The 60,948-nt window shown below is 52.2% G+C and overlaps 1 pseudogene; it reads left to right on the top strand.

The window, feature by feature from the left end:
* The first annotated feature begins 297 nt into the window (after positions 1-297).
* LOC137570310 (cytochrome P450 2F2-like) lies at positions 298-47,065 on the top strand (annotated as a pseudogene).
* The last annotated feature ends 13,883 nt before the right edge of the window (positions 47,066-60,948 follow it).

The following is a 60,948-nucleotide window of genomic DNA, read 5'->3' as shown; positions in this document are numbered from 1 at the left end:
TGCAAGGGGTGTGTCGGGGGCGTGGCTAGGAGTGTGGCATGGGTGTGACTTAAGTGTCCCTCTTTCTTGCCTCAAAAAGTTGTGAGGTATGCCTTCTCTTTTAGCAGACTGTGTGCCTCCCCATAGAGAGATGCTTGTCTCTGCTTCCTCTCTCCCTGAAGAGCAGTTATACAATAGTGTGTTCTCTGAGTGACATGCAATGCCCTCTGGCACCTTGGAAAGCCTTATATATATTCTGTTGGAATCTGCAGGTAGCAGCAGAGAGACCAATAGACCTTCCTCGCTCCTGTACTGGACATGGAGGTGATCAGCCTGTACTTCCTACTCTTCATCCTCTTCTACCTCCTCCTCTCAGCATGGCGCATGCACAGGAGGAGGGCGCAGCTCCCGCCAGGCCCCACCCCTTCTGCCGCTGGTGGGGAACCTGCTCCATGGAGGATCCATGCTCTACCAGACCTACCCCAAGGTAAGTCACATTCAGAGACTAATAGCTGGTTAATGGTATCCACACATGACAATCATCTGACAATCCAATCCCTCCAAAATACTGGTCAGAGTTATGAAAAACTGATACACATATCAAAATTCCCAACTTCGTGAGATAAGAAAGGGGCACACCAGGGGCATTGCTATCCCCAAAGATCAGTGGCACGTGCCCAGGATCTATTTTGGGGTGTCCTGGATGTTCCCCAGGCAGTGTCAGCTGTAGTGCTTCAATCTTGGGCATGCTGGGAGCTGTTGTGCATCAATCAGGGGTGTGTTGGGTGCTGTGGAGCCCCTATGTGGGCATACTGGGTGCTGTGGTGCCATGCTGGGCACTGTGATGACTTTGTGGGGCATGCACAGAACTGTGGTTCTTCTATGGAGGCATGCTGGGAGTTGTGGTGCCTCATTGAGTGGCCCATGGGAGCTGGTCAACTAGAAGGTCAGGGAATGCTATGGGGAGGGGGGGGGACGACGACTGCCAGATAACCTGGTGGCAGGCCAGCCCGCTCAGCAGAAAGTCAGACCAGCCAGCCCAGAAGTCAGGTAACGCTGCCTACTTATGTTTAAAGGAATACTATCAAACCAAGTGTTCTAAAATGACAATGTACAAATAATCTAAAGTAGCCGTGTAAACATTTTCCTACTTTTCATATTAAATATCAGAGGCAAAATCTTTCATTCAGTGTGTGTAGGATTTAGTTTTATTGGAACAAATCATTCTCAAAAGGGGTGTCTGCTCCAATCCACGGCCAGTGTTGTTTTTTGCATAAAAGCAAAAAAGAAAAGTATGAAAAGCTGTGATGTCACAGACAATTACAAATGTTTATAACAAGTTACATTTCCTCTGCTCTCTGCAGACAGCTCAGTCAGAGACACAGGGCACAGGCAACTGCAGCTGCTGAGAGCTTTCTCACACACACACACAGGATTAACAGATGCACTGTAAGGGAATTCCCCCTCCCCTTATGGTTTATTCTGCCGTCAAATTTGAGCTGACTTGCCATCAGTTAAGAGTGAAAGGAATGTGATACAGTAAACAAAAGAGATAAGAAAGTGAAATGTATACATCATTATTTACCAGCACTTCAGGAACTCTCTCAATTCCAGGCTAAAAAAAAAATGTTAATCAATTGTGTTCCTTTAAGTGACACTGACTATTTATGTGATATGCTGCATTTTTGTTTTGTTTTGTTTGTTTGTTTGTATTAATGAAGAGGGGGCTTCATCCAGCATTGTGCTGGGCAGGCCGACTTAGACTACTATTAAGTTTATGTAAATTTGGCTCCACTCATAACCACACCCACATTCTGGTGTATGGCCACGCCCATTTTCTGGCTGGAGTGCCCAAAAGTACCCTGGATCATTTAGGATCCTAGCAACGCCCCTGAGGGACACCTTTAAACCACACCCCTGCCACACGAGAGGCAACGCAAATGTGCAATTACGGTGGCCGCCTGCTGCACTCTGATTGCCCCGTTGTAACAAATGTTGGAGAGGCAGTTGCGGTGAACAACGCAACCACCGCAGCTGCCTCCAGCTCTCTGCTTAGCAATCTATCTGTGCCTTGGGCGTCTAGCACGCCGAGGACGGGTCTATCAGTTGCACATAGGGTTACTTAGTCGCGTGCGCGCGCGCACAGACAGGACCTTTTATGCAGGGAGGAGGTGCGTCAGCTGACGTCAGAGGAGACGCTCGCCGCTCCTCATTGGCTGATAGGAGGGGGCATGCCAGAGGGGTCTCCTCTGCTTCATAAGCCAAGCTGAATCACTTGCAACTTGTCTGCTGTTGCGAATACTTGGTGTTAGCGCTCAGACCTTAAATAGTTCCGGTGTGCTTTGATCCGGGAGGAAACCGGGGATTTCACACGATAGGAATTGTTTGATAGCTATAAAGATTATTCATTACTGTGTTATTATCTGTGCATTACTCTGGCTCATTCTGACTACTCTTCTGCTCAGTGATTCTGTACCTCTGCCCATCTGATCTTGCTGCCGACTCTGCCTGTTTAAACCTTCCTGTGTCTGCCTTCCGATTTTGTACTGCATCTGTCTGTCTGTTGCCAACCCGATTAGTCTGACCACTCTACTCTCACCAGAGGGCACTTGACTCTGGTGAGGGACGCTGTACTGTTAGCACCCACCAGCTCCTCTGGTGAGGTATAGCTAAACCTATCAGTACTACTGTTGCACCAATCACTATACTTGCTATTGCTGCCTGTCACATCAGCTGTCTGATATACCAGTATTATAGGTGATTCTGCAGATCACCATATAATCAGGTATATATCTGCATTATAGGTGATACTGCAGATCACCTAATAATCAGAACTCTGTTTCTTGCTGACACAAATCGTTACACCCGTATACATAGGCCGTCTGCTGCACTCTGATTGCCCCGTACATGGTGGCTGCCTGCTGCACTCTGATTGCCCCATACATGGTGGCTGCCTGCTGCACTCTGATTGCCCTGTACATGGCGGCTGCCTGCTGCACTCTGATTGCCCTGTACATGGTGGCCGCCTGCTGCACTCTGATTGCCCCATACATGGTGGCTGCCTGCTGCACTCTGATTGCCCTGTACATGGCGGCTGCCTGCTGCACTCTGATTGCCCCGTACATGGTGGCCGTCTGCTGCACTCTGATTGCCCAGTACATGGTGGCTGCCTGCTGCACTCTGATTGCCCCGTACATGGTGGCTGCCTGCTGCACTCTGATTGCCCCATACATGGTGGCTGCCTGCTGCACTCTGATTGCCCTGTACATGGTGGCCGCCTGCTGCACTCTGATTGCCCAGTACATGGTGGCTGCCTGCTGCACTCTGATTGCCCTGTACATGGCGGCTGCCTGCTGCACTCTGATTGCCCTGTACATGGCGGCTGCCTGCTGCACTCTGATTGCCCTGTACATGGTGGCCGCCTGCTGCACTATGATTGCCCCATACATGGTGGCTGCCTGCTGCACTCTGATTGCCCCGTACATGGTGGCCGCCTGCTGCACTCTGATTGCCCTGTACATGGCGGCTGCCTGCTGCACTCTGATTGCCCCGTACATGGTGGCCGTCTGCTGCACTCTGATTGCCCCGTGCATGGTGGCTGCCTGCTGCACTCTGATCGCCCCGTACATGGTGGCCTCCTGCTGCACTCTGATTGCCCCGTACATGGTGGCTGCCTGCTGCACTCTGATTGCCCCGTACATGGTGGCCGTCTGCTGCACTCTGATTGCCCAGTACATGGTGGCTGCCTGCTGCACTCTGATTGCCCCGTACATGGTGGCTGCCTGCTGCACTCTGATCGCCCTGTACATGGTGGCTGCCTGCTGCGCTCTGATTGCCCAGTACATGGTGGCTGCCTGCTGCACTCTGATTGCCCCGTACATGGTGGCTGCCTGCTGCACTCTGATCGCCCCGTACATGGTGGCTGCCTGCTGCACTCTGATTGCCCTGTACATGGCGGCTGCCTGCTGCACTCTGATTGCCCCGTACATGGTGGCTGCCTGCTGCACTCTGATTGCCCCATACATGGTGGCTGCCTGCTGCACTCTGATTGCCCAGTACATGGTGGCTGCCTGCTGCACTCTGATTGCCCCGTACATGGTGGCCGTCTGCTGCACTCTGATTGCCCCGTACATGGTGGCCGCCTGCTGCACTCTGATTGCCCCGTACATGGTGGCCGCCTGCTGCACTCTGATTGCCCCGTACATGGTGGCCGTCTGCTGCACTCTGATTGCCCCGTACATGGTGGCTGCCTGCTGCACTCCGATTGCCCCGTACATGGTGGCTGCCTGCTGCACTCTGATTGCCCCATACGCGGTGGCTGCCTGCTGCACTCTGATTGCCCCGTACATGGTGGCCGCCTGCTGCACTCTGATTGCCCCGTACATGGTGGCTGCCTGCTGCACTCTGATTGCCCGTACATGGTGGCTGCCTGCTGCACTCTGATTGCCCCGTACATGGTGGCTGCCTGCAGCACTCTGATTGCCCCATACATGGTGGCCGCCTGCTGCACTCTGATTGCCCCATACATGGTGGCTGCCTGCTGCACTCTGATTGCCCCATACATGGTGGCTGCCTGCTGCACTCTGATTGCCCTGTACATGGCGGCTGCCTGCTGCACTCTGATTGCCCTGTACATGGTGGCCGCCTGCTGCACTCTGATTGCCCCATACATGGTGGCTGCCTGCTGCACTCTGATTGCCCTGTACATGGCGGCTGCCTGCTGCACTCTGATTGCCCTGTACATGGCGGCTGCCTGCTGCACTCTGATTGCCCCGTACATGGTGGCCGTCTGCTGCACTCTGATTGCCCAGTACATGGTGGCTGCCTGCTGCACTCTGATTGCCCCGTACATGGTGGCTGCCTGCTGCACTCTGATTGCCCCGTACATGGTGGCCGTCTGCTGCACTCTGATTGCCCAGTACATGGTGGCTGCCTGCTGCACTCTGATCGCCCCGTACATGGTGGCTGCCTGCTGCGCTCTGATTGCCCTGTACATGGTGGCCGCCTGCTGCACTCTGATTGCCCCATACATGGTGGCTGCCTGCTGCGCTCTGATTGCCCTGTACATGGTGGCCGCCTGCTGCACTCTGATTGCCCCATACATGGTGGCTGCCTGCTGCACTCTGATTGCCCCATACATGGTGGCCGCCTGCTGCACTCTGATTGCCCCATACATGGTGGCTGCCTGCTGCACTCTGATTGCCCCATACATGGTGGCTGCCTGCTGCACTCTGATTGCCCTGTACATGGTGGCCGCCTGCTGCACTCTGATCGCCCCGTACATGGTGGCTGCCTGCTGCACTCTGATTGCCCTGTACATGGCGGCTGCCTGCTGCACTCTGATTGCCCTGTACATGGTGGCCGCCTGCTGCACTCTGATTGCCCCATACATGGTGGCTGCCTGCTGCACTCTGATTGCCCTGTACATGGCGGCTGCCTGCTGCACTCTGATTGCCCTGTACATGGTGGCCGCCTGCTGCACTCTGATTGCCCCGTACATGGTGGCCGTCTGCTGCACTCTGATTGCCCAGTACATGGTGGCTGCCTGCTGCACTCTGATTGCCCCGTACATGGTGGCTGCCTGCTGCACTCTGATCGCCCTGTACATGGTGGCTGCCTGCTGCGCTCTGATTGCCCAGTACATGGTGGCTGCCTGCTGCACTCTGATTGCCCTGTACATGGTGGCCGCCTGCTGCACTCTGATCGCCCCGTACATGGTGGCTGCCTGCTGCGCTCTGATTGCCCCGTACATGGTGGCTGCCTGCTGCACTCTGATTGCCCCGTACATGGTGGCTGCCTGCTGCACTCTGATTGCCCTGTACATGGCGGCTGCCTGCTGCACTCTGATTGCCCCGTACATGGTGGCCGTCTGCTGCACTCTGATTGCCCAGTACATGGTGGCTGCCTGCTGCACTCTGATTGCCCCGTACATGGTGGCTGCCTGCTGCACTCTGATCGCCCTGTACATGGTGGCTGCCTGCTGCGCTCTGATTGCCCAGTACATGGTGGCTGCCTGCTGCACTCTGATTGCCCTGTACATGGTGGCCGCCTGCTGCACTCTGATCGCCCCGTACATGGTGGCTGCCTGCTGCGCTCTGATTGCCCCGTACATGGTGGCTGCCTGCTGCACTCTGATTGCCCCGTACATGGTGGCTGCCTGCTGCACTCTGATCGCCCCATACATGGTGGCCGCCTGCTGCACTCTGATCGCCCCGTACACAGCAGCTTCCAGGATGCTTTCCCTCTGTTAATAAACAATCATTGGCAAGTAGCCGGGAGCCGTGTTCAGGAAGTCCAAATGGGTGTTTATTGCATTAAATGCATTAAGAGAAGGAAGGCACTAAGTCCGCACTGTCTTTCTCCTAACGCATTAAATACACTTAACTCCCTGAGCGCAGCTGCTGGTTAACTTTATCTGGTGCCTATTATCTCATGGGCAGGACCATGGCTCCATCATTGGGCCAATCACTGAACTCGCTCAGTAGCAGTGACCTGTCAGATGTCAGTGGGCATTGTTAAAGGACTGCCACCCACTGACATCCGATAGTCACTGCTACTGAGTGAGTGCCGTGATTGGCCCCACAAGACCATAGGCACCAGTTAACAAATGACACAGTGGGCGTCGGTGCTTAGCCGGCAGATGCCGCAGCATATACTTGTGGGTGGGGCACCGGTCTATATTGTATTATTTGGACCACAAGGCACAACTGATCCCCACACACACATACACACACTTTTGGAGAAAAAAAAATGCATTCCTGCCAAAATAAAATGGGCTATAAATGACTTTTCTCCTATGTTATTGTCACTTAAAGTAGGTAGTAGAAATCTGACAAAACTGACATATTTTGGACTAACCCATCTCCTCATGGAGGATTCTCATGGTTTTCTTCATTTTCAAAAGCACTTGGTGAATAGCAGTTGCTCAGATCAATTGCCAGAATAGTGTGCAAACAGGTAGAGTGGGCAGCCTGCATCTTTGTGCTTTTGTAAAGAATAAATGAAATATGGAGAATCCCCTATAAAGAGATGGACTAGTTAAAAACCTGTCAGTTCCATCAGATTTCTACTAACTCCTGTAAGTGACAGCAACATAGGAGGAAAGTAATTTATGGCTCATTTTACTCTGGAAGAGACATACCGGTACTTCTCATTTGTGCATTTACCCATATTTTACATATTTACCATTTTTTGCGACGTGTTTACATTTATGTTACTGCACTTATTACCCTGAAAAGCCTGTTTTAAACCACGCATACACACTGCTCAGATTTCTGAGGCCAACGTACTTGGAAGGTGTTTTGTAAGTCAAAGTTTTCGTAAGCCTCCTCCGTGAGATCATCGAGGATTGCCAAACTAACCTTGTCAGGTGGACAAAAACTTCTTCTGTAAAATTGCAGAAGATGGATCTTTACGTAACCTCGGGACACATGTGTTCTCATGCTAGATTCTGCCTCAGCCAAGTTCCCTGAGACGAGGCTTGAGGTCTTCAAAAGGTCTGATGTGAGTAAACAAGGAAGGAGGGTTACCCAAGGTTAGGACAACTATAAATCTTGATTGCTTGCCCAAATGCCAGGAGGGGATCAGTGAATAATGGCGCACAGCGCCTATGCATAAGAATGGCGCCGCATTAAAAAGATACGCTTATCGCTATTTATCGTTAGTATAGTACTGCATAATAATGGCGCGCAGGGAAAAAAGAAGAAAAACGGCACACACTAACGTTATTTATCAATAGTGGCACACACTAACGTTATTTATCAATAGTGGCACACACTAACGTTATTTATCAATAGTGGCACACATTAACGTTATTTATCAATAGTGGCACACACTAACGTTATTTATCAATAGTGGCACACACTAATGTTATTTATCAATAGCGCCCTACATAAGCCAAACTGCAGACGTTATTTAACTGCAAAACGGTGAATGGATTTAATGTAACACTGTCAAGGTTAGGGTTAGGCACCACTGGGGGGGGGGGTCTTAGGGTTAGGCACCACCAGGGGGGTCTTAGGGTTAGGCACTACCAAGGGGGTGGTAAGGGTTAGGTACAGGGAGGGTTCTGTGTGAGAGTAGGTTTAGGTATAGTTACAGTACAATATACACCACCAGGGGGTCTTAGGGTTAGGCACCACCAGGGGGGTGGTTAGGGTTAGGAACCACCAGGGGGGGGGGGGTCTTAGGGTTAGGCACCACCAGGGGGGTGGTTAGGGCTAGGCACCACCGGGGGGGGGGGTTTAGGGGTTAGGGATAGGTACAGAGAGGGTTCTGTGTGTTAACGCTAAATAACGATAAGGCTTTAACGCTAAATATCAATAAGGCTTTAACGTTAAATAGCGATAAGCGGCGAACGGATTAGCGGCAACACTGTGCGCCATTATTCACAGGCGCCATTTTCAGATGGATGCGCCAGGAGAGCCACCCAATCACTTGCTCAGGCTGGAATTAAGAGGCTTTTCCAAGCTGCTGCCGCTATCCCTGCAAAATAAGACCCTACCTACCCTGTGGTCAGTAACTCAGAGAGGTGGAAACAGTAAAAAAGGGCGCAGGAGGCTAGTGGACAAATCGGGCGCCGCCATTCACTCCCATAATAAATATCGTTTAATGGGCGCCCAACAGGAAAAAAGGGCGCCGGAGAAAAATAACGTTTTAAAAGCGGCGCCCGGAGACTTTTAATGTTTTATAACTGCTTCTCATTATTACACATTATTTAATGATTTATACATTTTTTAATATTATTTTTAAACGAAAAACAGTGCAATATTTTTTTAAAACATTATTTTTAAACGAAAAACAGTACAATTTTTTTTGAAACTTTATTAATGCTTATCACAGGGGGGTCTTAGGTTTAGGCACCACCAGGGGGGTCTTAGGTTTAGGCACCACCAGGGGGGTCATAGGTTTAGGCACCACCAGGGGGTCTAGGGGTTAGGGGTAGGTACAGGGAGGGTTACTTACTAATTTTTTTTTAAACGGAAGATTAACGTTTTCACAATTGCCGATTTCATGCACATTCTTTAATGATTTATAACTTTATAAAACATTATTTTTAAACGAAATATAGTACATTATATTTTTAAACGTTATCCATGTTTATCGTTTAAAACCCCGCGCCCTTTTTTCCCAGCGCCCCTTTTTAACGTACGCCAGAGAGGTGGGCCCTTCCTGATCCTGAAGTTGAACACCTACCTACAAGACTTCATGTCCTCATATTTGCCAGCACTGCTGGTGGCAGCGTTCATATCTTACAGATACAGATATATGGCAGACCGCGCTGGCACCATAGAGCTGGAACGCCTAGGAGGATGAAGACGAAGAGGTGTGTCTTCAGTGGATCCTGGAGAGGTGAGTTGTTTCACCCCTCCACTGCCAAAACAGGAAAAAAGGGTGCCGAATTTTTCAGCTATGCAAAATGTGGTGACTTGGTGCCTGCTATGTTATTGAGCGCCTTTCTGTGCGCAACTTTACACTCATTGCCTCAAATTGTGGCTACTTGGTGGGGGGATGTAAGGTTTAGAATCACCGAGGGGAGGGGGGGTGGTAGTGTTAGGTGCCACCAGGGGGGTGGTTAAGGGTTAGGCGACATCAGTAGGGTTAGGTTTACACATAGTACACTATTGGTAATGATTACCTATATTTTATTATCAGAATTCAGTAGAAGACCAATGCTAATTTTAATGATATTCTGCTAGTGGCAATCCTTGGTGCCCTTTTTCTTCTAGGTGCCTTTTTTTTTCTCATTTATGCCTCCAATGCACACTCTGTGGAGACCATAAAAGGTGGTGGGCCCCATGACCTGTAGCTTTGCCCTGCAACTGCTTGACTGTTTGGGGAGGGGGGGGTTCCAAAAATGACTGTTTTGTTATTTGAGGCTCTAACTCAGATTTTTACGGATGAGACTTTGGTCCTACCTGATATGGTCACGTTTAGCTGCTGCTGATAATCTCATAGGGTGGGGGGCGGGGGAGGGGGGGGTGGCTTGTGAGGTCCCAGAATTACCACAGAAATCTGAGCATTATGCTGTGTTTAAAACAGGGATGTCAAACCGGTCCTTTGAGGGCTGAAGTCCTCACACTTTTTTTTACACATAGCTGAAATGAATTGATGGGTGTGCCGTGTGAATCAGGAAAGGTGTTGTCCATGAGGTAGAACACCTTCCTCTCTTGCTCAGTCCATCCTAAACACTGGCCTGGAGTTCTACACCTGTGGTTTGAAATGTATTTTGTCAGCATTAAAAAGATCAATGAAAAGCTATTACTCTGACTAGACAAATATTCTCTGATCAAAAAGCAGGGTTTCTTAGTGATTACCGAAGATGTGACACAAATGCAGCATAAGCACATGTGAGTCCGTTCAGCCACGATCAGCCCCGGTAACTGGCTCAGTCATGTCAGTTGTGGCCTTCTACGCATGCACAGGTGGTCCACGCATGCGCAGAAGGCCAGGACTGACGCAACTGAGCCTGTTACCGGGGCTGATCGCGGCAGACCGAGGGAGAACGGCGAGGGACTCGCACGTGTTTATGCTGCTGGAGGAAGGGGCAGGTAAGTATCGATTCCTTAGATTTCTTCAGCTCTGGTACACTTGAAGGCCTGTTTGTGCTTCAGAGCAGTCCTAGATTAGCAGTACGAACAGTTATCTACTCTTTAGTGCTGTTCTGCTTGTCTGTGTGTGGACTTCCAGCTATCTGTCTGCACAGCCAGTGACAGTAGGTCAGGGAGGAGGCTCTCATACAAGGGATGGATAATATTTTTAGTTTTAGGCTAGTGATATCCAGTGCTGAGGAGACTAGGCAGGTGAGAAGAGGAGACATTATTATTATTATCACCTCATGATTTTTGTTATTATTTCCCTTGCAGTTCTGGAAGAAGTACGGCGATGTTTTCACCATATGGACAGGATCTTCTCCAGCCGTTGTGCTGTGCGGCTACAATACCATTAAGGAAGCATTATGTGATAACGCACAGCAGTTCGGAGAGCGTGGGCCGGTGCCCATCATTCAGAGACTCTCCAGAGGGCATGGTGAGAGCACAGATTCAAAAACCAGAAATCTTTATTGACCATGTGAAGTCCTGAGGTGGACATATCCATTGCTGCACAGGTGGAAACCTGAAATTAAATAAAATGTCACTAAAAATAAATTGATGTGTTATAATTGCGAAAGCTGTATTTTTATTAACATGGATTTTCAATTTCAGTCTGCTGTCAGTTGTTTTATGTTTTTTTTTGTTGTTTTTTGTTGTTTTTTTTCCTGTGATTGTATTTTTTTTCTCTTTGTTGTAACTATGGCAACAGTACTTTATCTGAACACAAGATTTCCTCATCCACCCTGCTCTTGTGATTGGCTTACTGACCTTCCAATAAACCTGCACTGAATCTTTTCCTTACAGATTGTTGGCTTTTCAAGTAATGTCCTTAACCACTTGCCGACCGCTCCACGTTAATTGGCGGCAGCCCCAGGTCCGCTCCATGCCGATTGCTGTGAATGGCTCTATGGGGCTAGCAGGCGATTGCATGGGCTGCTGCGTGCGCATCCCTGCTTGCCTTCAGTCTCCCAGCGGTGATTGCCGCTCGGAGACTGTTAGATGGTGAGGATTTAGAGGTGTTAGAGGATTGAGAATTATGCTAATTATTATGATGAAGTATTATACTTCTGTATTTTTCAGCATATAAGATGCTCCAGAATATACCAGGGGAAAAATATATACTAAACCTGTTGCATTCACGTTTCAGGAGCATCTTCTAGATGTTCTCCCCAATTATTGTCCTACTGTGTCCCCATGCTGCCCCCCTGTGTCCCCTTCTGTCCCCCTGTGTCCCCTTCTGTCCCCCTGTGTCCTCCTTTGTTTCCCACTGTTTGTCTCCTTTGCCAACTTGTGTCCCTCCGTCACCACTTCTGTTCCCCTGTGTCATCCTCTGATCCCCCTGTGTATCCCCGTCTGTCCCCCGTTGCTCCTCCTGTGTGTCCCGCTGTGTTCTCTCTTGCTACCTCCAATTTCCTTGTGTCCTCCTTCTGTCTCCCAACACCCCCCGGTCCATATTTAAGCTGCATCGATTTGCAGTAAAATTAGCATATTTCCACATCATCTTGAAGTTATTTGCATATTTCAAGTAAACTAGACAGTTGCCTAGTTTGTACTACACATCTTTTAGACGTCCATAGCATAGTAATATGGGGACACAAAAACGCCTATAAATGTCCACTGCACGCAAAAGCGGTTTTGTATTAAAAAAGCTTTCAGACGTCTGTGGCATATGGATGTGAAAATACAGAAGAGGTCAGCGGCAGTGTTGCCTCTCTCTTCTATTCATGTATAAATTATTAAGTCAGTGTTTGCCCCACAGTAAAATCTTATCTCATCCTTATTAATATTTTTGAGATAAATACTAGAATGATTGAACCTTTCAGGGTGGCTTCTGTTCTCTGATGATCCCCCTGCCTTGCAGATCCTATATAGAGGTGTAGCATGGTGACACTACTGAACACTTTGTCCCCATTTCAGGTATTGTCACAGTAAATGGTAAATGCTGGCAGAAGACAAAGAGGTTTGCAGTGACTGCCCTTAGGAACACTGGCATGGGGAAGCGATCCATGGAGGAGCGAGTACAGAAGGAGGTTCGGTACCTGATACAGGCCATAGAGGACACAGCAGGTAAGGAGGCTCTAGCTCTGGCTTCTGACTCCAGTCTTATGGGGGCTCCACCCTCCCCTTGATACAGGTCCCTCCCTCCAGGTCTTGCCGTGGCCACACTTTGCCATAGATTTGAGATTAATGGCCACCACACTGGTGTGGGGGGGTCATGGTGGCCACATTTTCAATCTCTGGAAGATGGACTCCCTGCATGTGGGTAGCACTATGGAAAAAAAGGGGAAGGAGGTCTGAAAATAGGGGAGGAGTTATTAAAAATTTGCTGGGGGCCCAAGATTTGCAGTTATGTCCTCTAGAAGCCTCTGATCTTATGAAGCGTTTGGGTGAGATGCTGAGCAAAGACCAACAATCTCTCCAACAACCTTCTCCTTGCCAAAACAGGAGGAGACCCAGGCATTCTAATCCTGCATTCTACATTCTTCTGAGAGTGTGGGCTGGGACTCCGGCTCCGCCTTGCTGATGTTCTTAGACCCTGCTGATATTGGTCATGCCATGTACAGCAAATGTGTAATTTGCCTTAAAGCAGTCTTAGGTGGAGATGACTCTTTATGTTTCCAGGTGAGCCATTTGAACCTCAGACAGTCCTGGCCTGTGCCGTGAACAACGTGATAAGCTCGGTGATGTTCGGATGGCGATGGGACTACGAGGACGAGGCCTTCATGAAAGTTCTGCACTCTATCGACAGTTTATTCAAGTTTCTCCGGAACCGCCTGGGACTGGTCAGTGGCTTTTTACTGCCGTTGTGAGGGTGCGGGAAAGCAGCAGACGGGAGGAGAACATAAGATCAGAAATACAATTCTATACATCATTATGGCCCACGTGCAATTCACTTTTTTCTCCTAGGTGATATTTTCACACCTGGTCATAAAATGCCCTATAAACCACCAGCAAGTGAGAAAACCTGTACTAAAAAAACATCCCCTGGGGGTGCTCACCTCGGGAGGGGGAAGCCTCGGGGTCCCAATGAGGCTCCTCCCTCCCCTGTAGCTGCAGGCAGTCCAGCACTGGCTCCCCCGAAGTCTCTGGCAAACCTCCCCCGACAAGCCTTTGGAAGGCTGGCTACATTTACCTGGTCGGGATCCGGTGCTGGCTCTTCCTTAAGGTAAGGTGGAAATGGCCAAACGGCCTGAACCTAATCGTATCCACTCTACTGCGCAGGTGCAAAAGGACTCGTGCCTGCGCAGTATAGCGGCTCGATCTGGTTCGGCTATTTCCACTTCAACCCGAAGGGAGATCCGCTAATACGCCTGCGCTGGATCCCGGGAGGTAAATTCCTCACATCGCCGCACGTTGAGCCAAAATTTTCAAAATTTCGCGTTACTATAATTACGCATGCAAAATTTGCTATTACGATGCGAAATTATGGTAGCGTAATTGCCATTAAAATCGTAATTGAAAATACCGTAAGCGTAATTTTCAACGCGTAATTTCGCGTTTCGTTCATAACGTAATTTCGTGTTAAACCATAACGTAATTTCGCGTTAAACCATCCCGTAATTTCGCATTTCTTCGTAATTTTGCGAATTTCGTAATTACTTGTTAGCTATAAAAAATTATTTGTTCGCATTAGCCAATCAGAAGCGAATCAGCGGTAGTCAGGCGAACGCTAACAAATTTTCGCATATAAACGCTTTTTCGCGTTAAATAATGTAAAAACTAAGCATGCGCAGTTCAAGGGTGTAAACTACGCTTACAAACGTTTGCATGCAAGGCAAATGTAATTTCGCGATACCCACCGTAACGCGAAAACGACACGAAAATTAACGCTTACAGTAATATGAACTATCGCGAAATTACGTTATGTTACTACGCTTACAAACCGTTGCATGCAAGGCAAACGTAATTTCGCGATACCCACTGTAATGCGAAAATTACGCGAAAATTACTCTTACGCGGAATTTCGCGAAATCCTTCTTCATTACAATTATGTACTTACGGCCATAATCGTAATTACACTAATTACGCGAAATTTCGCGAAATCGTAATTGGGGGGCTGCAGCTGGACAACGGAGGGACAGAGAAGAATGGGGGATGCCTCATTAGGATCCAGAGGCTTCTTCCTCACGAGGTAAGTAACCCACCAGGGACTTTTTCTTAATTACAGGTTTTCTTTAAAAATTATTTTAAAGAGAATAGGAAAATTATCTCCTAGAAGAAAACTTCTGGGCCTATGTGTTTAAAGTAATGATGTTCACAATTAATACCTAAGGAAAAGAATATGAATTATAGTCCAAGTCCAGACAGAGGCAAAACCACTTAAGGACCAGGCTATGTTTTGTAGATCTCTGCTGCGTGGGCTCTCCAGCCCCCAGCACAGATCGTGTAGATGGCAGGGCGATCAGACTTCCCCCCCCCCTTTTTCCCCACTAGAGGGATGACCTGCTGGGGGGGGGGGGGGGTCTGATCGCCGCTTCCGTTTCCATGTAAAACCACAAACGACCAGCCACCGCCTATCGGCGTTAGCTGGTCGCTAAGTGGTTAAAACATGAGACATGCACCTGCTGTTTCACAAACACCCTTGATCATATGAGTTGGTGGTCCTGGAAGAAGTGCTGATGACAACCTAGATCTCTGTACCCTGAACCCCCCAGGGGTATAGACTGGATGCACAAACACTGGTGGAGGCACTCTTGATCATATGAGTTGGTGGTCTTGGAAGAGGTACTGAGGACAACCTAGATCTCTGTACCCTGAACCCCCCAGGGGTATAGACTGGATGCACAAACACTGGTGGAGGCACCCTTGATCATATGAGTTGGTGGTCTTGGAAGAGGTACTGAGGACAACCTAGATCTCTGTACCCTGAACCCCCCAGGGGTGTAGACTGGATGCACAAACACTGGTGGAGGCACCCTTGATGATATGAGTGGGTGGTGCTTGATGTAATTGAGTGGTATACTGTCTTACCTCCTCAGGAGAAAACAAACCATAGATAATGGAAAAGTATATTTATTGATGCACAAAAGACAATGCGTTTCTTGGGCCTCAGCCCACTTCCTCAGGTCAATAACAAGTGCCCGTGTCAGTTCAGTCACAAGACTGGGTGCCTAAGATTATTAGGCACCAAGTCTTGTTAAATGTCATGCTGGTTGGTTGTGTGGTCTATAATATTTGTTGTTGTCCATCCATGTCTCCAGGCATACGAAGTCTTGCAGAGGGTCATGGACCATGTCCCCGGCCCCCATCAGAAGATCTTCAGGGACTGCGAGGAGGTGAAAGCTTTTCTTGTAGAAGAGATCCACCATCACAGGAAGACCCTGAACCCCGACTCCCCCCGAGACTTCATAGACTTCTTCCTCATCCAGGCTCATAAGGTGCATTAATAGACTATACTGGAGGCATCATCGCTCTAGCGGCCCCCAGACTGGTGACAAATACCCTCACAGCAGAGGAGACGGCTTCTTCACAACTTTCATACTGCATATCTAATCTCACCCTTTAAAAAAAATAAAATTGTCTAAAGCTGGTGGCTGGATAGTGTAATGGTTAAGGGCTCTGTCTCTGACACGGGAGACCAGGGTTCGAATCTTGGCTCTGCCTGTTCAGTAAGCCAGTAATTCAGTAAGGAGTTCATTGGGCAAGACTCCCTAACACTGCTACTGCCTACTGAGTGCGCTCTAGTGGCTGCCTCGCAAGTGCTTTAAATCCGACAGGAGAAAGGCGCTATACAAATACTGCCATTATTATTATTATTAAAGAGGAACTTTACTGAATATAATAGGTTATTACTTGATAAATGATTTAGTCAGTGTTTGCCCATCGCTCTGGGAGGAGAATTCCACATAGCCTGGGAGGGTGGGGCTGAATACCAATATACTTATTTTTATTTATTTTAGTATTTATATAGCGCCAACATCTTCCACAGTGCTGTACAGAGTATATTGTCTTGTCACTAACTGTCCCTCAGAGGCGCTCACAATCTAATCCTCACCAGTCTAGTCCCTACAGGGCCTCTTTACTGCATTCAACTATATGTCACTACATGGCCTCTTTACTGCATTCAACTATATGTCATTACAGGGCCTCTTTACTGCATTCAACTATATGTCACTACAGGGCCTCTTTACTGCATTCTGATATGTGTCACTACTGGACCTCTTGACTGCATTCTGCTATATGTCACTACAGGGCCTCTGTACTGCATTCTGCTATATGTCACTACAGGGCCTCTTTAACTTTAAGGAAATATAAAGTGAACTTACAATTTAAAGATAATTTGGCCTCAATTCACTAAGCTTATCTCCTGTCCTTAATAACGTTTCTAGAGTTGCTACCATGGTGATAAGGCATGTAGTATTCAGGAAACATTTTACCTCAAGCAAACCTAAAGTTAACTCTTCTATCTTTAAAGTTAACTCTCCAATCCTTAAAATAACTCCAGAGTTAAAGACAGGCTGTTAATTAACTATAATACAATACAATAACATTTCTATAGCGCTTTTCTCCCATAGGACTCAAAGCGCTTAGGCTCTCTCAGATTCAGTAATTAGTAGGATGAAGTATTCACACAACAAAAGTTATATTTCTGCAAATGCCAAACTGAACAGGTGGGTTTTCAGTCTGGATTTAAACACGTCCAGGGATGGAGCTGTCCTGATCTGTTGAGGTAAGGAGTTCCAAAACGTAGGGGCAGCATGACAGAAGGCTCTGGGACCAAAAGTTTCCAAGTGGACTCTGGGTATGACTAGATTATTAGAACCTGTTGATCTGAGAATGCGGGGATTGCTACGCAGCTGCAACATATCTTTCATGTATCCAGGGCCTAAATTATTCAGGGATTTAAATGTCAGTAGGCCGATCTTGAATAGGACCCTCCATTCTATAGGTAGCCAGTGAAGGGAGTGCAGGACTGGCGTTATGTGGCAGTGACGGGGTTGGTTGGTTAGCAGTCTGGCAGCAGTATTCTGTATCAGCTGTAGTCGGTACAAGACCTTTTTTGGAAGGCCAGTGTAGAGAGCATTGCAGTAGTCCAGTTGGGATGTGATGAAGGTTGTGGACTAAGGTTGGCAGATCTTCTGGGGGTATGAGGTGCTTGATTTTTGCAATGTTCTTCAGGTGAAAATAGGATGATTTCACCACAGCAGAGATTTGAGTTCTGAACTTTAAATCCCAATCAATTAGAACTCCCAGGCTACGCACATGATCAGAGCTGCGCAGATCCGTGCCTCCTATTCCCAGTGGTGAAGACTGCAAGTTAAGTTGTTTTGTTAACTGCATGTGCAAATAACTACAGAGGAGGTAACTTATCTACAGAGGAGGTACAGTGGCGGCTCCAGCTTCGGATTTTTGGGGGGGCTCAAAGAGGGCACGAGGGCTGGCAGGCCGGGCTTGGGGGGGGGGGAGGGGAATTTGCGGCGTGCGAAGCGCGCCGCGGCGAAGAATTGGGCGTGGTCATGATGTCATGTGGGCGGGGCTAACTGTAATGTAGTTGTACCAGCTAACGTAGTTACATGGAAAAAAAAATGAAGTAAACGCACATAATGACAGGTAGCCTTTCACCAGTAAATGCACATAAGAATCAGCTTTTCAGCAGTTAATGCACGTAATGACAGACAGCGTTTCCCCATTAAATGCACATAAGAGACAGCTTTTCACCAGTTAATGCACATAATGACAGACTGCGTTTCTGCAGTAAATGCACATAAGAGCCTGCTTTTCACCAGTTAATGCATGTAATGACAGACAGTTTCCCCATTAAATGCACATAAGAGACAGCTTTTCACCAGTTAATGCACATAATGACAGACTGCGTTTCTGCAGTAAATGCACATAAGAGCCTGCTTTTCACCAGTTAATGCATGTAATGACAGACAGTTTCCCCATTAAATGCACATAAGAGACAGCTTTTCACCAGTTAATTCACATAATGATAGACTGCGTTTCCGCAGTAAATGCACATAAGGGACAGCTTTTCACCAGTTAATGCACATAATGACAGACTGCGTTTCCGCAGTAAATGCACATAAGGGACAACTTTTCACCAGTTCATGCACATAATGACAGACAGCATTTCCCCAGTAAATGCACATAAGAGACAGCTTTTCACCAGCTAACGCACGTAATGACAGACAGCCTTTCACCAGTAAATGCACATATGAGACAGCTTTTCACCAGTAAATGCACGTAATGACAGACAGCTTTTCACCAGTAAATGCACGTAATGACAGACAGCTTTTCACCAGTAAATGCATGTAATAACAGACAGCGTTTCCCCATTAAATGCACATAAGAGACAGCTTTTCACCAGTAAATGCACGTAATGACAGACAGCGTTTCTGCAGTAAATGCACATAAGAGACAGCTTTTCGCCAGTTAATGTACGTAATGACAGACAGAGTTTCCCCATTAAATGCACATAAGAGACAGCTTTTCACCAGTTAATGCACATAATGACAGACAGCGTTTCCCCAGTAAATGCATGTAATGAGAGACAGCGTTTCACCAGTTAATGCACATAATGACAGACAGCCAGTGTCCCCAGTATATAGCGCGCCGCGGCGAAGAATTGGGCGTGGTCATGATGTCATGTGGGCGGGGCTAACTGTAATGTAGTTGTACCAGCTAACGTAGTTACATGGAAAAAAAAATGAAGTAAACGCACATAATGACAGGTAGCCTTTCACCAGTAAATGCACATAAGAATCAGCTTTTCAGCAGTTAATGCACGTAATGACAGACAGCGTTTCCCCATTAAATGCACATAAGAGACAGCTTTTCACCAGTTAATGCACATAATGACAGACTGCGTTTCTGCAGTAAATGCACATAAGAGCCTGCTTTTCACCAGTTAATGCATGTAATGACAGACAGTTTCCCCATTAAATGCACATAAGAGACAGCTTTTCACCAGTTAATGCACATAATGACAGACTGCGTTTCTGCAGTAAATGCACATAAGAGCCTGCTTTTCACCAGTTAATGCATGTAATGACAGACAGTTTCCCCATTAAATGCACATAAGAGACAGCTTTTCACCAGTTAATTCACATAATGATAGACTGCGTTTCCGCAGTAAATGCACATAAGGGACAGCTTTTCACCAGTTAATGCACATAATGACAGACTGCGTTTCCGCAGTAAATGCACATAAGGGACAACTTTTCACCAGTTCATGCACATAATGACAGACAGCATTTCCCCAGTAAATGCACATAAGAGACAGCTTTTCACCAGCTAACGCACGTAATGACAGACAGCCTTTCACCAGTAAATGCACATATGAGACAGCTTTTCACCAGTAAATGCACGTAATGACAGACAGCTTTTCACCAGTAAATGCACGTAATGACAGACAGCTTTTCACCAGTAAATGCATGTAATAACAGACAGCGTTTCCCCATTAAATGCACATAAGAGACAGCTTTTCACCAGTAAATGCACGTAATGACAGACAGCGTTTCTGCAGTAAATGCACATAAGAGACAGCTTTTCGCCAGTTAATGTACGTAATGACAGACAGAGTTTCCCCATTAAATGCACATAAGAGACAGCTTTTCACCAGTTAATGCACATAATGACAGACAGCGTTTCCCCAGTAAATGCATGTAATGAGAGACAGCGTTTCACCAGTTAATGCACATAATGACAGACAGCCAGTGTCCCCAGTATATGTAGCCAGGCGTATAGCTGTCCCCAGTATATGTAGTCAGGCTAGTGATGGTGGGCTGGGGGCCCCAGGGCAGCTAAGGCCTGGCTGGTGGTGGGAGGCTGGGGGCCCCAGGGCAGCTAAGGGCTGGCTGGCGGTGGGAGGCTGGGGGCCCCAGGGCAGCTAAGGCCTGGCTGGTGGTGGTCGGATGGGGGGCCCCAGGGCAGCTCAGGCCTGGCTGGTGGTCGGATGGGGGGCCCCAGGGCAGCTCAGGCCTGGCTGGTGGTGGTGGGATGGGGGGCCCCAGGGCAGCTCAGGCCTGGCTGGTGGGAGTGGGGGGCCCCAGGGCAGCTCAGGCCTGGCTGGTGGTCGGATGGGGGGCCCCAGGGCAGCTCAGGCCTGGCTGGTGGTCGGATGGGGGGCCCAGGCCAGGGCAGCTCAGGCCTGGCTGCCTGGTGGTGGTCGGATGGGGGGCTCCAGGGCAGCTCAGGCCTGGCTGGTGGTGGTGGTGGGATGGGGGGTTCCAGGGCAGCTCAGGCCTGGTGGGAAGGCCTCAGGCCTGGCTGGTGGTGGTGGGATGGGGGGCCCCAGGGAGGGCAGCTCAGGCCTGGTGGGAAGGCCTCAGGCCTGGCTGGTGGTGGTGGGATGGGGGGGCCCCAGGGCAGCTGGGGCAGAAAAACAATTTGGCAGTTGACGACTGGCTGGCTGGAGAGGACAGCCACCGCACCCACCTTGTCGGAGTTCCGACTTCCAAGTCCTGCTGGCTGTCCTGTCAGCTCCAGCCTCCTCCAGAGTCCAGCCTGAGCCTCCAGTCCCGGGCCGTGCGCTGTCTGACTGTCCGACCGTCCGTGTGGGTCGGTGCCTGGCCTGGGTGGGGGTGTGTGTCACACTGGCACTGCGTGACTGGCCTGGCGTGCCGCAGAGAGAGTGGAGAGTGACGCAGACACTCTCACTCTCATGATGTCGGACTCGGCGCAACTGGCTGCGCGGTGGCGGCGGGCGTCACGTGACGTCACGCCGGACGTCCGTGACACATTTTATAATGCCGCTAGACGCGGCGAGACATCACCACCACCACGTACCTCCCCCTGGGGCGGGCCGCTGTGCGTGACTGAGGCTGAGCTCAGCCTGCGCCCGTCCCAGGGTGGAAGCAGAGACATGTCGCCAGCCAGGGTAGGTGGGTGGGAGTCCGTGTGATGGGAGTGGGACTGATCGCGCTGATTCGCTGGGGTGGGTGGTGCCAGCCCAAGCCCTCGCCCTCCAGACTCCAGTCCTCCCAGCCCCAGGCAGCCAGGCTCGGCTCCACTGCAGTGCAGACTGCATGACGAGCCGAGGTCGGGTCGAAGCGGACACTTGCGGCAGCCGGCGGCGGCGGGGGGGCTTTGAGGGGGGCTAATGAGTTGCCAGCTGGGGCTGAAGCCTGGGTAAGCCCCAGCGTGGCGCCGCCACTGAGGAGGTAACTTAACTACAGAGGAGGTAACTTAACTACAGAGGAGGTAAATTAAGGAATGAAGAGATAAGATAACTCTCTCACTGTGTGGAGGTAAGTTTTCTCTTGCCTTATTATCTCCAGCATGATCTTAGTGAATTGAGGCCTTAGTATCAAGATTTTCTTCCTCATATTATTTATTTCTGTATTAGATTTTGCCCCAGAACTTTTTCTTTCTTTAGTTTTGTGGGGGGTTGTTTTTTTTATTTTTTTTATTTAAGAAAATATTAAATATCATAAATGAAAATGTGACATTTTGAGTCTTCAGCTTGAAAGGTTCAGTTGTATGGAATGAATACATAGAATTTGCACAACAGGTGGCCACTAATGATACAATCTTGATTGTACAATCATACCACTTCTATGTAGTATTGAGAGCTGCCAGTCAATATCCATAAGGGCCCGTTTCCACTTGCGTGGAAACCGTGCCGAATCCGCAGAGTTTCCCCGCACGCAAATTGCGCGGGAGTAATGGAGCCGTCGGCCGAATCGCTTGCGCTATCGATTTGGCCAGCTTTTCCAATCCGAATCTGTGAGAATCCCATAGCCGTGCATGGCACGGCTCATGGGATTCGTCAGCATAACCGCAGATCCGGAAATGCTGCCACACGTCTCGCAGACGTGTGCAGCTGCAGTGGAAACGGACCCTTAAGTCTATTCCTTCCGTTTACCCTTCTACTACATAGACTTGGTAAAATAGTACACTCAAAATTGTATCATTAGTGGCGGGCAAATTCTGTATGCAAATAATATATACAGCTTGGAAATGGGCTGATTACATTAAACCTTGGTGAGACTTGATTGGTGCATTTTTTTAAGCAGAATATGTTTGCATACAATAACCCTGCTTAAAGGGAACTAAGCAACCTTTCTTTCCCTGCAATTTCTCCTAGTTTGTAATCTCCATAGGAGCTGCCATGTCCCCCCTTCCCCTTCTCGCCTTTTTTATTTACAGAAGTCACAGACACTATCTTAACACATTCCCTTTGGATAATCTCTTTGAATAAATTGTCCTAATTACCCTCTTCCCTCTGTTGATGAAAGGTATTGATTACTTCTTGCTAATGAGAGCAATAAAACAATTACTTAAGTCATTAGCTGCCTGAAATCTCTGTAGACTGGCAGGCCTGCTGAAGTAGACTAATAAAATGTAAGTGCTAAACTTAACATTTTAAATAAAAGACATATTTTTGGCATGCATTTTTCTATGTGCTATTGAAATGCCCTGGGTGCTAGAAATGGTGCTCGGTTCCCTTTAAACTCAGAATTGATTGCATCTCTTTGGCCATCCCTACTAGCAATGTCCACCGCTGCCCTCTCTAGCCCCTCCCCATCCCAAGACAAACAGGAAGTGTCACTGAGAATTGTAGCTATTTAATTTGCGTTATATATTTGCATTTCCACCTTGCAGGAAGCTGAAGAGGAAACCGGCAGCTTCTGCCAGGAAAACCTGCTCTCTCTGGTCTTTGAGTTGTACCTCGCTGGGACGGAGACATCAGTGAGCACGCTGCAGTTCTCCCTGCTGGCGATGGCCGCAAATCCGCATGTCCAGGGTAGGTGGCCGCAAATCCGCATGTCCAGGGTAGGTGGCCGTACATCAACATGTCCAGGGTAGGTGGCCGCGCATCCGTATCATGTACAGGGTAGGTGGCCGCACAGCAGCATGTCCAGGGCAGGTGGCCGCACATCAGCATGTCCAGGGCAGGTGGCCGCACATCAGCATGTCCAGGGTAGGTGGCCGCAAATCCGCATGTCCAGGGTAGGTGGCCGCAAATCCGCATGTCCAGGGTAGGTGGCCGCACATCAGCATGTCCAGGATAGGCGGCCGCACATCAGCATGTCCAGGGTAGGTGGCCGCACATCAGCATGTCCAGGGTAGGTGGCCGCACATCAGCATGTCCAGGGTAGGTGGCCGCAAATTCGCATGTCCAGGGTAGGTGGCCGCACATCAGCATGTCCAGGGTAGGTGGCCGCACATCAGCCTGTCCAGGGTAGGTGGCCGCACATCAGCATGTCCAGGGTAGGTGGCCGCACATCAGCATGTCCAGGGCAGGTGGCCGCACATCAGCATGTCCAGGGTAGGTGGCAGCACATCAGCATGTCCAGGGTAGGTGGCCGCACATCAGCATGTCCAGGATAGGCGGCCGCACATCAGCATGTCCAGGGTAGGTGGCCGCACATCAGCATGTCCAGGGCAGGTGGCCGCACATCAGCATGTCCAGGGTAGGTGGCCGCACATCAGCATGTCCAGGGTAGGTGGCCGCGCATCCGCATGTCCAGGGTAGGTGGCCGCACATCCGCATGTCCAGGGTAGGTGGCCGCACATCAGCATGTCCAGGGTAGCTGGCCGCACATCAGCATGTCCAGGGTAGGAGGCCGCACATCAGCATGTCCAGGGTAGGTGGCCGCACATCAGCATGTCCAGGGTAGGTGGCAGCACATCCGCATGTCCAGGGTAGGTGGCCGCACATCCGCACGTCCAGGGTAGGTGGCCGCACATCAGCATGTCCAGGGTAGGAGGCCGCACATCAGCATGTCCAGGGTAGGAGGCCGCACATCAGCATGTCCAGGGTAGGTGGCCGCACATCAGCATGTCCAGGGTAGGAGGCCGCACATCAGCATGTCCAGGGTAGGTGGCCGCACATCAGCATGTCCAGGGTAGGTGGCCGCACATCAGCATGTCCAGGGTAGGAGGCCGCACATCAGCATGTCCAGGGTAGGTGGCCGCACATCAGCATGTCCAGGGTAGGTGGCCGCACATCAGCATGTCCAGGGTAGGTGGCCGCACATCAGCATGTCCAGGGTAGGTGGCCGCGCATCCGTATCATGTACAGGGTAGGTGGCCGCACATCAGCATGTTCAGGGAAGGTGGCCGCACATCAGCATGTCCAGGGTAGGTGGCCGCACATCAGCATGTCCAGGGAAGGTGGCCGCACATCAGCATGTCCAGGGTAGGTGGCCGCACATCCGCATGTCCAGGGTAGGAGGCCGCACATCAGCATGTCCAGGGTAGGTGGCCGCACATCAGCATGTCCAGGGTAGGTGGCCGCACATCAGCATGTCCAGGGCAGGTGGCCGCACATCAGCATGTCCGGAGTAGGTGGCCGTACATCAGCATGTCCAGGGTAGGTGGCCGCACATCAACATGTCCAGGGTAGGAGGCCGCACATCAGCATGTCCAGGGTAGGAGGCCGCACATCAGCATGTCCAGGGTAGGTGGCCGCACATCAACATGTCCAGGGTAGGAGGCCGCACATCAGCATGTCCAGGGTAGGTGGCCGCACATCAGCATGTCCAGGGTAGGTGGCCGCACATCAGCATGTCCAGGGTAGGAGGCCGCACATCAGCATGTCCAGGGTAGGTGGCCGCACATCAGCATGTCCAGGGCAGGTGGCCGCACATCAGCATGTCCGGAGTAGGTGGCCGTACATCAGCATGTCCAGGGTAGGTGGCCGCACATCAACATGTCCAGGGTAGGATGCCGCACATCAGCATGTCCAGGGTAGGAGGCCGCACATCAGCATGTCCAGGGTAGGTGGCCGCACATCAACATGTCCAGGGTAGGAGGCCGCACATCAGCATGTCCAGGGTAGGTGGCCGCACATCAACATGTCCAGGGTAGGTGGCCGCACATCAGCATGTCCAGGGTAGGAGGCCGCACATCAGCATGTCCAGGGCAGGTGGCCGCACATCCGCATGTCCAGGGTAGGTGGCCGCACATCAGCATGTCCAGGGTAGGAGGCCGCACATCAGCATGTCCAGGGTAGGAGGCCGCACATCAGCATGTCCAGGGTAGGTGGCCGCACATCAGCATGTCCAGGGTAGGAGGTCGCACATCCGCATGTCCAGGGTAGGTGGCCGCACCTCAGCATGTCCAGGGTAGCTGGCCGCACATCAGCATGTCCAGGGTAGGTGGCCGTACATCAGCATGTCCAGGGCAGGAGGCCGTGCATCAGCATGTCCAGGGTAGGTGGTAGCACATCAGCATGTCCAGGGTAGGTGGCCGCACATCAGCATGTCCAGGGTAGGAGGTCGCACATCATCATGTCCAGGGTAGGTGGCCGCACATCATCATGTCCAGGGTAGGTGGCCGCACATCAGCATGTCCAGGGTAGGTGGCCGCACATCAGCATGTCCAGGGTAGGTGGCAGCACATCAGCTTGTCCAGGGTAGGTGGCAGCACATCAGCATGTCCAGGGTAGGTGGCCGCACATCCGCATGTCCAGGGTATGTGGCAGCACATCAGCTTGTCCAGGGTAGGTGGCCGCACATCAGCATGTCCAGGGCAGGTGGCCGCACATCAGCATGTCCAGGGTAGGTGGCAGCACATCAGCGTGTCCAGGGTAGGTGGCCGCACATCAGCGTGTCCAGGGTAGGTGGCCGCACATCAGCGTGTCCAGGGTAGGTGGCCGCACATCAGCATGTCCAGGGTAGGTGGCAGCACATCAGCATGTCCAGGGTAGGTGGCCGCACATCAGCGTGTCCAGGGTAGGTGGCCGCACATCAGCATGTCCAGGGTAGGTGGCCGCACATCAGCATGTCCAGGGTAGGAGGCTGCACATCAGCATGTCCAGGGTAGGTGGCCGCACATCCGCATGTCCAGGGTAGGAGGCCGTACATCAGCATGTCCAGGGTAGGTGGCCGCACATCAGCATGTCCAGGGTAGGTGGCCGCACATCAGCATGTCCAGGGTAGGTGGCCGTACATCAGCATGTCCAGGGTAGGTGGCAGCACATCAGCATGTCCAGGGTAGGAGGCCGCACATCCGCATGTCCAGGGTAGGTGGCCGCACATCAGCATGTCCAGGGTAGGTGGCAGCACATCAGCATGTCCAGGGTAGGAGGACGCACATCAGCATGTCCAGGGTAGGTGGCAGCACATCAGCATGTCCAGGGTAGGTGGCCGCACATCAGCATGTCCAGGGTAGGTGGCCGCACATCAGCATGTCCAGGGTAGGTGGCCGCACATCAGCATGTCCAGGGTAGGTGGCCGCACATCAGCATGTCCAGGGTAGGTGGTCGCACATCAGCATGTCCGGAGTAGGTGGCCGCACATCAGCATGTCCAGGGTAGGTGGCCGCACATCAGCATGTCCAGGGTAGGTGGCCGTACATCAGCATGTCCAGGGTAGGTGGCCGTACATCAGCATGTCCAGGGTAGCTGGCCGCACATCAGCATGTCCAGGGTAGCTGGCCGCACATCAGCATGTCCAGGGTAGGAGGCCGCACATCAGCATGTCCAGGGTAGCTGGCCGCACATCAGCATGTCCAGGGTAGCTGGCCGCACATCAGCATGTCCAGGGTAGGAGGCCGCACATCAGCATGTCCAGGGTAGGTGGCAGCACATTAGCATGTCCAGGGTAGGTGGCAGCACATTAGCATGTCCAGGGTAGGTGGCCGCACATCAGCATGTCCAGGGTAGGAGGCCGTGCATCCGCATGTCCAGGGTAGGTGGCCGCACATCAGCATGTCCAGGGTAGGTGGCCGCACATCAGCATGTCCAGGGTAGGTGGCCGCACATCAGCATGTCCAGGGTAGGTGGCCGCACATCAGCATGTCCAGGGTAGGTGGCCGCACATCAGCATGTCCAGGGTAGGAGGCCGCACATCAGCATGTCCAGGGTAGGTGGCAGTACATCAGCATGTCCAGGGTAGGTGGCCGCACATCAGCATGTCCAGGGTAGGTGGCAGCACATCAGCATGTCCAGGGTAGGTGGCCGCACATCAGCATGTCCAGGGTAGGTGGCAGCACATTAGCATGTCCAGGGTAGGTGGCAGCACATTAGCATGTCCAGGGTAGGTGGCCGCACATCAGCATGTCCAGGGTAGGAGGCCGCACATCCGCATGTCCAGGGTAGGTGGCCGCACATCAGCATGTCCAGGGTAGGTGGCCGCACATCAGCATGTCCAGGGTAGGTGGCAGCACATCAGCATGTCCAGGGTAGGTGGCCGCACATCAGCATGTCCAGGGTAGGTGGCCGCACATCCGCATGTCCAGGGTAGGTGGCCGCACATCAGCATGTCCAGGGTAGGTGGCCGCACATCAGCATGTCCAGGATAGGAGGCTGCACATCAGCATGTCCAGGGTAGGTGGCAGCACATCAGCATGTCCAGGGTAGGTGGCAGCACATCAGCATGTCCAGGGTAGGAGGTCGCACATCAGCATGTCCAGGGTAGGTGGCCGCACATCCGCATGTCCAGGGTAGGTGGCCGCACATCAGCATGTCCAGGGTAGGTGGCCGCACATCAGCATGTCCAGGGTAGGTGGCCGCACATCCGCATGTCCAGGGTAGGAGGCCGCACATCAGCATGTCCAGGGTAGGTGGCCGCACATCAGCATGTCCAGGGTAGGAGGCCGCACATCAGCATGTCCAGGATAGGAGGCTGCACATCAGCATGTCCAGGGTAGGTGGCAGCACATCAGCATGTCCAGGGTAGGTGGCAGCACATCAGCATGTCCAGGGTAGGAGGTCGCACATCAGCATGTCCAGGGTAGGTGGCCGCACATCCGCATGTCCAGGGTAGGTGGCCGCACATCAGCATGTCCAGGGTAGGTGGCCGCACATCAGCATGTCCAGGGTAGGTGGCCGCACATCCGCATGTCCAGGGTAGGAGGCCGCACATCAGCATGTCCAGGGTAGGTGGCAGCACATCAGCATGTCCAGGGTAGGTGGCCGCACATCAGCATGTCCAGGGTAGGTGGCCGCACATCCGCATGTCCAGGGTAGGAGGCCGCACATCAGCATGTCCAGGGTAGGTGGCCGCACATCAGCATGTCCAGGGTAGGTGGCAGCACATCAGCATGTCCAGGGTAGGAGGCCGCACATCAGCATGTCCAGGGTAGGTGGCCGCACATCAGCATGTCCAGGGTAGGTGGCCGTACATCAGCATGTCCAGGGTAGGTGGCCGCACATCAGCATGTCCAGGGTAGGTGGCCGCACATCAGCATGTCCAGGGTAGGTGGCCGTACATCAGCTTGTCCAGGGTAGGTGGCCGCACATCAGCTTGTCCAGGGTAGGTGGCCGCACATCAGCATGTCCAGGGTAGGTGGCCGCACATCAGCATGTCCAGGGTAGGAGGCCGCACATCAGCATGTCCGGAGTAGGTGGCCGCACATCAGCATGTCCGGAGTAGGTGGCCGCACATCAGCATGTCCAGGGTAGGTGGCCGCACATCAGCATGTCCAGGGTAGGTGGCCGTACATCAGCATGTCCAGGGTAGGTGGCCGTACATCAGCATGTCCGGAGTAGGTGGCCGCACATCAGCATGTCCAGGGTAGGTGGCCGCACATCAGCATGTCCAGGGTAGGTGGCCGTACATCAGCATGTCCAGGGTAGGTGGCCGTACATCAGCATGTCCAGGGTAGGTGGCAGCACATCAGCATGTCCAGGGTAGGTGGCAGCACATCAGCATGTCCAGGGTAGGAGGCCGCACATCAGCATGTCCAGGGCAGGTGGCAGCACATCAGCATGTCCAGGGTAGGAGGCCGCACATCAGCATGTCCAGGGTAGGTGGCAGCACATCAGCATGTCCAGGGTAGGAGGCCGCACATCAGCATGTCCAGGGTAGGTGGCCGCACATCAGCATGTCCAGGGTAGGTGGCCGCACATCAGCATGTCCAGGGTAGGTGGCAGCACATCAGCATGTCCAGGGTAGGTGGCCGCACATCAGCATGTCCAGGGCAGGTGGCCGCACATCAGCATGTCCAGGGTAGGTGGCAGCACATCAGCATGTCCAGGGTAGGTGGCCGCACATCAGCATGTCCAGGGTAGGTGGCCGCACATCCGCATGTCCAGGGTAGGTGGCCGCACATCAGCATGTCCAGGGTAGGTGGCCGCGCATCCGTATCATGTACAGGGTAGGTGGCCGCACATCAGCATGTCCAGAGAAGTTGGCAGCGCACCTTCCACATTCCCTGTCCTGCTAGTGCAATCCATTCTGTTGCTGCCGGAGGCGTCGCCATGCTTGTTACAGGGGGGGCGGAGCAGAACCACACTGGACACACTTGCTATAGTGGGTGGGGGTTCCGGCCATGCTTGTTATGGAGGGATGGAGCAGTACCACACTGGACACCCTTGCTGTAGGGGGTGGAGGTTCCGGCCATGCTTGTTACAGGGGGGGCGGGGGGGGGTGGAGCAGTACCACACTGGACACTCTTGCTGTAGGGGGTGGGGGTTCCGGCCATGCTTGTTATGGAGGGATGGAGTAGTACCACACTGGACTAGAGTTGGGCCGAACGGTTCGCCTGCGAACGGTTCCACGCGAACTTCGGTGGTTCGCGTTCGCGTCCCGCAGGCGAACCTTTGCGGAAGTTCGGTTCGCCCCATAATGCACATGGAGGGTCAACTTTGACCCTCTACATCAGTCAGCAGGCCCAGTGTAGCCAATTAGGCTACACTAGCCCCTGGAGCCCCACCCCCCCTTATATAAGGCAGGCAGCGGCGGCCATTACGGTCACTCGTGTGCTGCCTGCGTTAGTGAGAGTAGGGCGAGCTGCTGCAGACTGTCTCTCAGGGAAAGATTAGTTAGGCTTAACTTGTTCCTGTCTGGCTGCATACCTGTGCTGTGAACCCACCACTGCATACCTGTGCTGTGAACCCACCACTGCATACCTGTGCTGTGAACCCACCACTGCATACCTGTGCTGTGAACCCACCACTGCATACCTGTGCTGTGAACCCACCACTGCATACCTGTGCTGTGAACCCACCACTGCATACCTGTGCTGTGAACCCACCACTGCATACCTGTTGAGTAAACCCACCACTGCATACCTGTGCTGTGAACCCACCACTGCATACCTGTTCAGTGAACCTGCCACTGCATACCTGTTCTGTTCAGTGGACCCGCCACTGTATACCTGTTCATTGAACCCACCACTGCATACCTGTTCTGTGAACCCACCACTGCATACCTGTGCTGTGAACCCACCACTGCATACCTCTTCAGTCAACCTGCCACTGCATACCTGTTCTGTTTAGTGGACCCGCCACTGTATACCTGTTCATTGAACCCACCACTGCATACCTGTGCTGTGAACCCACCACTGCATACCTGTTCTGTGAACCCACCACTGCATACCTGTGCTGTGAACCCACCACTGCATACCTGTTTAGTGAACCCACCACTGCATACCTGTTTAGTGAACCCACCACTGCATACCTGTTCTGTGAACCCACCACTGCATACCTGTTCTGTGAACCCACCACTGCATACCTGTGCTGTGAACCCACCACTGCATACCTGTTTAGTGAACCTGCCACTGCATACCTGTTCTGTTCAGTGGACCCGCCACTGTATACCTGTTCATTGAACCCACCACTGCATACCTGTGCTGTGAACCCACCACTGCATACCTGTTCTGTGAACCCACCACTGCATACCTGTTCAGTGAACCCGCCACTGCATACCTGTTCTGTTCAGTGGACCCGCCACTGTATACCTGTTCAGTGAACCCACCACTGCATACCTGTGCTGTGAACCCACCACTGCATACCTGTTCTGTGAACCCACCACTGCATACCTGTTCAGTGAACCCGCCACTGCATACCTGTTCTGTTCAGTGGACCCGCCACTGTATACCTGTTCAGTGAACCCGCCACTGCATACCTGTTCTGTTCAGTGGACCCGCCACTGTATACCTGTTCAGTGAACCCGCCACTGCATACCTGTTCTGTTCAGTGGACCCGCCACTGTATACCTGTTCAGTGAACCCGCCACTGCATACCTGTTGTGTTCAGTGAACCTGCCACTGCATACCTGTTCTGTGAACCCGCCACTGTATACCTGTTCTGTTTAGTGAACCCGCCACTGCATACCTGTTCTGTTCAGTGGACCCGCCACTGTATACCTGTTCAGTGAACCCGCCACTGCATACCTGTTGTGTTCAGTGAACCTGCCACTGCATACCTGTTCTGTGAACCCGCCACTGTATACCTGTTCTGTTTAGTGAACCCGCCACTGTATACCTGTTCTGTTTAGTGAACCCGCCACTGCATACCTGTTCTGTTCAGTGGACCCGCCACTCTATACCTGTTCAGTGAACCCGCCACTGCATACCTGTTCTGTTCAGTGGACCCGCCACTGTATACCTGTTCAGTGAACCCGCCACTGTATACCTGTTCTTTTTAGTGAATCCGCCACTGCATACCTGTTCTGTTCAGTGGACCCGCCACTGTATACCTGTTCAGTGAACCCGCCACTGCATACCTGTTGTGTTCAGTGAACCCGCCACTGCATACCTGTTGTGTTCAGTGAACCTGCCACTGCATACCTGTTCTGTGAACCCGCCACTGTATACCTGTTCTGTTTAGTGAACCCGCCACTGTATACCTGTTCTGTTTAGTGAACCCGCCACTGCATACCTGTTCTGTTCAGTGGACCCGCCACTGTATACCTGTTCAGTGAACCCGCCACTGCATACCTGTTCTGTTCAGTGGACCCACCACTGTATACCTGTTCAGTGAACCCGCCACTGCATACCTGTTGTGTTCAGTGAACCTGCCACTGCATACCTGTTCTGTGAACCCGCCACTGTATACCTGTTCTGTTTAGTGAACCCGCCACTGCATACCTGTTCTGTTTAGTGGACCCGCCACTGTAAACCTGTTCAGTGAACCCGCCACTGTATACCTGTTCTGTTTAGTGAACCCGCCACTGCATACCTGTTCTGTTCAGTGGACCCGCCACTGTATACCTGTTCAGTGAACCTGCCACTGCATACCTGTTGTGTTCAGTGAACCCGCCACTGCATACCTGTTGTGTTCAGTGAACCCGCCACTGCATACCTGTTGTGTTCAGTGAACCTGCCACTGCATACCTGTTCTGTGAACCCGCCACTGTATACCTGTTCTGTTTAGTGAACCCGCCACTGTATACCTGTTCTGTTTAGTGAACCCGCCACTGCATACCTGTTCTGTTTAGTGAACCCGCCACTGCATACCTGTTCTGTTTAGTGGACCCGCCACTGTAAACCTGTTCAGTGAACCTGCCACTGTATACCTGTTCTGTTTAGTGAACCCGCCACTGCATACCTGTTGTGTTCAGTGAACCTGCCACTGCATACCTGTTCTGTGAACCCGCCACTGTATACCTGTTCTGTTTAGTGAACCTGCCACTGTATACCTGTTCTGTTTAGTGAACCCGCCACTGCATACCTGTTCTGTTTAGTGAACCCGCCACTGCATACCTGTTCTGTTCAGTGGACCCGCCACTGTATACCTGTTCAGTGAACCCGCCACTGCATACCTGTTGTGTTCAGTGAACCTGCCACTGCATACCTGTTCTGTGAACCCGCCACTGTATACCTGTTCTGTTTAGTGAACCCGCCACTGCATACCTGTTCTGTTTAGTGGACCCGCCACTGTAAACCTGTTCAGTGAACCTGCCACTGTATACCTGTTCTGTTTAGTGAACCCGCCACTGCATACCTGTTGTGTTCAGTGAACCTGCCACTGCATACCTATTCTGTGAACCCGCCACTGTATACCTGTTCTGTTCAGTGAACCCACCGCATCAGTGCGCATACCTGTGCAGTTAAGTGAACCCACCTACCTACGTGAGTGCACGCAGTGTGATATACCACTCCGTGCATACCCGATATGGACAAAACAGGTAGAGGAAGAGGTAGTGCCAGAGCTAGAAGAAGGCCACCCGGCAGGTCTGCGCGAGGTCGTGTAAATGTAATTTCGTGTGGACCTGGCCCACAGTACAGTGCTCGGAAGAAGGCACGTCCCATCACCTCCCAAGATTGTCAGGACGTGGTTGAGTATTTAGCGACACAGAACACCTCATCTTGCTCAGCCACCAGCGCTACTACTAGCACCACTTCCGCTGCATTTGACACTTCGCAAGAATTATTTAGTGGTGAAATCACTGATGCACAGCCATTGTTGTTACAGCCAGATGAATTTTCACCAGCTCATATGTCTGAGTTACGCGGCAACACTATGGATGTAACGTGTCAGGAGGATGAAGGACCTACTGATGGTGCAAGTTTGGATTTGTCTGAGGCAAGCGAAGCTGGGCAGGATGATTACGATGATGACGGTAATAGGGATCCTCTGTATGTTCCCAATAGAGGAGATGAAGAGGGGGACAGTTCAGAGGGGGAGTCAGAGAGTAGTAGGAGGAGAGAAGTTGCTGAAAGAAGCTGGGGCAGCTCTTCGTCAGAAACAGCTGGTGGCAGAGTCTGGCACCATGTATCACCACCTATGTACAGCCAGCCAACTTGCCCTTCAGCATCAGCTGCTGAGGTCCCCATAGTGCCCACATCCCAGGGTGGCTCAGCGGTGTGGAATTTTTTTAATGTGTGTGCCTCAGATCGGACCAAAGCCATCTGTTCGCTCTGCCAACAAAAATTGAGCCGTGGAAAGGCCAACACTCACGTAGGGACAAGTGCCTTACGAAGGCACCTGGAGAAAAGGCACAAACAGCAATGGGATGGCCACCTGAGCAAAAGCAGCAGCAGCACACAAAAGAAAAGTCACCCTCCTTCTCCTCTTCCTCCTTCAGGTGCATCATCTGCTTCTGCCGCTTTCTCCCTTGCGCCTTCACAGGCACCCTCCTCCACTCCGCCTCTGCCCTTGAGCAGTTCCTGCTCCTCTGCCCACAGCAGCATATAGGTGTCCGTGAAGGAAATGTTTGAGCGGAAGAAGCCAATTTCGGCCAGTCACCCCCTTGCCCGGCGTCTGACAGCTGGCGTGGCGGAACTGTTAGCTCGGCAGCTGTTACCATACCGGCTGGTGGCCTTCCGTAAATTTGCGGCCATCGGAACACCGCAGTGGAAGATGCCAGGCCGCACTTATTTTTCGAGAAAGGCCATACCCCAACTGCACCGTGAAGTTGAGAGGCAAGTGGTGTCATCTCTTGCGAAGAGCGTTGGGTCAAGGGTACACCTGACCAGGCTCGGACAGAGCCGCCGAACCACCGACGGTCCCATCGGTGGGCCCCGACTGCCCCTCCTCCTGGGGGCCCCTAGAAGGCGTGCGCTGCATGGGAGAGCCGGGGAGGGCAGCCCGACTGTTTTTTTTTTTTTATGTCCCTTAATAAAAACTATTTTCCCCGGGGGGGCCCCCTCCTATCCTCCCCCTCCCTCACCTCGGAGGGCCCCCCTCCTGTTACGAGCGGCGGCGGCGGTTACAGCAAAGTTCCTGCGAGGTATAGCAGAAGATAGAGGTCCAGCTGCCTCCCGGGCTACGCTGTCTCCTCTATGCCGCTCGCACTGCTTCCTGGTTTAGTGCGAGCGGCATAGAGGAGACAGCGACTGGGAGGCAGCTGGACCTCTATCTTCTGCTTTACCTCCCCGGAAGTTTGCTGTACCCGCCGGCGCCGCTCGTAACAGGAGGGGGCCCTCCGAGAGTCCGAGGTGAGGGAGGGGGAGGATAGGAGGGGGCCCCCGGGGAAAATAGTTTTTTTTAAGGGAAAAAAAACAAAAAAAAAAAACAGTCGGGCTGCCCTCCCCGCGGCTTGTAAGGAGGGGGGACACCCAGGTGAGGGGGAGCATAGGAGTCGGGGCCCCCACTGGCTACCCACTCGGCTACCTAACTGCCCACCCTCCCACCTGGCTACCTAACTGCCCACCCGGCTACCTATCTACCCACCCAGCTACCTATCTGCCTACCCTCCCACCCGGCTACCTATCTGCCCACCCGGCTACCTATCTACCCACCCGGCTACCTATCTACCCACCCAGCTACCTATCTGCCTACCCTCCCACCCGGCTACCTATCTGCCCACCCGGCTACCTATCTACCCACCCAGCTACCTATCTGCCTACCCTCCCACCCGGCTACCTAACTGCCCACCCGGCTACCTAACTGCCTACCCTCCCACCCGGCTACCTATCTACCCACCCGGCTACCTAACTGGCTGCCCACCCGGCTACCTATCTACCCACCCAGCTACCTATCTGCCTACCCTCCCACCCGGCTACCTAACTGCCCACCCGGCTACCTAACTGCCTACCCTCCCACCCGGCTACCCTTCTGCCTACCCTCCCACCCGGCTACCTAACTGCCCACCCGGCTACCTAACTGCCTACCCTCCCACCCGGCTACCTATCTACCCACCCAGCTACCTATCTGCCTACCCTCCCACCCGGCTACCTAATTGCCCACCCGGCTACCTAACTGCCTACCCTCCCACCCGGCTACCTATCTGCCCACCCGGCTACCTATCTGCCCACCTGGATACCTATCTACCCACCCAGCTACCTATCTGCCCACCCGGCTACCTAACTGCCTACCCTCCCACCTGGCTACCTAACTGCCCACCCGGCTACCTATCTACCCACCCAGCTACCTATCTGCCTACCCTCCCACCCGGCTACCTATCTGCCCACCCGGCTACCTATCTACCCACCCGGCTACCTATCTACCCACCCAGCTACCTATCTGCCTACCCTCCCACCCGGCTACCTATCTGCCCACCCGGCTACCTATCTACCCACCCAGCTACCTATCTGCCTACCCTCCCACCTGGCTACCTAACTGCCCACCCGGCTACCTAACTGCCCACCCAGCTACCTATCTGCCCACCTGGCTACCTAACTGCCTACCCTCCCACCCGGCTACCTAACTGCCCACCCAGCTACCTATCTGCCTACCCTCCCACCCGGCTACATAACTGCCTACCCGGCTACCTATCTGCCTACCATGCCATGGGCGTCCCTACGTAGGGCAAAATGGGGCATGCACACTCCCCTGGCTAGCTGCTGCCCCCCCCTAGCTACCCGGACGTGGCTGGCCCGCCCGCCCTGGGGTGGCAGCGGAGAGAGAAAAGAAGCGGCAGGCACAGCGGCGCTGCCTGCCGCATCACTTAATTCTAAAGGGGGGAGCGAGAGAGGGGGAGCCCCAAGGTGAGGGAAGGGGGAGGGGGAAACGTCCTCCCTTCCCCACCGCTTCTCTTCTCTCTCCGCTGCCACTGAGGACACCTATAGATCTGGCTATTTAAACTGGGGACACCTATAGACCTGTCTATCTATACTGGGGGGCCCTGTCACTACCTAAACTAGGGGCTCCTGTCACTATATACACTGGGGGGCTCCTGTCATACCTAAACTGGGGGTACCTGTCACTAACTGAACTGGGGGGGCGCCTGTCAATACCTGAACTGGGGGCACCTGTCACTACCTGAACTGGGGGGCACTGTCACTACCTAAACTGGGGGCACCTGTCACTACATACCCTGGGGGGCACCTGTCACTACAAACACTGGGGGCTCCTGTCACTACATACCCTGGGGGGCACCTGTTACTACCTTAACTGGGGGGCACCTGTCACTACAAACACTGGGGGCTCCTGTCACTACCTAAACTGGGGGGTATCTGTCACTAACTAAACTGGGGGGCTCCTGTCGCTACCTAAACTTGGGGGTCCTGTCACTACCTAAGCTGGGAGGCTCCTGGTGCTACCTAAACTAGGGTGCACCTGTCACTACCTAAACTATCCAGGCCAGCCCAGCATCACCACCAGCCAACCAGCCCAGAATCACTGTCAAAAAGGCCACAGCATCACCACCAACAGTCAGGCCAACATTTACTTCAACCAGCCAAGTACAGCCCAGCATCACCGCCAGCCAGCCCAGCCACAGCATCACCACCAACAGTCAGGCCAACATTTACTTCAACCAGCCAAGTACAGCCCAGCATCACCGCCAGGCCGGCCACAGCATCACCGCCAGGCCTTTCAGCCCACACATCATCCCCAATCCAGCCAAAAACAGTATTGCCTGGCACAGCAGCCAGTAGAGGAGAATTCAGAAGCAAGGTGAGAGGTGTCTACCATGTTAAGTGGGCATTCTGCCTATTTATGTGAAATGCTGTTTATTTATGTGCCTCATGACTGCTGAATTTGTCTTGTTGGGGGCCTCATGGTTACTGAATTTGTCTTGTTGGGGGCCTCATGGTTACTGAATGTCTTGTTGGGGGCCTCATGATTGCTGAATTTGTCTTGTTGGGGGCCTCAAGATTGCTGAATTTGTCATGTTGTCATATTTGTCATATCTAACCTATGCTGAGGGAAACTATTCTGGCTACCTATATTAGCCCACTGCCTTACTGTTACAGTTACATTACAATTACCCCCCACCCATGTGATGTCATGTCCACACCCATTTTTTTTGTCGCTGCGCGCTTTGCTTTTTTTGGGGGGGGGGGGGTGTTGGTAAATTATCCGCACCGGGTGTCAAACACCCTAGCTACGCCACTGGAGGGGGGCACAGCTTGGAAGGGGGGGAATTGGGCACAGAGCGGCGGGGAGGGGGGGAAGAGTCCCCCCCTCCCTCACCTAGGGCCCCCCCCTTCCGCGCACCCCCCTCCTCCAGAAGTGCAGCCAGCAGCGAGCGGAGAATAGCTACAGAGATGATGCTATCTCCGCTCCGAGTCCGCATGCCGCTGCCCTGCTGGTCTCTGACTGTAGTGTGTGACGCTGTCCAATCACGTTTTCGCAGTACTTCCTGCTAGAGCGTGATTGGACAGCGTCACTACAGGAGACAGAGACCAGCAGGGCAGCAGCGGCATGCGGAGCGGAGCGGAGATAGCATCATCTGAAGCTGGTAAGCTATACTCCGCTCGCTGCTGGCTGCACTTCTCGAGGAGGGGGGTGCGCGGAAGGGGGGGCCCTAGGTGAGGGAGGGGGGGAGGCTTCCCCGCTGATCTGTGCCCTCTGCCCCCCCTTCCAAGCTGGGGGGGACTTGCATTGTGTGGGGGTATCTCTGCCACCAACCTGATTGCATTGTGTGGGGGTATCTGCAGCCAACCTGATTGCATTGTGTGGGGGTATCTGCAGCCAAACTGATTGCATTTTGTGGGGGTATCTGCAGCCAAACTGATTGCATTTTGTGGGGGTATCTGCCGTCAACCTGATTGCATTTTGTGGGGGTATCTGCCGTTAACCTGATTGCATTGTGTGGGGGTATCTGCCGTCAACCTGATTGCATTTTGTGGGGGTATCTGCCACCAACCTGATTGCATTGTGTGGGGGTATCTGCCGTCAACCTGATTGCATTTTGTGGGGGTATCTGCTGCAATTTGACTACTTGATGAATTATCATGAGGCATGTAACTACTTGAATATACAATGTATCTGGTCGGACCTAATCTCTGTGAATAACGCCGCTACTTATTTTGTGTTTTGTATTTTTTTTTTAAGTCTGCCCATGACTCATCATGACCACGCCGATGTTCCAGTGCATGGTGACACCCATTTAGTTTCGCATTTAGACATATCCCTATTGGAGACTGTCCTCAGAATTGCTCACAATCTATTCCCTACCATAAAGTCATGCAAAATTTCTAGAGTACATGTGTATGTGAGCCCAAAATGGGGGGGGGGAGGGAGGAGGAGGAGAGGGGGGTGGGCCCCAGGCTGAAACTTCCTCGGTGGGCCCTTGGTGTCCCAGTCCGACCCTGCACCTGACCACGGATGCCTGGTCTGCCAAGCACGGGCAGGGCCGCTACATTACCTACACAGCCCATTGGGTGAACCTGGTGGTGAACGATGGCAAGCAGGGCGCAGCGGACCAAATTGTGACACCTCCACGGCTTGCAGGCAGGCCTCCTGCCACCTCCTCTCCTCCTGCTACATGCTCTTCACTGTCCTCCTCCTCCTTGGCTGAGTGGCAGTTCTCCTCTCCAGCTACACAGCCCCAGCTCCGCAGGGCCTATGCTGCATGCCAGGTAAGACGGTGTCACGCCATCTTAGACATGTCTTGTCTCAAAGCGGAGAGTCACACTGGAGCAGCTCTCCTGGCTGCTCTTAAGAAACAGGTGGATGAGTGGCTGACCCCGCACCACCTGGAGATAGGCAACGTGGTGTGCGACAACGGCAGTAATCTGCTTGCCGCTTTGCATATGGGGAAGCTGACACACATACCCTGCATGGCACATGTCATGAATCTAGTGGTTCAAAGATTTGTGGCAAAGTACCCTGGCTTAGCGAATGTCCTGAAGCAGGCCAGGAAGTTCTGTGGGCATCTGAGGCGGTCTTACACAGCCATGGCACGCTTTGCGGAAATTCAGCGCAAAAACAACATGCCGGTGAGACGCCTCATTTGCGATAGCCCGACTCGCTGGAACTCGACCCTGCTCATGTTCTCCCGCCTGCTAGAACAGAAGAAAGCCGTGACCCACTACCTCTACAACTACAGTAGAATGAAACAGTCTGGGAAGATGGGGATGTTCTGTCCCGACAACTGGACACTGATGGAAAATGCATGCAGGCTCATGCGGCCGTTTGAGGAGGTGACCAACCTGGTGAGGGCACCATCAGCGACTTAATTCCCTACGCTTACTTCTTGGAGCGTGCTGTGCGTAGAGTGGCGGATGAAGCTGTGAATGAGCGTGACCAGGAACCGTTACGGCAGGAACAGGCATGGGACCAATTTTCATCAGACCCAGCTGTTTCCTCAACACCTGCGGCAGCACAGAGGGGGGAGGAGGAGGAAGAAGAGAAGTCGTGTGCAGAAGACGAGTCAGACTCAGAGGATGATGAGCAAGGTGTTTCTTTGGGGGAGGAGGAGGAGGAGGAGGAGGGGACAGCGGCAGGAGAACAACCTCAGCAGGCATCGCAAGGGGCTTGTGCTGCTCAACCTTCCCGTGGTATTGTTCGCGGCTGGGGGGAGGAGGTTGACTTACCTGACGTCACTGAGGAAGAGCAAGAGGAGATGGAGGGTACTGGATCCGACTTTGTGCAGATGTCGTCTTTTATGCTGTCCTGCCTGTTGAGGGACCCCCGTATAAAAAACCTCAAGGGGAATGAGCTGTACTGGGTGGCCACACTACTAGACCCTCGGTACAGGCACAAAGTGGCGGACCTGTTACCAACTCACCGGAAGGTGGAAAGGATGCAGCACCTGCAGAACCAGCTGTCAACTATGCTTTACAATGCCTTTAAAGGGAAGGTCCAAGCAAAAAAAAAAATTGAGATTCACTTACCTGGGGCTTCTACCAGCCCCATGCAGCCATCCTGTGCCCTCGTAGTCACGCACTGCTGCTCCAGTCCCCCCCTGGCAGCTTTCTGACCTCGGAGGTCAGGGCCGAATAGCGTACATTTTTACACATTCCCGCTAGTGCAGGAACATTAACACATACATTTTTACGCGTTAGTGGTGAAACGCGTAAAGTTTTGTTCCTGCACTAGCTGGAATGCGTAAAAATGTATGCAATGTGGCCCTGACCTCCGAGGTCAGAAAGCTGCCAGCGGGGGACTGGAGCAGCAGTGAGTGACTACAAGGGCACAGGATGGCTACATGGGGCTGGTAGAAGCCCCAGGTAAGTGAATCTCATTTTTTTTTTTTTGCTTGGACCTTCCCTTTAAGGGTGATGTGACGGCACAACGCCAGCAAGGTACCACTGCCACTAATCCTCCTCCCGTGTCCACGCAGTCAAAGACAGGACGCTCCAGCGATCTCATGGTGATGTCGGACATGCGGACGTTCTTTAGTCCAACGCCTCGCCGTAGCCCTTCCGGATCCACCCTCCACCAACGCCTGGAACGGCAGGTAGCCGACTACCTGGCCTTAAGTGTGGATGTAGACACTGCTGTGAACAGCGATGAGGAACCCTTGAACTACTGGGTGCGCAGGCTTGACCTGTGGCCAGAGCTGTCCCAATTTGCCATCCAACTTCTCTCCTGCCCTGCCGCAAGCGTCCTGTCAGAAAGGACCTTCAGCGCAGCTGGAGGCATTGTCACAGAGAAGAGAAGTCGCCTAAGTCACAAAAGTGTTAAGTACCTCACCTTTATCAAAATGAATGAGGCATGGATCCCGGAGGGCTGCTGCTCGCCCCAAGACTAAGTCAGTCCCCGCACTCACAGCATCTCTGCCTGCACGCCGTGTGACTGGCTGCCTGGCCTGCCCCAAGAAGACTAAGTCGCTCCCAGTCCCTCCACACAGCATGTCTGCCTGCAGGCCGCTTGACTACCTTCTCCGCCACCACCAACAGGGTCTGGGACTCCAGGCGGATTGCTGAATTTTTTAGGCCGCTGCTAGCAGCGGCCGCTGTAATAATTTTTCTGGTGCGTGAACATGACTGCCTAATTTTTCTGGCTGCACTGCGGGCAGCTGCAACAACAAAAGAAAAGGCATGTACATGCGCCCATTCCCCTTCGTGATCATTACCTTGCCGTGGTGAAGGGGCTTGCGTATCACAATGAAGCAATGACCGGCGCCTAGATGAGTGTCTCGGGGGGCACACCCACGATAATAAGGTCGTTGCCTCATTGTGGTCAGACCAAATTTGATCAGCTGGACAGTCACTGTTCTGTTATTCAGCTACATCAGCCAGGCGACCATATGGGCTGTAAAGCCACCAAAACCTGCACTCTCGCCATGGTGCGCACCAGTCCAGCACGGCCGTCACTACACAAACAGCTGTTTGCGGTGCGTTACACGGTGAGTTTGGTGTGTCAGTGTGAAGCAGTACCTTAATTACACTACCTGATTGATGTATACACATGCAAGATGTTTGAAAGCACTTTAGGCCTGTCATTTAGCATTCAATGTGATTTCTGCCCTTAAAACGCTGCTTTGCGTCAAATCCAGATTTTTCCCCGGGACTTTTGGCATGTATCCCACTCCGCCATGCCCCCCTCCAGGTGTTAGACCCCTTGAAACATCTTTTCCATCACTTTTTTGGCCAGCATAATTATTTTTTTTTTTTCAAAGTTTGCATCCCCATTGAAGTCTATTGCGGTTCGCGAACTTTAACGCGAACCGAACCTTCCGCGGAAGTTCGCGAACCAGGTTCGCGAACCTAAAATCGGAGGTTCGGCCCAACTCTACACTGGACACACTTGCTGTAGTGGGTGGGGGTTCCGGCCATGCTTGTTATGGGGGAGCGGAGCAGTACCACACTGGACACACTTGCTGTAGGGGGTGGGGGTTCCGGAATGGCTGGTGAAATTCTGATCCGTGATGAAACGTTTGTCCACAGAGCGAGTTCAGAAGGAATTGGATGAGATGATTGGTCCAGACAGGCTGCCTGGAATTGCAGATCGCTGCCGCCTGCCGTACACAAACGCCGTGGTACATGAAGCCATGCGATTTGCAGACATCGCGCCGATGGCCCTCCCACACAAAATGGCTGCAGACACCAACTTCAGAGGCTTCACCCTCCCCCAGGTGAGAAGACCACCTGCCTGACACACTACAGCTGGGGGCCACCAGGCACCAAGCAAACATGCAGTATTACAGAGTACATGAACTCGAAGAGACAAGAGTCTGTCATGTCTTATTGATAAAGGACTGGGGGGGGGGGGGTCTCAGGCCTAAATACTTACCTGATCAACCCTAATTTAGTCATGCAGATGATTGCTCTGCCCCCTCGGAATTGCAGCCGAGGAGAGTTTTGTTTTTTAAATATCTGCCGAGGCTCTGGCCACGCCCATCTGCGTTGCTGCAGCCCGCCCCCAGCCCTTTGTCCCCGTTGCCTAATTGGTGGTTTCTGAACAGTGAGAGGCTGTGGCAATGCCAGCAGAGCTTCCCAAAGAGCTTTGGTAGACAACAGAAACATGGCTGCGACAGAGTTCCCGAGGAGGGGGCGGAGCATCACCTGCATCCCCACTTACATCGGATCAGGTAAGTATTAACCCTGAAACTTGGTATGACAGGCTCTGTCATTCTTTTCTTTATTTATTCAAGTACTGTTTAAGTGTTGAAGGATTTCACCTCTCACCATGGTTATGTCAGAATGTAAAGGGACTGCTGAATGCAAATCTGTAGGCACAGATTTATAAATACCATCTACTAATGTATTAATCAGTGCAATAAGCAGTTACCTTTCCTGTATGAAATGTGCCTCCTGTTTTTATCATATCACCAGAAGCAGCCAATCTGAGAGGATTATCTTCAGGCTTTGCGGGTGGGGTTGGCTCTGCTTGGATTGCACCCTTTTTTTTTTCAGTTTGCAAGGGGGCGGGCACAGACTGAATCTCTTTAAGAAGATTGCAGCCTGTAGCAGGGACAGACAGTGGAGCAGGAAGCAATGAGTGGTTTGGCTCCTGACCAAATTCTTTAAAAATGATTTATTTTGATATCAGCTGATGAAGAAAGTTCCTCACACATTACATGATTTCCCATCTAGCAATTGATAGGAGATTGAAAACAATGTGGTCAATCCAAAGCAGGGCCGGCTTTAGGGGGGGGCAAGAGGGGGCAGAGCCCCCTCAAATAGACTTCTTGCCCCCTCAAATATGCTGCTGCTTCCTGGTCCATGGAACGCAGACACATTTCCTCTATCTCCGCTGTGCTGTGTGTAGAGGGCGGAGATAGAGACACTCAGTAGCCTGGTCGGGTATCACATGGGGCCAGGCAGCCAGTGAGAGAGGAGTGAGACACTCTGCTCTCTCACTGGCTGCCCGCCCCATGTGATCCCGGCCAGCCAGCCACAAGTATCTCTGTATCTGAATGAGAAGGATGGGCGCGCTGGGGAGACATGAGAGGAAAAGGCAAGTGATTTATGTCTCCAGTCCCAGCCGCCCAGCTCTCTGCATACACAGGACACAGCCTGTCAGACTGCCTGTGTGCTGCTGATGGACGGCGCTATGTTGTGTATAATGTACGAGTCCCCTGACCTCCCACACTGACCTGAGGACCCTGTGCCCACATCACTGTGATGATTGGTGGGCAGGGGGATACTCTTTTATTAATAACTGATTCCTATCTGCAGCTCAGGGAGCAGGAACAATCTGCACAGAGGTCAGATATACTCTGTGTAATGGCTCACCCCCCTTCTTTTCACTATTCAGTCTCACTGACTGACCTGCCCTCTTTTATCTGCTCTGCTCACTTCAGCCTGCATTTTCTTTTAACCCTTTCACTGCCTGTCCTAGCTTCTTAAGCTTTGTGTATCCTAATTTAATCATTTGTAGCTGCTGCTGGTCTCCTATTAAGAATGTCTTAAAGTGTACCAGAGATGATTGACAGTGTTGTATACATACCTGGGGCTTCCTCCAGCCCCATGCGCACAGATCACTCCCACGACGCCGTCCTTTGCTGCCTGCTGCTGCGGTATTGGGTCCCGTTAGTTCTGCCAGTCTACCCAAGGGAAGTGCGCCCTCTACGTATCTCTTCGGTGGTCGCTGGAGAGATACGTAAAGAGCGCAGTTCCTCTTGCGCAGACTGGCTGAACTAACGGGACCCAATACCGCAGCAGCAGGCAGCAGAGGACGGCGGCGTGGGAGCGATCTGTGTGCATGGGGCTGGAGGAAGACCTGGGTATGTATAAAACAGTATCAATCATCTTTGGTTTCCTTTAAGGGTGCCATACATCAGCAACTTGGCAGTGTATTTTTGGTGAAATGCTGTCAGATCACATATATTTTTGGGGGATGCACTACAGCAGAGCTCAAACTATCCCAGCAGACCTTTAACACCACTGCTAAAGTCATGTATATTTGGCCCCACCCATGACCACACCCACGGTCTGCTGCATGACCACGCCCATTTTTTGGCGCGCCGCGCTACGCGCGGCGCAGGGGTTTTTTATGCCCCCTGCAAATTTCTGGCTGCCCCCTTATATGTGCCTGTCTAGAACCGGCCCTGATCCAAAGTAAATTGACTAGTGTCCCACGCGCACTGCAAGCAAGATCATACCAATTTTCTTTCACCAATCTGAACAATGTTCTCCCGCCATGCTCTGAAATCAAAAATCAAAATCATATGAACTTTCATTAATTAGTTAGGAACCGGTCATAGTTAAAACCACACAGCACTTGTGGCGATAGCGTGTCCTGCCTCCTATAGACAGCTGAGCTCTGTACCTTGGTCAGGAGGAAAACCTTATGCCTCGTTAGCGATGAACTGCCCCTCCTCCCCTTGGCCCTAATTTGCATAACTTCCTATTTCCCCACCACCACCACCTTAATTAGCATAATCCCCTCATTAGCATGCATGCTGCCTTTTCTCACCAAACTCAGGGATATCAACAAAGCTCAGCTCTGGAGCAGAGGGAAGAGCTATAGAGAGGAAGGAGCAATATAGAAGGAGGAGCTAGAGGCAGAGTGATAGTTTGTCTGTAGCTGGGGCTCCTCCACTCTGCTGCCCCCTGCAGGCATGAATATTTGGTCACCTCACTCTTCCAATATCTCTGGATCAGATGAATTAGATATGAGAATGGTGTGAGTGATGGCAGAACCCCCCGATCTGCTTTACTAATACTGCTATAATACATTTACTTGTGATGTGTGACAATTCCTGCACTTTGTAGCAATGGAACCCAAAATCACAGGTCCAACTTTCATTTCTCCTCCAGGGAACTAAAGTCATCCCTCTTCTCGCCTCCTCCCTGGCGGACCCCGAGCACTGGAAGACCCCCCACCAGTTCCACCCGGAGAACTTCCTGGATGACGAGGGCAACTTCTGCAAGCAGGAGGCACTGATCCCCTTCTCTATGGGTAGGTATCACACCCACACCAGATCTGCAGAAACCAGGGGCTTAACTATAAATCATGGGGCCCCTAGCAAACCTTTCATGGGCCCCCAATGGTCACACTCTTTCCCTTGCCAACCCCTTATGACCCTCACAGCCTGGGGGCCCATCTTATAAGGGCCCTAAAGTGTGACTATCAGATTCACACCTATAACAAGTTTAGCCACAAAAACACCTGATCGGAAGGATGGACCCCTTAAAGGGACTCTGAGCAGTAAAAAAAGGAAACTGGTACTTACCTGGTGCTTCCTCCAGCCCCCCCCCCCCCCCATAGGCTGTGAGGTCCCCCCCCGGTGTCTTCCTGGCTCCTCTCCAGATCCTTTACCGCTGACTTTTGGGCTGAAGGTCGGCAGGTTCTTCCTTAACAGGTACACTCCATGTCATCATGCCAGCTGGCGTCACAGTACAGCGCATGTGCGGTTCAGAGTTAGACGACTGCGCAGCTCTGGGGCCCTTATGGTCACAGAGGATGCTCCCCTGTAGTTACGCTCCTGTCACAAACATTGAGGATTGGTTGATCTGCTGTATCTATAAGCGCTGTGCCAGTTGATGCAGTACATAGATCCAGACCTGCAAGTGGAAAGGGTGGCCCAGCTTCACCAGTGAGGGGGACTGTATGCGATTATGTCAGTTCTACAATAACCTCTTCCCATGTGTGTTGCAGGAAAGAGGATGTGCCCGGGGGAGGGGCTAGCCCAGATGGAGATCTTCATCTTCTTCACCGCTCTGCTCCAGAAGTTCACCTTCCGTCCCGCCAACCCCACAGACACCTTCAACCTCGGGGAACTGCGATGGGAGTTTCGGAAAAAGGGGCTCTTCTGTGACTTGAGAGCCAATCACAGGAGAAGGAAGATGAGCAAAGAAAAGGATCCGCTGTGAAAGGAAGAAGTTACAATAAAATCATTCCAGCTTTGCTAAAGTACTGACAAAAACTAGTGAAGTGGCTCTGGCTCTTGGTCCCAGTCTGGGTATGTGGGGCCAGTCACAGGAGGAAGAGGGGAGAGTAATGGGGACTCAGGGAACACCTCCTGTTTGGGGAGGTGTGAGTTTTAGTTACACTCAGTGGCGTAGGTAAGGAGCTGTGGGCCCCAGTGCAAGTTCTACATGGGGCCCCTCCAAGCACTCTATACATAACAATTGATACGCCACACCAAAACCAATCAAGCACAACCACAGTGTCAGCAAGAAGGGGATGGGGAATAATGTGTTTATGATCACTACTATTTAAAGCATCTATAGAAGGGCATATTACCAACACAGGACCAATAGAGAGCCAGTACTGTGGATTAGTGTTGGGCGAACACCTGGATGTTCAGGTTCGGGAACGTTTGCCGAACATGGCCGCGATGTTCGGCATGTTCGGGCCGAACCCCGAACTCCCCGAACATCCCGCTTTTGGGGGCCCTATGGGGTTGCAGGCATAAGGGGGAGCATGCCCCAATCGCGGGGGGGTCGGAAATTCCCCCCACCCCCTCCGCTAGCGCTCCCCCCTCTGCCCGCTTCCCCATACAAAAGTTTAAGGAAAGTAAAATAGTACCGGTGGTAGTGGCTGGCAGTGGCACTGTGAAGTGAGTGAGGAGGAGGAGTCCGGAGAGTGACGCATTGAGGGAGGCCGGGCAGCGGGCGGTTCAGCGGTAGTACCCTTGTGGTACTTCCGCCCTTTCTCTGACCTCACGTCCTCTGCATACGAGGGTACGCATCACGCGTACCCTCGTATGCGTCATCACGCAGAGGACGTGAGGTCAGAGAAAGGGCGGAAGTACCACAAGGGTACTACCGCTGAATCGCCCGCTGCCCGGCCTCCCTCAACGCGTCATTCTCCGGACTCCTCCTCCTCACTCACTTCACAGTGCCACTGCCAGCCACTACCACCGGTACTATTTTACTTTCCTTAAACTTTTGTATGGGGCATGCTCCCCCCTTATGCCTGCGACCCCATAGGGGGGCCGTATTCGGCCGAACAGGGCCCTGTTCGGCTGAACAGGGGCCCTGGTTGGCCAGGCATTGAGCCGTTCGGGCGAACCCGAACAGTTTGGCCGAACACCACCAGGTGTTCGGCCGAACTCGAACATCACCCGAACAGGGTGATGTTATGCAGAACCCGAACAGTGGCGAACACTGTTCGCCCAACACTACTGTGGATGAGGGTGGGCCCCTCAGGGCCCCGATGCGGTCGCATCCTCTGCAACCCCTATTGCTACGCCCCTGGTTACACTTCCTCTGGTGTAGCGTGTAGACACTCTACACTCTGATCTTGTTGGGAATTGACATCATCTCTCTTCTGCTTCTTTCTTCTCCAGTCTTCCCTCTGCTTCCTCTGTGTTTTATAGAAAGGCAAAAAAGGGGGTTCCTTTTCAAGGAATACTAAAGCGATTTTTTGGGGGAAAAAAGATACTCCCCTATGAAGAGGAAAGTTTCTGAACCCGGTAGAGACCTCCTGGTCCTCTCTCCATGCCCTCAGTCAGTCGGTGTCCCCCTGTGAGAGTTGTGCATGCGTGACTGTTCTCGGGGGACTGGCTGCATGCTCGGGCGCCCCGAATCCTTCTGAAGACGGGCAGGTCCGTACTGCGCATGCGTGACTGTTCTCGGGGGACTGGCTGCATGCTCGGGCGCCCTGAGTCCTTCTGAAGACGGGCAGGTCCGTACTGCGCATGCATGACTGTTCTCGGGGGACTGGCTGCATGCTCAGGCGCCCTGAATCCTTCTGAAGACGGGCAGGTCTGTACTGCGCATGCATGACTGTTCTCGGGGGACTGGCTGCATGCTCGGGCGCCCCGAATCCTTCTGAAGACGGGCAGGTCCGTACTGCGCATGCGTGACTGTTCTCGGGGGACTGGCTGCATGCTCGGGCGCCCCAAATCCTTCTGAAGATGAGCAGGTCCGTACTGCGCATGCGTGACTGTTCTCGGGTGACTGGCTGCATGCTCGGGTGCCCTGAGTGCTTCTGAAGGCGGGCAGGTCCGTACTGCACATGTGTGACTGTTCTCGGGTCACTGCATGCTCGGGCGCCCCGAGTCATTCTGAAGATGGGCAGGTCCGTACTGCGCATGCATGACTGTTCTTGGGTGACTGGATGCTCGGGCGACTCGAGTCCTTCAGAAGACAGGCAGGTCTGTACTGCGCATGCGTGACTGTTCTCGGGTGACTGGCTGCATGCGCGGGCGCCCTGAGTGCTTCTGAAGACGGGCAGGTCCGTACTGCACATGTGTGACTGTTCTCGGGTCACTGCATGCTCGGGCGCCCCGAGTCATTCTGAAGATGGGCAGCTCCGTACTGCGCATGCATGACTGTTCTTGGGTGACTGGATGCTCGGGCGACTCGAGTCCTTCAGAAGACAGGCAGGTCTGTACTGCGCATGCGTGACTGTTCTCGGGTGACTGGCTGCATGCTCGGGCGCCCTGAGTGCTTCTGAAGACGGGCAGGTCCGTACTGCACATGCGTGACCGTTCTCGGGTCACTGCATGCTCGGTCACCTCGAGTCATTCTGAAGACGGGCAGGTCCGTACTGCACATGCGTGACTGTTCTCGGGTGACTGGCTGCATGCTCGGTCACCCCGAGTCATTCTGAAGACGGGCAGGTCCGTACTGCGCATGCGTGACTGTTCTCGGGTGACTGGATGCTCGGGCGACTCGAGTCCTTCAGAAGACAGGCAGGTCCGTACTGCGCATGCGTGACTGTTCTCGGGTCATTGCATGCTCGGTCACCCCGAGTCATTCTGAAGACGGGCAGGTCCGTACTGCGCATGCGTGACTGTTCTCGGGGGACTGGCTGCATGCTCGGGCGCCCTGAGTCCTTCTGAAGACGGGCAGGTCCGTACTGCGCATGCATGACTGTTCTCGGTGGACTGGTTGCATGCTCAGGCGCCCTGAATCCTTCTGAAGACGGGCAGGTCCGTACTGCGCATGCATGACTGTTCTCGGGGGACTGGCTGCATGCTCGGGTGCCCCGAATCCTTCTGAAGACGGGCAGGTCCGTACTGCGCATGCGTGACTGTTCTCGGGGGACTGGCTGCATGCTCGGGCGCCCCAAATCCTTCTGAAGATGAGCAGGTCCGTACTGCGCATGCGTGACTGTTCTCGGGTGACTGGCTGCATGCTCGGGTGCCCTGAGTGCTTCTGAAGGCGGGCAGGTCCGTACTGCACATGTGTGACTGTTCTCGGGTCACTGCATGCTCGGGCGCCCCGAGTCATTCTGAAGATGGGCAGGTCCGTACTGCGCATGCATGACTGTTCTTGGGTGACTGGATGCTCGGGCGACTCGAGTCCTTCAGAAGACAGGCAGGTCCGTACTGCGCATGCATGACTGTTCTTGGGTGACTGGATGCTCGGGCAACTCGAGTCCTTCAGAAGACAGGCAGGTCTGTACTGCGCATGCGTGACTGTTCTCGGGTGACTGGCTGCATGCGCGGGCGCCCTGAGTGCTTCTGAAGACGGGCAGGTCCGTACTGCACATGTGTGACTGTTCTCGGGTCACTGCATGCTCGGGCGCCCCGAGTCATTCTGAAGATGGGCAGGTCCGTACTGCGCATGCATGACTGTTCTTGGGTGACTGGATGCTCGGGCGACTCGAGTCCTTCAGAAGACAGGCAGGTCTGTACTGCGCATGCGTGACTGTTCTCGGGTGACTGGCTGCATGCTCGGGTGCCCTGAGTGCTTCTGAAGACGGGCAGGTCCGTACTGCACATGCGTGACCGTTCTCGGGTCATTGCATGCTCGGTCACCCCGAGTCATTCTGAAGACGGGCAGGTCCGTAATGCACATGCGTGACTGTTCTCGGGTGACTGGCTGCATGCTCGGTTACCCCGAGTCATTCTGAAGACGGGCAGGTCCGTACTGCGCATGCGTGACTGTTCTCGGGTGACTGGATGCTCGGGCGACTCGAGTCCTTCAGAAGACAGGCAGGTCTGTACTGCGCATGCGTGACTGTTCTCGGGTGACTGGCTGCATGCGCGGGCGCCCTGAGTGCTTCTGAAGACGGGCAGGTCCGTACTGCACATGTGTGACTGTTCTCGGGTCACTGCATGCTCGGGCGCCCCGAGTCATTCTGAAGATGGGCAGGTCCGTACTGCGCATGCATGACTGTTCTTGGGTGACTGGATGCTCGGGCGACTCGAGTCCTTCAGAAGACAGGCAGGTCTGTACTGCGCATGCGTGACTGTTCTCGGGTGACTGGCTGCATGCTCGGGTGCCCTGAGTGCTTCTGAAGACGGGCAGGTCCGTACTGCACATGCGTGACCGTTCTCGGGTCATTGCATGCTCGGTCACCCCGAGTCATTCTGAAGACGGGCAGGTCCGTACTGCACATGCGTGACTGTTCTCGGGTGACTGGCTGCATGCTCGGTTACCCCGAGTCATTCTGAAGACGGGCAGGTCCGTACTGCACATGCGTGACCGTTCTCGGGTCATTGCATGCTCGGTCACCCCGAGTCATTCTGAAGACGGGCAGGTCCGTACTGCGCATGCGTGACTGTTCTCGGGTGACTGGATGCTCGGGCGACTCGAGTCCTTCAGAAGACAGGCAGGTCCGTACTGCGCATGCGTGACTGTTCTCGGGTCACTGCATGCTCGGTCACCCCGAGTCATTCTGAAGACGGGCAGGTCCATACTGCGCATGCGTGACTGTTCTCGGGTGACTGGCTGCATGCTCGGGCACCCCGAATCCTTCTGAAGACGGGCGGGTCCGTACTGCGCATGCGTGACTGTTCTTCGGTGACTGGATGTTCGGGCGACTCGAGTCCTTCAGAAGACAGGCAGGTCTGTACTGCGCATGCGTGACTGTTCTCGGGTGACTGGCTGCATGCTCGGGCGCCCTGAGTGCTTCTGAAGGCGGGCAGGTCCGTACTGCGCATGCGTGACTGTTCTCGGGTCACTGCATGCTCGGTCACCCCGAGTCATTCTGAAGACGGGCAGGTCCATACTGCGCATGCGTGAATGTTCTCGGGTGACTGGCTGCATGCTCGGGCGCCCCGAATCCTTCTGAAGACAGGCGGGTCCGTACTGCGCATGCGTGACTGTTCTTCGGTGACTGGATGTTCGGGCGACTCGAGTCCTTCAGAAGACAGGCAGGTCTGTACTGCGCATGCGTGACTGTTCTTCGGTGACTGGATGTTCGGGCGACTCGAGTCCTTCAGAAGACAGGCAGGTCTGTACTGTGCATGCGTGACTGTTCTCGGGTGACTGCACGTTCAGGGGTTTTAGGATGAAAATCTCAGCTTGAGCTCTGAGCTGTATTATTTTTATCGCACTTACAATCCTTTTACACTTAAAATTGCAATTTTATCTATTCTCCCTGCACAGAGTACAATGCTTTTTTTTTATGGATGTCAGCGCTATTGCGTCTCCTAATTCCTTTGCAGTTTTCTTACAGTATTATTGATATGGGTAATATGGGGTGCACAAAAATTGCATTACTTTGAGATTTCCCTCATCTCACAAAAATCTGAATGATGCCGCACACCACGATGCAATGAAAAACGTAACACAGAGGAAATCACATTTTTAAAATGCTGCAATTTGTGGTCAGAATTGCAGGGCGAGAGCTGATCGTGATTGGCAGTGGAAAATAGCTTTTGTGGATCAGTAACACTAAACTGGACAGGCTGATATATCCCTGTCAGGAATATATTGAGGTGCTGATGATATTAGGAAATACAGGAACATATCTCTGTCATTTTCTGTCTGCTATATCTCACATGTGTATTCTGCTTTGAAGGGATGGTTATCTGGCTGTACTACATTTGCAGTGAATTTCTCTGGAAGCAGGGGGCTGGGACATTAGCATACAGTTCCTCTGGACAGCCAGAAAACAGGTAATTAGGAAACACTTAATCAGACAGTTGCTTTGAAGCAGATCACACAGGACATCCTGCTGCAATGTGAAAGCCTTAATCAATTGTCACCTGTAACCTGGGGAGATTGGAGGTTAACAAAGTCTTTTGTTGTATAGGACACTGTTCACATGTGGATGTCAGATCTCTGGGAAATCAAATTATGTCTGAGGATGTTATTAAATCTAGCTTCCCCCCGTCCACACAGGCTTACAGCCTCCAGGCGTATTTCATAGTATAAAACCGCAGCTAGGATAGCCACAACTTGTAGTTCTTGGAGGTAGCTCACACGGCTAGAACTAACCTGGTTCCTGACCAGAAGTGCGTACCGCCCGCAACAACACCAGATCAATACGCTGGTACGTTTATTTCCCGTTTATTTTGGTAAGCAAAATCGCTTTGTGTGTTATCTTTGTACATTTTATCTTGTAACTAGTTTTACTTTGTTTTTTTGTAATCTTTTTGTATATATTCAGTTTTGCACTGTTCTATGTTTTTCTAGAATATTAAATTATTATTTATTAAGTTTGACTTCTGCCGTACTAAACTAACACTCATAGCCTAGAAGAGACTGAAGTGTAACCGTGTATAAGTTCATGCCTAATTGTACGCTTGAGCAACACTACCGTAGGAAATTGTAATTGCATGGTGTGTGGGGGCGTTTGTCATACGTTGGCCTAAGCGCGCAGCTGACCCAACGTACGAACAACGCCAGTGCGAGTAGCTAACAGTATCGTTCGGAACGACTGTTAGTGGGTCTTTGCTTCACGACAGTGTAAGATTGCAACTGTGTGTGTGTGTGGGTGCGTGGCGTTCCCGTATTTGGCCTAAGCGCAAAGCTGACCCAAATACGAAAACGCGGAGTGCGCGCTGAGGACTCGACAGCAGAGTGGAAGTGTCTAGCAACGCTAGTGGTGGCAGTGAGAGGTGTTTTGAGGGGTTCCAGCCTTGTTTGTAGCTTAAATAAGGCTGTTCCCCGCTTAATCTGGTCAAACCCGCAGTCGGGAACCGTATACGCAGGCGTGCCGCGGGCCGGTTCCTGACATAACTGGCTGGCAGTGGTGGGATCGTTTAGTACATTAGTACGCAGTTTAGCTCGCTATTCTGAGTACTAAAGGCTGGAAGCTTGCTAGAAGCAACTAGCCTACAGAAGTCTACTCAGTGCAGAATCTATATACGTTTTTTTTTTTGTTCAAAGATACACACTTGGTGTTTGCTTTCCCTCCCCCCCTTTTTTTTTTCTTTTTATTTTGTGCAACACGATGGCTCAGAAAGCATCCAGCTATGCAAGGCAAAACAAAGAGATACTACTCAACCTGTGTGAGCACAAAGGCATCGAGACGGTGAGCGGCCAGACTAAGGAGCAGTTAGTTCGTGCGCTCGAGGAGCATGATGAGGCAGAACGAGCCCGTGCTTCAACGTCAGCAGATGCAGCTCACGACACGCCAGAGGAGGAATCGCTCCCGCCACAGGATGCGAGTGGAGACGATGTCCTGGATGATCCACCTAACACGGAGATGACATCTCTGGAAGCCGACCTACAGCTACTAGGTTCGGCTGAGCCCGAACTGCGCCTAAAGCTGATTCTGGAACATCGGCAAGCAGAGAGGGAACAAGCTGCCCAGCGACTCCAGGCCGAGAGGGACAGACTCCGGGCAGAGGAGGGAAGAGCTGAACGGCAACACCAGCTGGAGCTGGCTAAACTTCAGCAGCAGAACCGGTCTGCTGGACCCGCAGAACGCGAAGGTGAGCGAGTCCACAGAATCCCCCTGGATAAGTTCCCCGCTATGGACAAGGACTCTGACATAGACACTTTCCTACAGGGGTTTGAAAGGACTTGTCGGCAGTATGGGGTGCCCCGTGAGCAGTGGGCAAGATACCTCACACCAGGGCTGAGAGGCAAGGCCCTGGAGGCGTTTGTGAGTCTCCCCCAGGAGGAAGAAACAGACTTTGAGGCAATTAAGAAAGCCATCATTGCACGATACCACCTCACGCCAGAGGTGTATCGAAAACGGTTCAGGACAGTGCAGCGAGGTCCTAATGACAGTTACCTGGATCACGCGTGCAACCTGCGCACTGCCTTCCAGCAGTGGTTAAAAGGACTGTCAGTCAAAACCTTGGATGCCCTGCAGGAGCTGATGATAAAAGACCAGTTCCTACACACCTGTCCTGTTGAGGTCCGGCTGTTTGTGCTGGATCGAGAACCAAAGACAGTGGATGAGGCTGCGGAAATGGCCGATGCCTACACCGCCCATAGAGCACCTGAGTCCCGGAGGACTACTACGCCCAGCTGGAGAGGAGAACAGATTGCTAAACCTGTTTCACCCAGCACCCAGAGGAGGCAAGCACCGCTGTCTCCTGGATTCAAGCAACATGACACTCGGAAATGCTTTGTATGTGACAGGGTGGGTCATATCAGCACGACTTGCCCAGAGAGGAAGAGGGAGGCCCCAAAATCCAGTGAGGCCTCAAACCCCAGTGAAGTCCCAACGGCTTTGTGTGCTACCAGGAATGCTACTGGCTATGCAGAGAATCTGCAGCTTGTCACGGTTGGGGGTACAGTTGCCACTGGGCTGAGAGACACTGGAGCAGAAGTGACTCTCATACATCCCCAGCTTGTGAACCCAGAGCAGTATATACCTGGGAAAATGAGTGCTGTCAGAGGAATTGGGGGTGTCACCCCAGCCATACCCACCGCCTTGGTCCACCTGGATTGGGGGGCCGGCAGTGGACTGAAAGAAGTTGGGGTAACTGACAAAATCCCCACCAACGTTTTGCTGGGTACTGACCTGGGACGGTTAGTAGCCCGGTATGAGCCTAATCCAACCCCCGTGGAGCCTGCATCCCCAGCAGAAGTTCAGGACTCTTGCAAGGTACTATTTGATAACGCAGTGCAAGTGGGGAGTGCTGGTGAGGCCCCAGGGGCTATGGACTGTGTGCTAGGAGCCAGCCCTAGTGATTCTCCAGTGCCTAGGCCTGGAGTGGGACATGTTGATATGGAGAATGCAGAAACTGATGATGTCATTCATGACACACGGACTATCGAGGTGATCGATGCAGGAACTGTTGAGGCTACTTGTAAAGTGCTGAGTAGCAATGTGTGTAATGATACAGATAATGTGGATGTTTTATGTGATGTTCTAAATGTCAATATGTATAAGACGGATAATGTTGATATCATATGGGTTGTGCTACATAATGATGCTTGTCCTGTGGACACTCCGTCGGCTGCAGGAGTAACCAGCAATGGTCGCTGGGCTGCAGCAGATGGATTGCCCACTGAAGGGGCAGACGGCACCAGGCCGGGTCTTCACCCTTCCGATGTTTTTAAGACCAAAGGTGATGTGGTTTATGATACGTCTAATGTGGACGCTCCCTCAGCTGCAGTGGTAACCCGCAGCGCTAGTGGGTCTACAGCACAGGGACTGTCCACCGAAGTGGCAAATGTTGCTGGGTCAGCCACATCCAATCCGGAACCTGGCCCGTAGGGCCCAGGAGCCTCTCCGTCTGCAGCCTTCCTGGAATGTGTGACAGGCAGCACTGAGCTCTCTGGGGCTGTTCGATTTGACAGCAGCCTGGAAGAGCTCAGGGGGCTAGCCAGCAGGTCACCAGCTGGGAGGGGCGGGCTGAGAGGGTCCTGGGGAGTTATTCCCTCTGAGCTGTCCGAAGTGGAGGAGGCAGACCGGCAGATAATCGTTCCCCAAAGGGACCGAGAGATAGCTCCTGCCACTATAGAGGAAGTGCGCGTAGCGACGGTTGGAACCCTTCCCCAGCTGCAGCACTGTCTCTATGGTCGCAAATTCATGGTTGTCACTGACTCGCATTCCCCTGGTTGGTTACGTCAGGTTGCCAAGGGCAACGACACATTGCAGCAACCTGACCAACTTTTCCATTCCTGTAGCTTGGAGCTAAGGAGTTACCCCCCCAGGCCCGGCCGTCAGTGTCGGCTTTGGCAGGACGATTCGTTAGAATCATCTGCCGGCGCCGTCTGGAAGAGGGGGCGTGTCAGGAATATATTGAGGTGCTGATGATATTAGGAAATACAGGAACATATCTCTGTCATTTTCTGTCTGCTATATCTCACATGTGTATTCTGCTTTGAAGGGATGGTTATCTGGCTGTACTACATTTGCAGTGAATTTCTCTGGAAGCAGGGGGCTGGGACATTAGCATACAGTTCCTCTGGACAGCCAGAAAACAGGTAATTAGGAAACACTTAATCAGACAGTTGCTTTGAAGCAGATCACACAGGACATCCTGCTGCAATGTGAAAGCCTTAATCAATTGTCACCTGTAACCTGGGGAGATTGGAGGTTAACAAAGTCTTTTGTTGTATAGGACACTGTTCACATGTGGATGTCAGATCTCTGGGAAATCAAATTATGTCTGAGGATGTTATTAAATCTAGCTTCCCCCCGTCCACACAGGCTTACAGCCTCCAGGCGTATTTCATAGTATAAAACCGCAGCTAGGATAGCCACAACTTGTAGTTCTTGGAGGTAGCTCACACGGCTAGAACTAACCTGGTTCCTGACCAGAAGTGCGTACCGCCCGCAACAACACCAGATCGATACGCTGGTACGTTTATTTCCCGTTTATTTTGGTAAGCAAAATCGCTTTGTGTGTTATCTTTGTACATTTTATCTTGTAACTAGTTTTACTTTGTTTTTTTGTAATCTTTTTGTATATATTCAGTTTTGCACTGTTCTATGTTTTTCTAGAATATTAAATTATTATTTAATAAGTTTGACTTCTGCCGTACTAAACTAACACTCATAGCCTAGAAGAGACTGAAGTGTAACCGTGTATAAGTTCATGCCTAATTGTACGCTTGAGCAACACTACCGTAGGAAATTGTAATTGCATGGTGTGTGGGGGCGTTTGTCATACGTTGGCCTAAGCGCGCAGCTGACCCAACGTACGAACAACGCCAGTGCGAGTAGCTAACAGTATCGTTCGGAACGACTGTTAGTGGGTCTTTGCTTCACGACAGTGTAAGATTGCAACTGTGTGTGTGTGTGGGTGCGTGGCGTTCCCGTATTTGGCCTAAGCGCAAAGCTGACCCAAATACGAAAACGCGGAGTGCGCGCTGAGGACTCGACAGCAGAGTGGAAGTGTCTAGCAACGCTAGTGGTGGCAGTGAGAGGTGTTTTGAGGGGTTCCAGCCTTGTTTGTAGCTTAAATAAGGCTGTTCCCCGCTTAATCTGGTCAAACCCGCAGTCGGGAACCGTATACGCAGGCGTGCCGCGGGCCGGTTCCTGACAATCCCTGGATCCGATCTTACGATCTGCAACCCCATCTGATGTCTGTACAGAGAAAGCATGAGGCACGGAGCCGGCTACATTCATCTCCATTCATTGTACAGAGGGTTGGAGGAGCGCAGCTACGTTTAATGTCTGAACTGCAGTGTTTTGGTGCACAGCGCCAGTTTCAGTAATATAGTTTAGTGTTACACGGCGCCATTTGTTAGTACAGCAGAAATTTAACAGCATGCAAGGTTTGTGTATTACAGAGCGCCATCTGTTGGTTCAGAAGAGACTCGGCAGTACGCAACGTTTGTGTTGCACCGCGCCATCTGTTGGTAAAATAAAAGTTTCCCTAGTAATTTTGTTACAAAATGTTTTGTGCTGCACAGCGCCATCTGTTGGTACAGCAGACGTTTGGAAGCACACATGGATTGTGTTACACAGCGCCATCTGTTGGTAAATGAAAAGTTTCAGTAGTTCAGTAGTTGTTTTAAAGAGACACTGAAGCAAGAAAAAAAAATATGATATAATGAATGTAGTAGTACGTAGAGTATTACGGATAATTACTAGAAGATTAGAAGCAAAGTACATATTATCATATCTTTATTTTCAGGTATATAGTGTTGTTTATAACATTGCATCATTCTATAATATTTGCAGTTTGACATCTACTCAGCATTCTAAATGATTTTTTCAGAGCCGTCTTGTGAACTACTGACCTGTACTCTCGCAAAGTAAAAGAATATTCTTCACTGACAGCTGAGATAATAAACGTCAGAAGACAGCCCTCTCTGTGACTTTGAAAGTCGTGGAGCTCAATGGCTTTTTTGCATAGAGATAAAAACTGAAGTTTCTTAACTCTTCCTGTTCTAGAAACCATATTAGACTTATAACTCTGCTCCTAATGTTTTATTTCTTAGCTGTACTACACATACAAATCATCATATCATCATTGTTTTTTCGGTTCAGTGTCTCAGTAAAGCAAAGGGAAAAGTTAACCAATTGAGTACCAGCAGTCTCTGGCACCTTATGCTGGGAATACACGGTACGTTTTTTCCGCTCGACTGAGCCATTTAGACGGCTCGATTGATAATTTCCAACATGTCTGATCTTACCCCCCCCCCCCCCCCGCATCGATTCCGCGCTCGATTTTGCATAGGGAACAATGGGAGAAGAAAAGAAAAACGAATGGAAGATAAGAAAATCGCCCGCATAATCGAGTGCAAAAAACGATCGGACGCAAAATCGAGCGGCAAAAACGTACCTTGTATTCCCAGCATCATGCCTGGTACACACTATTAGATTTTCAGCCAGGTTTACTGTCATATCGATTATTTCCAACATGTCCGATAGATTTCCGACTCTTTTCAGTTTACTTCTGTCGGAAAACGATCGGAAATCAGATAGAACCTGTTGCATATAATCGATCTGACAGTAAATCTGCCAGAAATCTCATATACCAGGCAGTTAAAGCGGACCTCCTCTCTGCCCTAAATGATACACAACAGCATAATAACGTTTAACCTTTTCGGGACCGCGTGCATTAGTTTCTACGCCGCACTTGTGGCTGTTCTAGCCTGATGCGGCGTAGAATCTACGCCGGCCCGCAATTTCCGCTCCCGACGCGATCGTGCGCACCTGGAGGGGGAGATTAAGCTGTCATATGACAGCCGACATCTCCCCCGAGTGATCAGCAGCCATCGCGTATGGCTGCTGATCACGTGATCACTACGATCGCCGTCGGATCGTAGTGATCAGTTTGGCAGCTGCGGCGGCAAGGGGGAAAAGAAGAGGATCCACTTACCTCCCTGCCGTTCCCGCGATGATCGGCACCCCCCTCCGCTCTGGCCGGCATCTCCGCTCCATCTGACGTCAGCGCCGGGTCCCGGCTTGATGACGTCATCACGCCGCGACCCGGAACTGATCGTCAGACAGAACGGAGATGCCGGCTGGAGAAGAGGGTCCCGTGCGGCTCATCGCTGGAGCCTGGAAGGTAAGTGAAGGCTGCTGGCAGAAGGGGGGGGGGAGGCACTGGCCACCATGGGGGGACACCAATCCAGCCAGCCACACATGGGATCCGGCCGCCTGACCCCCCCCCCAAACGCGCGCAGCCTCCTCCCGCGCAAAATGCCTGGTCCTTAAGGGGGGGTAGGTGGCCGGTCCCAAAAAGGTTCAACAACAATAACAACAACAACAACAAAAAACATGTATTTGTTACAGCTAATTCAAATCCTGCTATAAATCTGCACAGCTTCTACTTCCCGATCCATGGAAGCAGACATATTAACATCCCGTGCTTTCACATGGGCTTATCTGCTTATCTGCCATGGGCAGTCATGTGACACAGGGGAGGGATCAGATTACAACTACTGATTAGATATACATGAGTGGGAATTAGAGAGGCTAAGCTCTCTAAATACATACAGGGTGCATTTCTGTTGTGATTTCCTTGTGTCCTGTGCAAAAGTTAAGGTCCACTTTAATGTGAACTGAGCACCATTTTTAGCACCCACACAAAGCATCTCAATAGCACATTAAAAATGCATGGCAACAATGTCTCATTATAAAAAAAAAAGAAACTTGTATTTTACTATTATTGTTTACATTTAAAGTATAGCAGAGGTTTACAGGGAGTCTGTGTCCGCTCCCCCAGTGTGTGTCATATACACAGAGCGGGCTGAGCTGTGATCAGCGCCACCATCACATCTCACCAGAGTTAAAGGGGAACTCCAGTGAAAATAA

This window comes from Hyperolius riggenbachi, chromosome 4 (genome assembly GCF_040937935.1).
Source record: "Hyperolius riggenbachi isolate aHypRig1 chromosome 4, aHypRig1.pri, whole genome shotgun sequence".
Taxonomy (NCBI): Eukaryota; Metazoa; Chordata; class Amphibia; order Anura; family Hyperoliidae; genus Hyperolius; species Hyperolius riggenbachi.
The sequence above is the reverse complement of the archived record's forward strand: the minus strand, read 5'-3'. Positions and strand labels throughout refer to the sequence as shown.